Source organism: Labeo rohita, chromosome 14, assembly GCF_022985175.1.
Source record: "Labeo rohita strain BAU-BD-2019 chromosome 14, IGBB_LRoh.1.0, whole genome shotgun sequence".
Classification (NCBI taxonomy): domain Eukaryota; kingdom Metazoa; phylum Chordata; class Actinopteri; order Cypriniformes; family Cyprinidae; genus Labeo; species Labeo rohita.
The window spans coordinates 5,774,022-5,838,227 of record NC_066882.1 but is presented as its reverse complement, the minus strand read 5'-3'; the positions used below and the strand labels follow the sequence as shown (position 1 = coordinate 5,838,227).

Sequence of the window (64,206 nt, the reverse complement as noted above, 5' to 3'; positions counted from 1 at the left end):
TTAATTATCAGTATGCTCATTTGGACAATTTTAAAGGCGGAGGTTTCTTAACATTTTTATTTTTTTGCACCCTCAGAGTCCAGATTTTCAAATAGTTGTATTTCGGCCAAATATTGTCCTATCCTAACATACATCAATGGAAAGCTTATTTATTGAGCTTTCAGATGATGAATAAATCTCAGTTTCAAAAAAATTGACCCTTATGACTGATTTTGTGGTCCAGGGTCACATTTGATGCTCAGTTTGGGCCTTTAAATAAAACCAGGGTTCAATAAACTGTTCCATTTAAAAATAAAAAAATAAAAAAATAAGAATGCAAAAAAAATATGTGTCAGGCTTTACAGGGTTAATGCTAGAGCAGTTGCTATATTCACTAAAAAATTTTAGACCGTGCATAATCAGTCTTAGCTGCTGGATTAATTTATTCAACAATTTCTGTACAAAAAGTATTCTCGACGCTTCATAACATTACGGTTGAACCACTGAGGCCGCATGGACAATTTTAACAATGTCCTTACTACCTTTCTGGGCTTTGAACGTGTCAGTTGCGTTGTTGCCTATGGAGGGTCAGAAAGCTCTCGGATCAAAATCAAGCTAAGCTCTTACAGGTTTGGAACAACATGATGGTAAGTAATTAATGACAGAATTTTAATTTTTGGGTGAATTATCCCTTTTAGCAAACAGTCTGGCGTTTATTTATTCCATCACACTCTCACAAGCTATATTTTATTTTATATTCACAAGCAATAATTTATCTACACTATTTTTTGGTGTAAATAAGATGTAGCGAGAATCAACTGACCACTTTGATAAACAAATTCAAATTGCTTCCACTGAACTGAAAAGAAGAGCATGACAGAAATACGGAGCATGTGTCTGTGACAGCTGTGTGTGGTCCGTGTCGCCTTATGTTGCTTATGACTGGGTCTGCAGCTGACTAGAATGATGATATTTCATGCACTGAAATGTAACAAATTGTTAATGACTCGTAAAAGTGGGATTCAGAGTAAAATACCCTGAGCAATGATGACACGATATCACATAATTAAGTAATTTTAAGGGACCAGATATGAAAGACTGGGAATAAAGCCCTGTAAATAGGGTCTATTATCAGAACTAAAAAGTAATGACTGATTGTAAACTGGAATATTGAAGAGCCTTAAGCACAAATGATCTAGTAAGCACACATATGTTGCCAAAGTGTCAATATAGTTTTTACAACGAGTCATCAATCGGCCACGTTCGCGGCACTTAACGTAAACAACACCACTAAACTGAACGTAACCCGCATGTTTTGCTGATTATTGCTGCTGAAAATGGTCAATTATTGTCATGTTTTGGGCTGTACTAATTGGTCAGACCGGGAAAAACATTTGGAGTACTATATACGGCAAAATGTTATAACAAATCAAGGAGAAGCGCAAAAAAACTCTGTGAGGAACAAAAGGCGTTTGTGGTTGGCCAAACTGAACCAGGATCTCCAGAGCAAGAATCTTGGCAAAATTCAAGTTCGTTCTCATCATTTCCAGTCAGGTAGGTGAAATATTAGGCTAATATCTTAATTAATACTGCTCGTATGTATCTTTACCTCCTATTAACTTTAGTTTGTCAAAATATTGCACCCTTTCCTGTTTACTAAGTCATTCTCTATATGATTTAGCATCTTCCACACGTTTGTTCCATGGTTTAGATAATATAAGTTAACAGAACAACTATTCAGTAGTACATTAACCATGCAATCCATGCTGTTGTTTACATCCGAGTATCGCCAATACGGCCGCGCATCCGGGTAACTGACCAAATCGTAACGTAAGTGCGAACCCTCTATAACAAAGCAAATCATTTTGAAATCATTGTGTTCTGATTTGACAGATGATAACGAAGGTCAAATCGGACGTTTCAAACATTTTCACAACGGCATGATAGAAATGATTGCGGTTATGTTTGTATGGATGATGAACTACATAAATCTGCAAGCTTAACAGATGCTTTATGTCTCCGAGGACTCAATCCACATTTGCTCCTCTACTGGAGATGGCCTACCAAGACTTGGTGGAGAATTAATCACTTGCTTTCAGCCTGAGGCAAATCCATCAGTGCATGGGAATACTGTGGTGTGTTTCTTTGTTAGATGGTATTTTTGATTTCCCTGAACAGGCTCATATCTATTTAGCTTTAAAATTTTATGCATTGAAATATAGGACACCGAAAACTAACCTTGAATCGCAATTCTTCCTCTGTCAGCTGGGAAACATTTGTGGATGACATGCTATATGAAGAGCTCGCTCAGCCTGGCTAGACTCACTTTCTTTTTATTATCAGAGGAGAGAGCGACATCTAGCGTTTGACGTGACATGTGCAACCAAACATGTGTTTCTACATTATGATTTACTGCAAACCTTATTCAAACTAAACACAACTGCTTAAAATATCAACTATTTGCTTTTCCGTCATTTGTTCATAAACAGAAATATGTGACCCTGGACCACAAAACCAGTCATAAGTGTCAGGTTTTCGGATAGGGTAGGCAGTGTTGGGGAAAGTTACTTTTAAAAGTAGGCTAATGCATTACAATTTTGCTTTACTCCCTGAAAAAGTAACTAATTACGTTAGTTACTTTTTATGGAAAGTAATGTGTTACGTTACTTTTTAAATCTGGGCAGGGCTTGCTTGTTTGTTTTTAATATAAAACAATTCTAATGTAAAAGCCCTTTTACACCAAAAGTGAAATTAATTCACCTCAGGCTGAAAGAAAAGTACATTTATGCAGGAGATCACTCTTCAGCTATAAAAAAGAAAAAAAAAAAAAAAAAAGAAGCACAAATGTTAGTTTATCTAAAGTGATTTTTGCGTATCAGTATGGTTGAATTGCATCATCGAAAGTCAGCAGCAAAGACACTGGTTAATAAAATGGGATTAAATATATAAAGGATATTTGTTTTATTTAACATATTTAATTATTGTAGGGTTGCATCATATTCTGAGTTTGCATTTCACTGTTTTTATTCATTTTGAGGAATACTGAATCTGTTTTTTTGTGAGTGAGATGAATTAATGCATGTTCACATTTAGTCTAGGATACAGTAACATCATATTTACTCCAGGAGACTTGTCAATCAATAAATGGGGAAAAAAGTAACCGGCGTTACTTATTTGAAAAAGTAACTCCGATATTTTCTTAGAAATTCAAAAGTACTGCTTACATTACTAGTTACTTGAAAATAGTAATATTATTACGTAACTCACATTACTTGTAATGCGTTACCCCCAACACTGAGGATAGGAAAAAGTTTGGCCAAGATGCAGCTATTTAAAAATCTGGAATCTGAGGGTGAAAAAAAATCAAAATATTAAAGTTGTTCAGATGAAGTTCTTAGCAATGCATATTACTAATCATATATCAAGTTTTGATATATTTAAGATAGGAAATGCACAAAATATCTTAATGGAACTTGAACTTTCCTTAATATCCTAATGATTTTTGGCATAAAAGAAAAATCGATAATTTTGACCCATAAAACGTATTTTTGGCTAATGCTACAAATATACCCGTGCGACTTAAGACTAGTTTTGTGGTCCAGTTATATTAGTGTTCAGTTATAATAATGGAAATTGGTGCTTTTGGCACTCTGAATAAAAAGAGATTAAAAATCATGCTTGATACCACTTCTTACTCACTCTTTATACGTATTATTCAAAATAAAATAACAAATAATAAAAAGCATGTAATTTCCATGAAAGCTGATATGATTTAATAAAAAAAAAGTAATTGCAAATATATCTTAAAATTCTGACCTTTTTCCTCACAATTGTGAATTTATATCCCACAGTTTTCTTCTTAGAATTGCAAGTTTATATCTTAGAATTGTGAAGAAAAAGTCAGAAACGTAAGATATAAACTATAAGAATTGCTTCTAAAAGTGTATTGTGTATAGACAGAGTTGTGCAATTACTCTTTATTCCACAGCATTTTTTATTCAATAGCAGGAAGCTGAAATGACATTTCATTTATTTATTCATTCACCTATTTATTCATCACACTGATGCTTTATTTGGCAACAAACCTAGATGAAATATACCTTGTGATTGATTGCATCTCATCTGAAGCTGGCTTTACAGCAGGACCTACATTTTTATCTAAAATGCAATGTCATCCACTTGTGGCTAAACTCGTCTGAAAAAGGAAAGATCAGCAAACCTTGAACCAGAATCGAGATACTGCAGCAGAGCTATCCATCACATGCTGCCCTACCAGCATGGGGTCATTTATCTAAGTAGATAGTGTTATGCTTAGCGACACAGATTGTAACACTGATTAGAGGAGCCATTACCAGAGTTAAACTCCTGTTGTGCTTCCACTAAGCACATCTGTCATCATAACGGAACAAAGCAAGTATGTTTTACTTCATTCTCAGAAATCAAAGGATTCAAAGCTGCTATTAAGCACACAGCTGCAGTAACCCAGCTGTATGCTCCAAATATAGTTTTATATTTAATAATATGTTTTTGTGATATATATATATTATAATGTAATATGATGTGTATTAATATAAATATATTATATATCACAATGATTAATTATTTGGCAAAGAAATGCTGTGCTAAGCATCTGGACCACAAAACCAGTCTTAAGTAGCATGAGTATATTTGTAGCCATAGCCAACAATCATTAGGATATTAAGTAAAGATCATGTTCTGTGAAGATATTTTGTAAATTTCTCACTGTAAATATGTCAGAACTTATTTTTTGATTAGTAATATGCATAGCTAAGAACTTAATTTGGACAACTTTAAAGGCGATTTTCTCAGTTTTTTTTCTTTCTTTTTTTTTTTTTGCACCCTCAGATTGCAGATTTTCAAATTGTATCTCAGTCAAATATTGTTGTATCATAACAAACCATACATCAATGGAAAGCTATTTAGCTTTATTCAGCTTTCAGATGATGTATAAATCTCATTTTCAAAAAATTGACCCTTATGACTGGTTTTGTGGTCCAGGGTCACATTCATCTCTGTTCTAAGTGCTTTTAACTACGAACAGGGTGATCTGAAATCAAACTCTGTTTTCAGGACTTTGACTTCATGTGATGAATACATTTTGTTCAGGCAACCTTGCCATCTCTGTCCTGAATCTTCCAGTCCATGTCCCAAATCGTAAACATACAAAACTATTATATAAAAGGGTTAATTATCCCTCAATAAACTTTCACTCCAAAAGGTGGCAGCAAAACTTCAGTTTTCACAGCATGGCTTCCAGCTTTAAGCCTGTAGGAAAAAAATAAAATAAATTTTAGTATTAAATGCATCAACTAATAACTGCCTGCTGATATTTAAACAAAACTGGGTGAGCAGTAGTGCTATATTATGAATATGAGTATTCTTTATGTATTGAATTTCTTCTTACTAGTAAAACGTGGTTATTTTAATCATTTACCTGAATTTGGACAGATTTATAGCTTTTTTTTTTTTTGTTTTTGTTTTTTTTTAAAGGGGTCATCGGATGCAAAGTTCACTTTTTCATGTTGTTTCAACATTAATGTGTGTTGGCAGTGTATGTACAAATCTACCCTATAATGATAAAAATCCATGCAGTAGTTTTTAATTAATCTGTAAAAATAATATCCCCTTTTTCAAATCGAGCCATTCTCAGGGATGTAAGTTAGACAAGAATATCTCTGATTGAGCAATTGAGGTGTTGTGTTGCTGGATGTAATAATGAACATAGTGGTCATCATTTACTCCCAAAATCTGAGCAGCTGAAGATGCAGTGGATTACGTTTGTTTGTGAAGGGAATGCGCCTCCCGATCTACATAAATGCGTCTATGTTCACGCAAATCATTCGTGATCCAGCTTCAGCTACAGCAGAAGTGAGTATAAGGGGTTTTTTATGAATCTCTGTAATCACCTTTCCTAATAATGTGCTAGTTAGCAAGTTTCGCGGCTAAATGTGCTAAATGCGGTTTCATTAAGACCCTAAAGAATCATATCAACTTGTGGCAAAAGGGCATCTGATGACTTTTTTAATCAATTTACCAATATGGTAACAAAAATAAACATAGTTCAAAATATACATCTCCAAAACAGTCAATCAGCTGCTTTTCAAGGAAATGTAAGGATATGTAATTATTTGTTTGTTTTGGAAAACATGACAAAATACTTAATTGTACATATATGTATATATATATATATATATATATATATATTTTTTTTTTTACATATTCAGTTACATATTCAAAACATAAAAATTCAAGAATAGTTTAATGGTAGTGTTCGTTAAGTGCCACATTTCTGCTAAAGGATATAGACCCTGACAGGCGAACAGGTGATTTGTGTGTTTTAGCACAGTTGGAACACTGTATTGACCAATCAGCATTCAGGACAGGCACCATATGTTTTTATACTGACTCTGCAGGAAAAAAACAGTTGGTCAGTAGATAACGAGCAAATAGATATCCGTCACTTTGGAACTTATTGAGCTATCATGTGCCATTCACGCACTGAAAAGCAAATAACTTGGACATTTTAGTCTGGGAAGAGTGGACTATTTTAAACACTTTTAGTGATAATGTGTAGCTGACTGCTGACCTGTATTGAGTGTTTGGATTGATCAGTGCAGGATTTCTATGAAGCAAACAGTTTTACCTAAACCTGTTTACATGTCTGCAAGATTGAATTCTTATGTAAGTTGTGATAATGGAAATACATCCGTGATAACAAACACAGGCCTGTTTTCCAAGCAGAACCCAGCATGTAAGCCTGGATAACAGTCACTGTTTGACTTAGGAGTCTGCATGTGTAAGATCAAAGAATCAATGTAAAGCTTTATGTACACATTCAAAGAGAGCATTTGTATTACACTTTCTCCAGCCTCAGGCACACACCTGCTGCATTTGCAACCAATCGGTGTCACATCACCCCAGGTTCAGTGTAACAGTACGGCAGGGAAGGATTGGAACTACTATGACTGGGAAAAATGCCCAGGACCTTTTCCGGACCAACACCACCCACAGAGAAAATTTTTCCACCATATGCATTCTGTGTGCATATAAAGCAACCCATTGCTTGCTCAATTATATAAATGCAGCCCCCAAAAAATGTCATATAAAAATAAAAATATCAAAATAGAAAAAAATAATTATAAAATAATTATATATGGTGGAAAAATGTCATACACCCAGTATATATTCCACCATATATACAAACAATCAAAATGTAACATCATATGTATTCTGTGTGAAAACCAATTCTTGCTGCATTATCTAATATATATGTATTTATAATTTATATATCCATAGCTATGCATCTTTCCACCAATCAATCTATCCATCTATCCATCCATGTATTTTTATGATGCAAAGATTGAGATATATATATATATATATACATATACATATCGTTAATATATATATATATATATAATATATTTAAATGATATGATATAAATATATATTAATATACATTTAATCTTTAATATATATATATATATATATATATATATATATACTTTTTTATTAAAAATACAGAAAGTAATATTGTGAAATATTTTCGCAATTTAAAATAGTGTTTTCCATTTTATTATACTTTAAAATATAACTTATTCTTGTGATGCAAAGCTGAATTTTCAGCATCATGATATTTCAGAAATCATTCTAACATGCTGATTTATTTTCAGTGTTGTAAACAGGTAATATTTTTAATGCTTTTTACTATTTTTGTGAAACCTGTGATTCTTTTTCCAGGATTATTTGATGAATAAATTGTTAAAAAGAACAGCATTTACTTCAAAGTTTGGGGTCAGTAAATGTTTTCTTTTTTTCTTTCTTTAAAAGAAATTAATACTTTTATTTAACAAGTGTGTGTCAAATTCATAAAAAGTGATAGTAAGGACTTATATTGCTAGAAAAGAAATTTCTATTTTGAATACATGCTGTTCTTTTTTTTAACTTTTTATTCATCAAAGAATTTTGAAAAGTATCACAGGTTCCAAAAAATATTAAGCAGCACAACTGTTTGCAACTCTGATTAAAAAGCATATTAGAATGATTTATGAAGGATCATGTGACACTGAAGACTGGAGTAATGATGCTGAAAATTCAGCTCATAGAAATAAATGATATTTAAGTGTATTAAAATAGAAAACTGCTATTTTAAATTGCAATGTTACTTTTTTTTCTGTAGGCTATTTCTGATCAAATAAATGGAACTTTGATGAGCATAAGAGACTTCTTTAAAAACAATAAAAATCTTACTGACCCCAACTTTTGAACGGCAGTGTACAAACAACTGAAGTTTGAAGAATGGCAGGTGTAAAGTCAAAAAGGCAACAGACTAGTGTTCTCTGATGACAGATTACACTCACCAAGCCTATACACGAAATTCATGTTTGTCTTTAAAGCAATCTCTCGTATGACGCACTTGATGTTTTTCGTTCTCAGATTGTGTTTCAAAACCTAAACACTTGGACACAGAGCGCTTATTCAGCATATAACGGAATAATTTCATATCCCACAGTCTGATATTCTATGCACTTCTCTGCTGGTGCCAGCAGAGGGCCAAGTTATCAACTCGTATGACCCGACACTGGCAAAGTCCTGAAATGCCCCAACGTGTCTCAACTGCTTTGCACACTCAATAAAGCAATCATAATTCACCTATTCTCTGCTAAATTAAATTTCTTGAACTCCTATTAAGAGGGCTTTAGATAAGTCTTATTACGCCATAAATTACATGATCCAGAGAGGCATGTAAAACGTTATTAAATGAGCGCAATACATCGAATTGCGGAGCTCTGCACTATAAATACAACAGAAAAATTAAACATCATATAATATTATCAGACTGTCAAATTTCAGAGCTGTCAGTACAGCTAATACAGTAATAGCATTTGCTTTGCAGTCAGTCTTTGACTGAATTTCAATGTAAAGTTCAAAAGATGTGATGAAATCATATTTTACACATTTCAAACATGCTTAATCAAACATTGGAAGGTGTTCAGAGAATTTATTGACAACTGAATGATTTTTAGAGCTCGCTATGCTGAGTTAACATTATGTCAACATGTTTACTTTATCATGTTAAGCAATATGATAGGAATCCAATGCAAAGTTCTAAATCTGATTCAGATAACCAAACTGTGAAATAGGAATTTAACTAAATAAATAGGATCACTAACCTTTAACCTTAAACAATTGTTGCCAGAATAACTCCAACCATTTCTAAGTCACTTTTAAGTGACATTATATACTTTTAACTCATACACATTGCTACTTAAGCACCAACATTCACTCTCTTTAAAAGGCAAGGAATGGAAAAAAACTGGTAGGAGACAAACAAGACTGATAGAAACATTTAGTGATGAATCACTGGACATGGAACACTGCACACAAGCAGTATTTGTAACTTTAGCACGCGAAGACTACGAGTTGAGTCTGAATTTAATAGCCTTAGGAAAGTGAGACCAAACTAGCAAGAAAAAAAATGGCATTTGTATTTGATTCAGTGGTATAAACAGGGGAAGTACTATGTGTTTGCTTTCTCTCAGGGTTCCGCCCCTGGCAGCCCTGAAGTGCACATGTTAGAGAGCATGCTTTTACTCCCTTCCTAACTACGCTCCTCCCTTACTGTGATGTTGAGACGAAAGTAGGCGGGAACTTTTTGTGAACTGATTGGTGTGCTTTACCAATCAGAGAGATTCCTCCTCCCACCTTCCCAGCCCTCTCTTCCATCCCTCCACCTCCTCTCTTGCCGCCTGCACTGTATGCACGCACAGGGGCAGGGAAAAGTGCGGGGCAGGGGACAGCGAGGAAGAAAAAAAAAAGCAAACAGAAGCAGCTTCTGGTTTTTCTTTCACATTTTTTTCGCACTCCCGCTGCATCATTACAAGAGAACAGGCACCGCCGGCTCATAAAAACCTGCGTGGCTTGCACGCACACACACTCACTCTCGCACACGCAGTCGAGGAGGATCAACTCAGAGCGGCTTCTTCGCCCGTGGCACTTGAGAACTAGGGAGGTGTGCTTGACCACCTGGGAGCAGGTGGAGGAGAACCTGTCGCGGCTACCGTCTGACTCCCACGTGGAGGAGCTTGACCTGATGTCAAACGAGGAGTGCCGTTCGCCCATCGGCCTGGACTGCTGCAGCTGCTGTCTGGATCTGGCCAATGGCTGTGAGCCCGAGCCGGGTCGACCGGGTCACACCAGCCTGGGGAGCCCGACGTCCATCAACCACTTCCGACAGCTCCGAGACCAGCTTCACTTCCAGAACCTAAACACAGATAAGCTCAACAACATCATGAGACAGGACTCACTGGAGTCGGTGGTCCGGGACCCCTGTTACCTGCTCAACGAGGGCATCTGCAACAGCAACATTGACCAAACCATGCTGTCCATACTGCTGTTCTTCCACAGGTATGTGAAACTAATCTTGCACTCAAACACCTGCTCTGGCACACTCAGGTCATAAAAACTGTAAAAGTCTCTGCCAGAGCTGTGATTGCCGGTTGATGACCAACGTTGGAATGTTTGAGTTAGATGACAACAACAAGCTCACTTATGTAATTCTGGCCACCTCCTGTCTTTAAGTGCTAACAGTACCATTTCATTTGAACCAGCTCATTTTAGGTAGTAATTCATTATGTATTAATTGCTAACCACCAAATAAAAACAACAAGTGCTTTACAAACACCAAACAATGCTAGTTATTTACATTTCTTGATGATTAACGTGATTAAGGACCGCATGCAACTGTGTTATTTAAGAACAGGGTAGCTTGCAGTCTCAGTAGGGTTTCAGGAATGTGTAGATCGGTATGAAGAACATGCCTTTGCGCAAACTTAAGAGGATCTTGAGTCAGTCCAACTTAAAGTAGTTCTCATTTCTTAAATACTCCCCATTCATTGCAACTTTATGCAAATATTCTAGTTTTTATTTTGCACAAAAAGTGCATGTGGAATTTTCTCCCCAACCAGTGTGATTTGCAAAACACCCATTCATTTACAAACTATGGGCAATTTACATACCATTCCGGCATAGCCTATCACCCCATAGCTGAAGTATGCAGCAAAACAAATTCCTTTTCAGGTAATATGCATGTTTATAACATTTAATGGTGACAGGAGTTTCCAAAACAACCCTGGATGCATTAAAATCTCATAAACATTTAATATTTGTTTCAATCTCATGACAGTGTGTGTGCATAATATTGCATTTTGAAACAAGTTTTTGTGATGTACTACAGTGTCAAAAATGGATCAAAAGCTAGCCACAGCAGGTATTTGGCAAAAGTGTCTAATCAGGATCAAGCACGCAGCGCATTTTTCCACGAAACCATACTCTTCAAACTGAAAATAAACATATGTGGATATCAGAATAGTTTGCTAAAATCCAATAGTGTTTGAAATGTTTAGTCTGTGAAAGAATTAGAGATGAGGCCTAGTGGAAAAAGAATCTAAAGCCAGGTGTTACAAAAACAGATTAACTATATTTAATTGACATTTGCAGGCAGATGATGTGAATGTATTTCATGTGTTGTTACTGTAATATGCCAAGTTTGGAAATATTCACTGTTAGCGGAGCAGAGATATGGGTTAAAATGTTTATAGTTAGCCTGTTATGCTGTCTTATGCAATATTATTCTGACACTTTTTTTTTTTTATCTCTGATAGAAAGATGCACATCTGCTCAAAGTGCTATCTTAAGTTTTGACAGCAGTAGTTAAATTGGCCAATAACCATGCAGATATGAACAGTCAGCAAATGATTTTTACTAGGGAACGTAAAATTCATATTTGAAACAGCTATTCTAAATGAAAAGATTGCTATCTGAATTACTAATGAAAGGAGCATGGCATGACATAGTAATGAGACATATTGCATATTAAAAAGGGAGTTGCCATAGCAACTCTTGTAGTAAAATTCTAAATATTGCATTTAAGAGAACAAATATGCATATAAAAAGTAGGGCTGTCAACTGACTTTTTTTTAAATGCAATGACATGATATGCAGATAATGATATTATTTAAAATAATTAATGCATTATCTTGAAAATGAATGCATTAAAAATGCATAAAATAAATTAATTATCCAACAGCCCTAATAAATATTTAAAACAATGATATGCTATGATATGCAACAAAAATGCATTGAACGGTGGAATCTTATTTATGGCTGTTCTGATTCTTAAAATGCAATAAAGCTGCTCAGCATCTAATCTCATCTGTTTTACAACAGGACAATATACCTCTTAGCCTTACTGGGACACCTCTAAAACAAGATTCCTAGTGTGCCAGTTAATGTTTAATCTCCTTTATCGGGGTGTCCTCAGTTTTATACGTGGCAGTGAAAGGTTACAGTCTACATAATTAGCTTTTCTTTATGAGTCTGGTGTTGGGATGTAAACAGGAGCAGTCTGCATGGGACCTCTGGCCCAAAGACACTTCACAGTCTCAGTTTCTAAATACACAGAGTTCAACAGCCCTCTGTTTTTCTAATATCATCAAATGGCCATTGTTAGTCTGTACACCAACCCATTCTTGTACTCCATGACAGGAAAGGCAGTTCTTTTTCATGTTGGACCGTTCTATGCCATTGGATAATTCCGTACACTGTATAATATTTCATATTTCACACCTCCTGCAGACTAAATACTGACTTGTTTGTGTTTTACACAAAGGTCCTTGATGTCTTAAGGAACATAGTGTTATTGATGGAACAGCGATAAGAAAGGTGTGGTTGTTTAATAGTATGTAGGACACAAAGTAACAGAGGTCCTGCCAACAATTCCAAGTCCTGTCCACTAAACACTCAGATGTGTTGCTAATATGTCAGTCCATTTACTTATTATGCAGAAGTGTAATCCACATCTCCAGACATGCACAGACATGGATCCAAACATGCCAAGCTGAACAAGCCAGGGTTTTCTGGAATTATCCATGGGGATTTAAATAAAAGGTGTGTTCCTACTGACTGGAAATGAGCGATTGCATAACACGTTAAAAGTGCAGTATATGCACATATTTAAATTAAATGTTTAAATGTTTTTGCTTTAAACTTTTATTAGGGCTGTTGGAATATTTATTTAGTTTATACCTATAAAAGTATATATTAATTATACAAATAATAGGGCTGTCAAACGATTAATTGCGATATATATAAACACATTCATGAATATATTTAAGAAATATTTATACAATTTATATTATATATAAATATAAATATTTTGTATATAACGTATTTCTCTTAAATACATACATTAATTTGTGTGTATTTTTATATACATAATAATTACATGCGATTAATAATTGTATGCGATTAATTGCGATTAATCATTTGACAGCCCTTATAAATAATATAATTATCAGCACTTTCAAGAAATGTGAATAAAAACATTGTTTAATTTAATGTATTTTAAACTAAATTTGAGGATTTTATTAATTGTATTTCATTTTTAATTTACTAATTTTAATTAAACGCTATGCTAAATTAAAAAAATATAGATTGCATTAGTTTAAAAACAATACCCTAACAGCTCTAACAACATTTAACACAAACAATACAGTGCAATAAATACTAATATTTATAGCATATATTTACTCTTCACTGTAATCTTTTTATGACTGGTCTGATTGTGATCAAATCTGTCCAAATGTTCAGAAAGTCTTTTTACTGCATTACTGCATTACTACTAATTTTCTAATCTAACAGCCATAATGGATACTTAAACATGAACAAACTAATATTGAAATATCCTTGAATCATACTTAAACCACGTATAATTATTTATTAGTGTAATCTTATTTTATGAATCTTCTGAATCTTAATATGTATTAAAGTTGTTGCTTAGAATCAGATATTACTATCACTAACTGGTTTTATGACAGCTTTATGACAGTTTCGGACAATATACCTCAGATGACTGAGAACTGACACAGTCCACAGTCACCACACCACAAAATATCCGTCCAGCCTAACATAAACCTCAAAGAACATAGGACAATTAGTTAGGAATGCATCCAAAAGTGTTATGCAAGAAAACTGAGAAGAAGAAAAATATATAGAAAAGCAAAAAACATAGTAGTTTTGTAAACAAAATTTTTCAAAATAAGGCCATTTACCTGCGCAAAAACGCATGAATCATAAACACACAAGACTCCAGGGAGCAACGTTCTACTTAAATCACACCCCAAATACATGTTCAAATGCAGAGTGTGCAAAACCTTGCGAAAGGCCGTCTACGCCCTCCTAAACATCATGAAAAGACAACACAGTGCCACCCTTCAAGGTTGATGCCCATGTGAGATAACGTCTGAACCCTCAGCCTTGCCCTGACTGACCCCAATATCTCTGACCAAACAGTTAGATTAACAAACAAAATTCAGAACTGCTCGCTCTCAAGCCTCCGTCCCAAGTGAGAATTTTTGGCTGCTTCCTTAAAATTCCTTAAGAATGCCGAACATGTGCTACAGAGATAGACAGACAGACAGACAGACAGATAGACAAATAGACAGTTAGATACATAGATAGATAGACAGATAGACATGTATTCGTCTGCACACTTTGTCTCCAGCCAGCATGTAAAAGAGAGCCACTACTAATAAAAGACATCCAGCACATCACATGAGGAAAGAGAGCTAATGTTCGCCACATGAGAGCTGTCGTTTTTTGTTCTTTCTCAAGACTTGTTGAAGCAGAGATTTGAGCAATTCCTATCAATATACGCAAGTAGTACCGATATGCCAAACAAGACTAACAATGAACCTCTGTACACAGCCAAGTCTACAGCAGAGGACAAGAATGTATCAAAAGATGCAACTATATTTTGTGATCCTCCTCAAGCCTGCAGGATATTTTCCGGAAGGGAACACAGAGCAGACTGTTACATAAAAGTCCCAGGGTCATAGGGGTTTGGGTGGTTTTGGCTGAGTGGTCTTTCTTTCAAAGTTGTTTTGAGAATGTCAGCCTAATTCTGCACTATGAGCGTGAAGAAATCAAGGCTTTGAGAAACCCCAGGCTTGGAATCTCTGAGCACTATTCCCATCCATCCCTGGCTCAGGCCTATTTATTTGACATGGTCATCACTGTAAAGAAGATCAGATATACATACATTTCACCATAATCTGAAGACATGCTTACCACTCCCAGCTGTGTCAACAGAAGCAGGAACACTTCAATAAGACTTCTGTTTCAAAAGAACAGCAAACATTAAATGCTGATTGGATCAGATTTGGAACAATCAGCGACAATGTGGAAAATTAACCACGGAGTGCAATGCTGTGACATAACTTTTAGTTAGTGCTGATATACAGTCCAATAGCATGGTTTATCAATCCACTTGTGAGTTGGCTAAATTCGCAATAACACACTCATACTATTTCCGTCGTCACTTTTTGCACATTTTTATACTTTACAGCATACCTTTATAAATTATATCACAGAAATAGTAGTAGTATGCATGCAAGTTCAGCTGCTTTCTGAAACACTGGCTTGCATGAGAAATTGGCAATGTGAAAGCTGTGATGCAGACCAGGGAGCGGGCTGTGGTAATGAACCTGAGATTACCTGAGGAGAGATGATGACTTCACCTTGGATAAGAGCATATAATACAAGTGGACTGTAATAAAAGCAGCAAATGAACCGCACAAGCTGTCTCATCAAAAAAGATGCTTGCAAGCTGCAAGAAGTCACTTTTTCTCTCTCTCTATATACATTTATACATACTGCATTTTGTTCTCTGCTCTATGTTTATGATGATGTTAGATGAATGAAAATGCACAACAATTCGATAGAATTAAGTGACTTTAAAAATCATGGGGTTTCATCTTAAGAAAATCTCACTCGATCTCAATTGATCCATTCCAACCCGATCTCATGGCAGTTCGTACATATTTTACAAGGTGGCTAATTTGTACAACCTCACTCATACAAATTCATATGTTTAGCCACCTTGTAAAATACGTACGAATTGGTCCAGAGATAGCATTGTCTGTTCAGTAAACTGATTAGCTTAAAAACATTTCCTGAATTCTTGCCATAGAAAGATATGTGCTGAAAGATATATGCTAATCAAGTAAATAGAAAATCGTAAATATGCTAGGATGCAGTTCCAAGTTTAGCGATTAATTTATCAATTTCAAAAACTTGACCCTTATGACTGGTTTTGTGGTCCAGGGTCACATTTTGGTCATTTTGGTCATTCATTTTGGAGGTCACATTTGTTGCTGCATACAGTACATCAGAGCATGTCTCATTTTAGAAAAGTAGCTATTATAAAATTGATTGTTGCCATTGTGAGGCATAAATTGTTGTAATTTCCTTTTGCTTTGTAATATAATGGCTATTTTTCTGAAATGAGACAATCCCAATGATACATCAATGACAAATGCGACCTTTGGTGAGTACAGCCTAAATAGCTAAAACTATAAGTTGCTCAGTATTAACTGTGTTTATTAAACTATTGTATTAAAAATATATATATATATATATATATATATATATATATATACATGCACACAAAGTAAGTGTGCACATGTAAAGCCCAAATTGGGCTGTGAACAACAACAACAAAAAAAAGAAAACTATGCCTGGTAAAGACCTGACTGGTTGAAAAACGAAAAACTGCTTTATCAAAGGGGACATTGGGTGCCGTTTTCCACAAATTGGTATGATTCATTAGGGTCTTCATGAAATGTCTGCAAACTACTTTGATTAAAATTTCTCAATCTGCGTGTTAAACAACACCTTTTTACCTTGTGAAAAACAGTTCTGTTCACAGCGACCTGTTTCGGTGCATGTCTCTTTAAATGATAATGCGCTACTGCTTACTCCGCCCCCTCTTCCATTTTTTGTCTATTCGGTGGAGCATTACCATCAAAACAAAACTAATTCACTGTGTCTCTGATGCTGGGAGAAAACAAAGACTCTTATGTTCACTTTCACATCCAAATACAAAACACCTGCATTGCTTATGAGACGTTGTCGCTAAAGCTTTTTGAGTGCGAGAAAATGGCAGACAGCGTATAACTGGCTAAGGGCGGGAATATGGTAATATGGGACAGTCCGTCAGTGGTCATAGGCGGAGCCTGAGCAGTATGATGTCATACTGCTCAGAAAATCAAAACAGCTTGATAATTCAGACTGTTTAGGTTTTCTAAAACAGGAATAAAAAAAGTGAATGGATTTTATCATTGTAGGGTGCTAAGACACCCTAAAAGTGAATTTTGCATCCGATGTCCCCTTTTTTAAAATTTGTGGAGCTTCAGTGTGCACTCGTATCATTTTTTAATAGAAGCACGCAAAATTGTGCCATTAGTCTGAATATCTACACAGTTCTTGTGTGAAAGAAAAATTACCGCTGCTTTAAATTTAAATCAGCATAGAGAACACTGAATAGAAGTACATGCATTCCACCCGCCTTACATCATATGCCATCAATTATCCCTATCATACACATAAAACCTAATGAATTGATAATGTCTCCGCTAATTATTTGAGTAAGATGCGGCCTTTTGATGTAACACATGCAACGCATTCAGTCGTGCAGCTGGTCTGAAAATTAAACCTCCATTGAGCTTGTGCTGTGAGAACAAGTCATTTGCATTGATGATTCTGATTATGAGTTCACACGTGCTCCCCTCGACGCAAGCTGTTTGTAATAAATGACTTGCAGTCAGTAGATAGGGTGTTGTAATAAAATGCAACAGGTGGATCAAGTTTCACAGTGTCTTAACAGGTCAATTGTCTTTGTGGCAGAGGCTTGTTCAGTAATTTACTTGTCATAGTCAGACAAACAGGCACAGAGGTGTATAATATCCATTTAATTGGCTGACTGAATAGCAGCATTGTTGTGACTGGGCCGGTGGAGAGTTGACAGCGAGCCAGAGGCTGGGGGCCAGCCCGGGCTTTGTTGTCTGGTATAAGGTGCTCCTGTTCCCAGAAGCAGGGTTCAGGGTAGTGACAGGCACTGTCTGCAAGCCCACCCAGCACTGGCATTCACTGATCCACAGCGGCCATGCTATAGCCAAAACACAAACATACTTATTGAGGGCACTGGAGTGCCTCAGAGTCCATGACCTGGGACAACGGAGTAAATGTTAAGACTGGCTAATAAAGACACATTGTGCTGTTATATAATCTAACAGGGACCAAATAATGTCACTGACAATCATGTGATGTCATTTTCAAATGGAAACAAAAGTGGTCTTATGCACCACCAAAAGTTTGACTTTATTTCTTCTGTCAAACACAAAAGGAGACATTTTGAAGAATGCACTTGTCGCTCTTTTCACTGCAACAATGAAGGCTTTCAAGCTTTAAAAGTAGTATCGTAAAAGTGCCCTATTTTACTCATATGCTGTATTCCAAGTCTTCTGAAGCTATATAAGAAAACTAGCTATTTTATTATTATTTTATCTTCCTCTCCAGTGAACTGTTAACTGGGAAATGGGAAAAAAAGATTCATGCATAAATCAGAGACTGTTATTTTTCTTATAATCACCAAGGAGAGCTAAGATGGATTTTTTTTTCAGTGAATAATGACTTTAATTTGAGTCTGTTCCTCACATGAACCTATTGCATAACTTGAGATAAGTGAAAATACATTGTAGTTTGAAAGATTGGGGTCAGTAAGTTTCTTTTTTTTAATTCAGCAAGGACACATTCAGTTTATCAAAAGTGAAAGTAGAAACTTTAGATTGTTTTCAATCAATCAAAAAATAAATGCTGTTCTTTTGAGAATTCAAAGAATTCTAAAAAAGTATCACAGATTCCATTAAAATTTAACATGATTTCTGAAGGATCATGTGACACTAAAGACTAGAGTAATGATGCTGAAAATTCAGCTTTGCACCACAGCAATAAATGACATTTTAAAATCTATATAAAAATACAAAACAGGTGTTTTAAATAACTATATTTTATAGGTAAATGTCAACTGTTTTTACTGTATTTTTTTTTTTTTTAAATAAAGCATAAGATACTTTAAAAGCATAACAACATTTTACCGAAGGCAAACTTTGAATGGCAGTGTCCCGTCGTTTGTGATGACACAACATTAAGTGAATGATGACATAACTGTCATGTTTGGGTGAACTGTCCCTTTAAAGCCAGCGTTCAAGGTGTCTGTTGGGGGGTAACATCATGTTGTTGATTGTGGCAGGCCTTCAACAAAAATGTACGTCCACAGTATTAGCAGAGAGGTCAGATTATTTGCTTGTGAAACAAAACCGCCCGGTAGCTTGTGAAACAGCCCTCATGGGTTCATGGTTTGTTGACTTGATAAAACACTCTTCTGGATGGCTTCAGCTGTGTTTACCTCAGGGCAAAAGAGAGGTCTGATCATGTTGAAGTGGCTGCCAAGGCAGACATAATAGCACTTTGATCGGGACTGTATCCTTAATTTCCCCCAAGGCCGATTTAATTGAATACACTGTACACAACACCTCCGCTGCAGTCAAAAGTGAAAGGACAGTTATTCTATTGTACAACTTAGCGTTGAATGAGAAAAAATTGCATTCACTGGCTGAAAATCAATAATCGCACGAACTCTGAAAAGATCTGCGGCCAGAGTTTGATTTCATCCGAGGCATTTGTTTTCATGACCTAAAAAGTTTCTGCTGGTAACTGTCTTGAAACGAATAACTTTCACCACTTCCAGTGCTTTCAACCCTTGCATAATGTCCTGGAAAGAACATACAAGGCCTAGTTCTTTTGCCTTTATTTTAAAGATACACTCAAGTATTTTCTATTTTACAAATAAATAAATGAGTAGCACTTTTGAAAAATATGCTTAAAGTCATGTACATACATCAACAGTCATATTAGTAGTCCAATAAAAGCTGTTTGGAGCATCTCCTCACAGATCACCTGACCAATTATATTACAGTTGAAGTCAAACCTACACCTTGCAGAATCTGCAAAATGCTAATTATTTTGCCAAAGTAAAAGGGGTCATACAAAATACATGTTATTTTTTTATTCAGTACTGACCTGAATAAGATGTTTCACATAAAAGACGTTTATAGTCCACAAGAGAAAATAATAGTTGGATTTATAAAAATTACCCCATTTAAAAATTTACATGCACTTGATTATTAATACTGTGTTATTACCTGAATGATCCAAGGCTGTTTTTTTTTGTTTAGTGATAGTTGTTCATATGTCCCTTGTTTGTCCCAAACTGCATGATATTCTTCAAAGAAATCCCTCAGGTCCCACAAATTCTTTGTTTTTTCAGCATTTTTGTGTATTTGAACCCTTTCCAACAATGACGTTGTGTGATTTTGAGATCCATCTTTTCACACTGAGGACAACTGAGGGACTATTATAGAAGGTTCAAATGCTCACTTTAGAAGGAACCACAATGCATTAACTTTTTGAATTTGAAGTTCAGGGTAAATTTAACTTATTTTGTCTTCTGGGAAACATGTAAGCATCTTCTGTATCCTCTGAAGGGCAGTACTAAATGAAAATAATATGATATTCAGGCAAAATTTAAAAAAAAGTACACATCCTCAGTCTGTTCAAAAGTTTTCACCCCCCCGGATCTTAATGCATCGTTTTTTTCCATCTGGAGCATCAGTGAATGTTTGAACCTTCTGTAATAGTTGCATACGAGTCCCTCAGTGTGAAAAGATGGATCTCAAAATCATATAGTCATTGTTGGAAAGGGATCAAATACACAAAAATGCTGAAAAACCAAAGAATTAGTGGAACCTGAAGGATTTTTCTGAAGAACAGCAAGCAGGGACAGGACAAACAAGGGACTCATGGACAACTATCACTAAACAAACAAACAAAAAAAAAACAGCTGTGGATCATTCAGGTAACAACACAGTTTTGAGAATCATGTGTATGTAAACTTTTGAACGGCTTCATTTTTATAAATTCAACTATTATTTTGTCTTGTGGATTATACGTAAATGTCTTTTATGTGAAATTCAGGTCAGAACTAAATAAAAAAAAAAAAAAATAAAAAAAAAAAATAACATTTTGTATGTGTATGTAAAGGTGTATGTAACCTTTGAATTCAACTGTGTATTATATTGCACTAAAGGAACTTAAAATTTTTTGGTATTTCCCAGTGATTTTGTTTTGCCTTGTTTGTTTATGAAAACAAAATGACGTGGAAATCATTAGCAGTTGTTGTTTATATGATGATACAGAGGTGAGCCCTGCGAAAAGTGCTTGGCCTTTATTGTCTTATCTGTTCACACCCTGCCAATGACGTCCATTGAGATATAATGACAGAACCTGTCAACAGTAGTCTGCCCTCTGCAGCGTTTGCCCTTGTTATATCAGCGCCTGGGAGCCCATGTGGGCTGAGCTGAATCTGTGCATGACTTAGGCCTTTCTCACACCGCACGCAAAGCAGCGTGTAATTATTTAAGCACCCACATTAACAGATTATAGTATTCACACTGCCCTCCCTAGCAGAGCACCGCTGCATACTGTATCAGGTACGTAGCAAAAGGTGCAAGTGGAGTTTCGGTGCTGAGTCTAGTTTTCCACACGTAGTGAGCTGAACTCAGCAGAAAATGTGTTGAAATGCATTATAAACCTATTCATCAACATTATCTTTTGCAGTATGGGTGTTTATGAAGGAGCATAAAATAATATGGTGAATTACTCGCCCATTGTTGGATCAAAAGGCTAGAAGTTGCATTTCTTTCACACTTAAGTGTATGATTTGAAGAGGCTTTAGCTATTCACCTAGTCAGATATGATGAGATAAAGCAATTATGTATCTTGTCAGATGATTGGTTTTTCAGTGATGGGAATAATGGCGTTATAAATAAATACAGCTACTAACCGTTTTTTTTTTTCAGTAACGAGTAATCAAATGAATTACTGTTTTCCCCGTTACAATGGCATTACGGTTACTGACAATAAAATGCAGCGTTACTATAATTTATTTAATTATTAGAATTTTATTTTTAGAATTTAAATAGTATTATATTATTTAATTAATATATTATTAATATATATTATATTATTTAAATATTATTAGAATTTTATTTTTAGAATTTTATTCAAATACAGCGTACCTGTATTTGACGAACCGTAAACTTTAGTGCGAAGGCACACGACTAGTCGTTGCTTTGTCTCACACACACGCAAAGAAACAATACAGAGCGAGAGAGTTTTATATACCATGAAGAATTGCTGCGCTACATGTAAACTGTCAAAACAACAGAGTTCCTTTGGAATTATTCAGCTTTTAAGAAGTGCTGGTTTCTCCGGTAGTAGGCGGTACTAATGCGCAAGCGGCAATCTCATTGGCTGGTGCTCACCTATTATTATCCCTGTTTTTATAAGTTAGAGGGTACGCAGAAAAAATGTGATTAATATTCATGATTCCAGCAGCTCATTAATCCTTGGTACGTTTTATATTGTTATTAGTAGTAGAATTTGTGGTAGTTTTGTTATCTTATCAGTATTATTTTTAGTTTTTTTTAAATTACAAACAATATCTTAAAGACCATCACCAGTCCTAAGTTCAGTAAGCATGACAAATATGCATTCATACATGGTTATTCTAATTATTAAAGTTCTAATTACTAAAGTTTATGCTAAATTATCATAATGTCATATTATAATGCATGACTGACTGATGCTAAGTGTCCTATATTTAAAAAAACAGCAGATTTTAAAATATTAGTCTGGTGAGTAAGCTAAAATTTTCACTCATTTAATTTAAATTTCATTCATTTTATATTGGGGGCATCCAAGTTATTTGACATATTTACATTTTTTTTTTAACACAATAGTAATTTACTTTCCCTGGTAATTAGTTACTTTTATAATGATGTAACTCAGTTACTAACTCAGCTACTATTTGTGAGAAGTAACTAGTAACTATAACTAATTAATTTTTAAAAAGTAACATGCCCAACACTGTTGATTTCTTTATCTATTGCATCACACTGGATTGATTAGCATCCAAAAGGAAATCACTCTGTACATTTATGTATTAAACATCAAATTTTTATATTTTATTTTTATGTTCAGACAAACTGCCTTTCAAGACATTTTGCCACATGCTGTGGCAGAGCAGGCCTCTATGGAAACTGTTTTTCCATTATGCCAGCCTGTGAGATTAAGCGTGACACGCCATGGGTCATCACGGTTTTGTCTTGACTGGTCTGGAACATGGTGTCCTCTGAAACACCTATAGAGTGAATGAATCAGCCTGCTATTACAGCTCATCCTGCATAAAGCCTCTTCACAGTGAGGCTGCGTAGCATCCCAGCAGGATGTCATAGCTCTACTTATGGACTTTATCCAGCATTCACTAGTCACGTTACAAACCAGCGACAAACTCCCCTCTGCACTGGCGTGTTGGGCACATGCACAGCAGGTTGCAGTAAAATATGTGAGCGTGTGGCTACGCAGTGAACAATTTCCCGTCCAAAACAGCCCTTTCACAGTAAACAACTCTCCGTTTTGGTTTCTTAGATTTGGACGGCTAATTAAAGGATCATGGTTTTTCAAAACACCAGTCTCATGCAACAGAACTAAGACTATATTTTAAGCAGTAAAAGCTGAGATTGTTTTGTGGCGCATAAAGCTGCCAAACTTTAATAAAGTTGCCAAAGGATAAGGTTGGGAACTCTGAATCAACATCAGCTTGTGAACTATGTAGTGTTCAAAAATCTTGATGCACTTAATCAGGATTGTGGATATAATATGGATGCAACGTGCATTATGTTTCAACAACCCCAAAGCATTTATTTCCATAAGCATGTAATTCATTATTAACGTCACGCTTGAGGAAGAAAAGGCGCTGTGTCTTCCCATAAACGCAGAGTGCTTATGTGAAAGGATGTTGACTAACTGTTAGACACAGCTAAAGGTAAACAGATATTACTTACGAGCTTTATTTACGTAGGTTTAAGGTTTGTTGCCGTCACTTCAACAAGACTGATTCATCAGGCTTGCTTTTTCAGTTGAATCAGCTTGTTTGCATTAATAACACAAAGTAGTCAAAGGGATAGTTCAACCAAAAATTAAAATAATTACCCCAATGATTTACTAAAGCAATAAGCCCCATGAAGCTGTGGTTTACAGTGAATTTATACCAGCTAAGGGGCGTTGTTAGCTAAGGGGGTCCCTTAGATGTTATAAATTCACTGTAAACAACAACTTTACAGGCCTTATTGCTTTTATAAAACATTAATTCCATATAAGTAGTAAGGTTTCACTAAATAAAACAGAGCAAATAATGTAATGATTTTAATAAAAACTTTATTCTTCCGCCAAACAATGTAGTTCCTCAGAAATGGTTGCAACAAAGTGGTTGCCGAGCAACACACAAACGTAAACAGACATGTATGTTTGTACTGTAATTTACAACAGATTTGAATGCTGCTGAACTAATCAGAATCAAGGACCAGAACCATCCGTTTTATAATAAAGCAATAAGTCCCAAGAAGCCGTGGTTTACAGTGAATTTATAACAGCTAAGGTGCGTTGTTAAGCATGACGCGATAATAAAAACATTATTCTTCCGCCAAACAATGTAGTTCCTTAGAAGCAGTTGTGGCTACAAAAAGTGGTTGCAGGGAAACACACAAATGTAAACAAAGGTGTATGTTTGTAGTATAATTTACAACAGCTTCGAATGCTGCACAACCAATCAGAATCAAGGAACGGAACTGTTTTATAATAAAGCAATAAGCCCCAAGAAGCCATGGTTTACAGTGAATTTATAACAGCTAAGGGGCTTTGTTATCTAAGGAGCCCCCTTAGCTGTTATAAATTCACTGCAAACAACGGCTTCACAGGCCTTATTGCTTTTATAAAATGGTTATTCCATATACTGTAAGTAGTAAGGTTTCACAAAATAAAACAGAGAAAATAAAGTGTAATGATATTGATAAAAACATTCTTCCACCAAATGATAGTTCCTCAGAAACGGCTGTGGTTACAACAAAGTGGTTGCCGAGCAACACACAGATGTAAACAAATGTGTTTGTTTGTAGAGTAATTTGCAACAGATTAGAACGTGGCTCAACCAATCCAACCAATCAGAATCAAGAATCACCCTCAAGCTATCCTAGATGTATATAAGTTTCTTCTTTCAGATGAATACAATCAGAGTTATATTAAAAAATGTCCTGGCTCTTACAAGCTTTATAATGGCAGTGAATGGGTGTTGAGATTTTGAAACCCAAAAAACTGTGTCCATAAATCAGAAAAAGTGCTCCCCATGGCTCCAGGGGGGGGGGCTTCATAAATGCCTTCTGAAGTGAACTGATGCATTCGTGTAAGAAAAACATCCTTATTTAAAATCAGCTTCCACTAAGACACTGGAATGTCACTCTCTCATGAAAGTGCATACAACAGTTAGCAGAAGATTACAGTTTATACATTTTTAAATAATTATATTTTTCTTACATAACGCATCGATTCACTTTAGAAGGCCTGTGTTTACCCCCGGAGCTGTGTGGAGTACTTTTTATGATGTATGGATGCAGTTTTTTGGGCTTCAAAATCTCAACACCCATTCACTGCCATTATAAATCTTGGAAGAGCCAGGACATTTTTTAATATAACTCTGATTGCATTTGATTGAAAAAAGAAAGTCATACACACCCAGGATGGCTTGAGGGTGAGTAAATCATGGGGAAATTTTCATTTTTAAGAAATCTTCCTTTTAAGAAACCTTCCTCTCCTTTTACCGGAAATGTTTGGGCGTCCTGGAAAGACATTGCAAAGCTCTTTTGCCAAGTATTCTTCCGTAACATGCCCATGCCAGTAGACTGCTCTGCCTTTGGTTCTTATTGACTTCAACATTTATTGTGATAAATGATAACCAAGTTCAGTCTTGGGTTTCTTGTAAACCGGATGAGGTTGCGCAATCCTGCAATAGCAGGAATAGGTGATTTTATATACTCTTCATCTTTTTTTTGTGCGGTCTGATCGGAAAAGTTGCGTAAACGATTTGTACATTTGCTTAATATATGAGTCATATGCTATAAGTCTTTTGAGACTTGTTTTAAGACTTTATTCATTGAAAACACCCATAGCTCTTAGCTAATTAAGATTTCTTCAATGAATTGGTCATTTTACAAAACTTTAAATGTATATTTTGGTGTTTTGTCATTTTAAAGCATGGTAGCCCAATTCCTCATTTACCTTCATGAAATGCACAATGGTTGCAAAGATATTCTTCAAAGACAATCATAATTTATTTGACTTTTGGGTGATCTACCCCTTCAAGTCAGAGTTAAAGTTAAAATATGGCACTGAAGCAAACACACAGAGCCAAACCTGTGAACACGATGCAAGCCATTGTTTACAGTATCTGCCATGTTAAACATGCATGGATAGTGTTAGCATGTTTTTTTTCTTTTCTTGCACATCTGCATCTTGTGTTGTGTTAATTACCAGTGTCATTTACCACATTTGCGGTAGCATTCTTTCCACTGATATGTCATGGAATAGATCATCATGATGGGTTGATCCTGCAAACAAATGCAAATAGAAAAACGAGTAAACAGAACAGTGAACTCTGGGACAGGCTAATGTAACTTACAAAGTTCTGCCAAGAAATCAAAGACACTGAGATCTGGAATGTGAAACACGCTGCTCTTAGTCTTGTCCAAAGGGGTAGTTGGGTTCTTGTTGGACTTAAACTACAGATCTATGATCCAAATTTGCAATCTCCCAGGGCCTGCAATTCATGATGTGTCATTTGTTAAAGAACTGGGCAGGTCTGATGTCCAATAACAGCAAAGAACATTCTAACCTTCACAGACTAGAACATACTTATCCAGAGACAGCACAGGAGGAGGAGACAGGCCTGTCATAGGAAAATGAACAGGGAAATCGTAAAACCTCAGTATGGCAGCAGCAGGAATAAAAGTCTCACCTTTTTTTTTTAGCATTTATGATAGAATTGGTTTCAGTTTATATGTGACTCTGGACCACAAAAGCAGTTTTAAGTAGCACGGGTATATTTGTAGCAATAGCCAAAAATACACTGTATGGGTCAAAATGATTTATTTTGCATTTATGCCAAAAATCATTAGGATATTAGGTAAAGATCATGTTCTATGAACATATTTTGTACATTTCCTACCGTAAATATATCAAAATTAATTTCTGATTAGTAATATGCATTGCCAAGAACTTCATTTACAACTTTAAAGGCGATTTTCTCAATATTTTTGCACCCTCAGATTACAGATTTTCAAATAGTTGTATTTCAGCCAAATATTGTCCTATCCTAATAAACCGTACATCAATGGAAAGCTTATTTTTTGGCTTATGGTTTTGTGGTCCAGGGTCACATATTCATTTGACCTAAAAAAAGTTGTTTCAACTTAAAAAGTAAGTGCACATGCTGCCTATATATATATATATATATATATATATTTTTTTTTTTACAGTGTACACTTTTAAAATGCATTACTGACAAACAATTCTGGAGACTGGCTACATAGAAAAATGATTTCTTGTGAAAGGTGCAAAGTGAACTTTTGCTATGAACTTTTGAACTTATGCAACATAACTCCATGCACTCCATGCACATGGTTTTTAGTTTACAAACGTGACCAAATGTGTCAAAAATAATGATGTGTAAGCTCCACACTGAGGAAATGTATGTTCCTCTATATAGCTATACTGTATATATGTATGGTTTGAGAGGTTCCTGTTTTTGATATGCTGAATCTCAGCAAGTACTGTATAGTTTGGTCTTCTCAACACACAATTAAATGTAATGTTATGTATGCACTTACGGATTTTATTTCATGTCTTCTTTTATTTTATTTACTTTTTATTTTAGATATTTTTATATTATATATACATTTTATTTTATATTTAATTTTCTATATAATTTTAGATATTTTTATATTTGATATTTTTTGATATTTTGTACACTACTGTTTTATTTTAATATATTTTTGGTAAGGCTGAACATCATCACATTGTCCTTCAGAAATCACTCTAATATTTAACATTGCGAATTTCTTAACTTTATTTTTTTTTTTTTATCATTATCACAGCTTAATACTTTTGTAGAAACCTTGAAAGTTTCTTTGCGAAATATAAAACTTAACATAAAACTATTTATTTTAAATAGTTTTTTTTTTGTAACATTATAACTGTATTTACTGTCACTTTAATCAGTTTAATGCCTTTTGGAAAACTTATCCTGTTGGAATAATATTTAAGCTGCTCTGAACCTGCCAAATACATAAATGTAAACATAAGCATGATAAATTTATTTTGCACCATTTACTGAGTCATTTTCAGTAACTGAGGAAAACAGGTGACATAAGAGATGCACGAGATTCGAGTTGCCTTAAGTTACATACAAAAAATGGAATAATTATTTTTCATTTTGCCGTTTGGGACAGATGTTTTACATTGGATTTCCAGAGGTGAATGTACTTAACATCAGTCCAAAGTTCTAGATGATGTTTGGAGTTATAGGACATTTATCTTTTCCTCTAAAACAAATATTTATTTTAAAATGATACTATGCCAGTGCACTACAGCCCAGACACATGGAAATTTTAATGCTTGGACAAAGAAAAAAAAGAGATGGATTTTCAAGGCAAGAAATACTGATAGCTGTTCATTTTCTGACTCTTGAAAAACAAAAGTTATTGTATTATATAAGCCTGACAGTGCATATGCTTCCATGGAAACTTGTGCTGTAGATGAGACACACCTTTCTATTATGTATTAACTAGTAACACTTGCATTACTAGAGCGTTCTGACAGACAAACCCAAGAAAAAAAAACTAGACTAGTATGACAAAAATGTTATGCATGTTAAATGGATCGTAACGGTAGCTGTTTTGCATATATGTTCTAAAGTGGAATCCATTACCATTTTAAGAATTATTTTAATTGTTTTGTTCAACAGTACACACTCCTTTAGAGTTACTGGGCAAATGTCTATCTATACGAGACATTCAAAGCACACTGAAATTCAAGACTACGTTATCTTTCAGGTTTTAAGTGTTGCCATGGTCACCTGGAGAATCATGGGTGAGGGCCCGTCGGGTGCTTTTGTTCCCCTCAATTAGTATTCTAGAATAAGTTCCTTCCCTTCAACATCCCGGCCAAGTGCGACTCGCAAAGGGTCACTTGTGTAGAACAGATTAAAGAATTAAAGCGTGCGCCATAAGCTGATCTAGATACAAGAAGCTCATGTCAGCACTGTCAGCGTTTTCACTCGTGATGAGAGACAGCTTTGTAAGAGGATGAAGGTGGAATTAATTCTTGCATATCTAAAGTATATCCACAATATGTAACATTCTTCAAAAACACTCAAAATATAAAAGAACTTAATTGTACAGAATGATTTGAGAGAGAAAACTACTAAAATATATTGGTGGAAGTCCAGAATGAGTGTTGCTTTGCATACTTCCACCTTGTCTTTTCACAAAAAGGCGTCGAAGGTAATTGTGTTTTGAATCTTTTACCTAAAGAACTGGGAGTACAGCCAAGTCCACTATCAGAGGAAACACAGCAGAACAACAGCTGTGAAAGCCCTCCCACCCCACCTCTTTCTCTTCCTCATTTTTTTTTATTTCCCTGTTTCAACGCGCACTCCGTCTCCCTCGCTGTCTGCTTCTGTCTCACAGTCTTCCAGATCCTAAAGAGACACAGGACATCCCCCCGGATAAATTTCATGTTAGATTACATCACATGTCCGTTTAGATCTTGACAAATGATATAATAGCACGAATCAGAAGAGAACTATATTTGAGCCACTCACACTTCAAACCACAGAAAACTCTGTAGAATTAATCACAATATCAGCTGTGACATTTCAGAGCGAAACAGGATATTCAGTGAGGGAAAAACTGCAGAATAAGAACTTTTATTTGATAAGATCTTTAAAAATGAGTATTACATATCAGAACTGGGGCATCTTTGATACTAAAAAACAACTGGTGTTTTGCCAGTTGTAATATCACATGACAGTTGTTTTGTAATACAAATTTTCTGTAATGTGACATTTAAATATAAGAATGAGGTACTGTCGAATTAAACATCCAATTAAATGCATGTGTTCTTACAACAGAAACCTAAATTATGGATAAAGTCAGGTTTAAAATGTGTTGTGTGATTTTGTTGACTTACTATAAATTTTGGGTTTTGGGATCTCCGATCATCACTTCATAAATCTGCCACCAAAATATATATATATAAAAAAAAAATAAAACAAACAAATAAATTAATTAATAAAAAAATAAATACAAAAAATGGACAAAAAATTAAAATATTGATAAAATTCATCCTTTAAAGTTGTCCAAATGAAGTTCTTAGCAATGCTATCAAAATCAAAAATTAAGTTTTGATATATTTATGGTAGGAAATGTACAAAATATCCTAATGATTTTTGGCATAAAAGAAAAATCAATAATTTTGACCCATACAATGTATTTTTATATATATACCCGTGCTGCTTAAGGTTTTGTGGTCCCAGGTCACAACTCTGTCACCAAAAAAAAAAAAAAAAAAGAAAAAAAAAAAAAAAAAAAAAAAAAAAAAAATATATATATATATATATATAAGCTTTCCGTTGATGTATGGTTTGTTAGGATAGAACAATATTTGGCTGAGATACAACTATTTGAAAATCTGGAATCTGAGAGTGCAAATATGAGCTTTGATATAGTTATGGTAGGAAATTTACAAAGTATCTTCATGGAACATGATCTTTACTTAATATCCTAATGATTTTTGGCATAAAAGGAAAATAAATCATTTTGACCCATAAAATGTATTTTTGGCTATTGATACAAATATCAATAACTCTACTTAAGACTGGTTTTGTGGTCCAGGGTCACAAATATGTCACAAATAAAATAAAATAAAATAAAATAAAATAAATGGTATAGGCAAATACTATATGAACAAGGCGCTTTGTACTAATGTAGAAATTTCTGCCTCAGTGAATGAGCAAAACAAATTTTGAGAAAAGATATGTATTGTATTTGAAAACCACTGTTTTTCATAGCACTGACCAGTGCATGGAAAAACAGATTTTTGCCTCTACTCTCTCTTTAAAAAAAAAAAAGAAAAAGAGTTGCACCAATGAATCCTTCACAACAGGACTAGGACTGTCTATTTTAAAAAGTAATCAGGATCAGTTTCAATTAGTGGCTTTAAATGTGAAAACCAGCAGGATAACAAGGATTTGCTTCATTTTGTCATAGGAGAAAAACAGCAGTCCTGGTCTTGCATGGCAAAAACCACAACTTCCATGCCAGCGTCTATCACGGAGAGTCTAATAATAGGGCCCATGTCAACCAGCTTCCTTGTTTTCCTCATTTGAGGGTCACGTAGAGTCTCTTCCTGTGGTCTGTTTACTTGGGCAGTGTTTCTGAGAACCTGCTGGTTACCATGTTTATGTCACAGGGCCGTTTGAAGTGAGTCTCCCCCACAGAAGAAGCCAGATGAATGTTTTCCAGGGTGTCGTGAGGACAGTAAAGAGAGTTCTGTTTAGCAACGGAGAACGGTGCACCGGTCAAAGCGGTTCATAACAAACAACAGGGTGAAGGTATCGAGGTAGAAGTGACTCACCTTGTTATAACCCTGCAGGTACTATCAGTGACACACCAAACATAACACCTTCGCTCATGCCAGAAATAGCGCCCAAGCCAGACAACAGGCAAACACTTGCAGACATGCGAAGCACGGAGCAGGGAGGGGCATAAGCGAAAGCGCAGACGGGATGAGCTTAGCATGTAGACAATTGCTGAAGAGCTTGACCTACACAATCAGTAGATTGTGCAACTGCGAACTTGAAGAATGCTTTTAGGGCAACTGAAGGTGTTGGAGCGCATTTCCGAAATGACAGCTATATTGCAGTCTGCTGTTTGACTTGAGGCTCTGCCTTTGTCATTTTACAGCTTTAATTCCAGTCCTCCAGCTCTCCAGATGTGTTTTTGTCCCATGGTTGGGGTGTTATTGTGTGCATTGCGAGACGATTACCAAATCACTCCATGACAATGTTAATGGCATAGTTCACTCACCCTCACGTCGTTCCAAACCCATAAGAATTTTGTTCATCTTCGGAACACAGATGTGACCCTGGACCACAAAACTGCTCATAAGTCACAATAGTAGCAATGGCAATCAATACATTGCAAAATAAAATAAAATAAAATAACATTTATACATCATCTATACAAATAAGTTTTCCATCGATGTATGGTTTGTGCATTGCGAGATGATTACCAAATCACTCCATGAAAATGTTAAAGGCATAGTTATAGCAATATAATGGCATATTTGTAGCAATAGCGATCTGTAGACTGTATCTGTCGAAATGATTGATTTATCTTTTATGCCAAAAATCATTTTTAAGTAAAGATCATGTTCCATGAAGATATTTTGTAAATTTCCTATTTTAAAGGGGTCATCGGATGCCAAGTTCACTTTTACATGTTGTTTGAACATGTTGTGTGTTAGCAGTGTATGTACAAAACTACCGCGTAATGGTAAAAATCCATGCAGTGGTTTTTAATTAATCTGTAAAAATAATATCCCCTTTTTCAAATCATTGTTGCGTCACACCCACAGAGGCCGCATCCACAATAGTTGATTGACATGAGCGTCTTACCTGAGATCAGTTGTAACAGTCCAACCTCCATGTTTTGATGCCGGAGCAGGAATGTAAGTTAGACAAGAGTTGAGCAATTGAGGTGTTGTGTTGCTGGATGTAATAATGAACGCAGTGGTCGTCATTTACTCCCGACATCTGAGCTGCTGAAGATGCAGTGGATTACGTTTGTTTGTGAAGGGAATGCACCTCCCGATCTACATATATCCGTCTATGTTCGCGCGAATCATTCATGATCCTGCTTCACTTACAGCAGAAGTGAGTATAAGGTTTTTTTTTTATGAATCTTTGTGATCGTCTTTCCTAATAATGTGCTAGTTAGCAAGTTTAGCGGCTAAACACGCCTAAATGCAGCTAAGGTAAACAGGCTCGTCAATCCACAGAGAGAAGAGAGGGGTGGGGTGAGCAGAGCTCATTAGCATTTAAAGCAGCCTCGACCAGAATGAGATGATTTTTGCAGAGCTGATTTTGGCAAGGTACAAAGGGTGTGATTTTACACTACCATTGAGAATTTTTAACCAAAGTATATTATAGAATTTTCATTAAGACCCTTAAGAATCATATCAACTTGTGGAAAATGGGCATCCGATGACCCCTTTAAATAGATCAAAACTTAATTTTTAATTAGTATAACGGACTGCTAAGGAATTCATTTGGTCATTTAAAGGCCTTTTTTTTCTTCAATATTTATTTATTTATTTATTTATTTATTTTTGCACCCTCAGATTCCAGATTTTCAAATAGTTGTATCTCGGCCAAATATTGTCCTATGAAAGCTTATTTATTCAGCTTTCAGAATATGTATAAATCTCTTTTTTTTTTTTTTTTAAAAATTGACCCTTATGACTGGTTTTGTGGTCCAGGGTCACAAATGAAGATACTTTTAATGAAGTCTGAGAGATTTCTGTCCCTGCATTGACAGTCTATGAAACTACCACTTTGATGCTTTAAAAAGTTAATAAAGAGATCGTAAAACTAATCCATATGAATTGGGGACTCAATGATTTAATTTCGATTTTTATTCACATACATAATACATATTATTCAACTTACACATCAGTTATTGAAAACAGAACTTCAAGCATGCTTGGTTGACTTGTAAGAACAAATGAGGTTCATTCTCATATGTTACGTAGTAAACCAATAAGGTTTGTTCTTACGCGTCAAGCAAGTACAGTTGAGCTTCTGTTTATGTTTGCTGATCAATGTAAATATGTGAATAAAGCCTAAATTAAATCTGTTCATCATTTAAAGTAGTTGAGTCTCTTTAGAATTTAGACTTAATAGCTAGATTAATTTGGATTTGGGTTTTTTCCCTACGCGAAAAGAGAAATTCGGTGAGGAAAAATGAGTGGGACTTGATTTTTTCCCTTTGGGAATAAATATGGAGCCCTTAAAAGGACATGTTGATAGAGAAAAATGTGATGGAAGAATGATATTACAGTGCTTTTGCATTCACTTGCAAAACATTCACATTCCCTCCAGAGAGTGATGATAAAATAACAACAATGTAAATGCTTTTGTGTGCAAGTTTCTTAGTGGAACACTACTTGAATAGAGAACCCAAAAAATGTTCCAGGTGAATGGAAAGTTCCTTGTGGAACGCAAGTTTGCTGACATTTAATTATCATTTTTCTTCCATCACTTATTTTTTTCCATCAATGTGTCTCTTTGGAGCTTGTCAGAAGCAATAGAAAGCTGTCTCAGAGAAGTAGCAGATCATTTCCTTTTGATTAATGATTACAAAGACTCTTTTTATGAGGAATACCTCGCATGGATGAATCTTTCACAATAACTCTTAGAACATGCATCAAGTAAGGATCAAGTCTTATTTTATGTCGAGTACGCACTGAGAAACAAAAGAGTTAACGTTAAAACACATTATGTGTTAATAGCTTTAAAAAGAACTCGAAGCAGAACAAATAGATGCAGCTGGTGTTTCAAAACGGCCTTCCGCACTTCTGCATTACTCTGGGTGTGGCAGTTGACTCAGTTTACTGTTATGTAAAACCATGTGTGTCTGCATATCTGAAAATAAAAAGAAAGTAGTATTTTAAAAATGAATAAGGGCCATATAGAGATATCAGATTCTATAAACAAGGAAAGCTTTGATAGTATAGTGACATAAAAAATTATGATCTTTAGCGTTCTGCCATATACTGGAGCTAATCACAAGTTTTTTTTAAACTAAATAATACCTAATAATATCTGTAATATCTTTAATAAAATGGAATAATCATGCACAGTGACTAAGAGAGAGAGAAAGTATAACTCCTTATGTGCAAATACGCTGAACTTGCTTGTGCCCTTATGTATTTGCATTAGACTGAAACAGGCTTTCTACCAACCGCCTTGTTTTTACAGTGACTAAGAACTGCAAACAATGTCTCCAAAGACATTCTTGACAGCATCGATCTGTTTCAATCTCAGTATTTGGAGTTTGCAGAGTAGAGTGAAACTGTTGCATGCAGATACGGTCTTTCAACACAGATTGTTGGCACATTATGAAGCAAATGAACAGTTGCGCCACACACGCTTAAAAAAAAATAAAGGGTTTATTGGCATCAGTGGTTCTGTGAAGAACCTTGAACATCCATGGAACCTTTCATATGCAGAAAAGGGTTCTTTAGATTTTTTAAATCTTCTTCAAAATGGTTCTTTTAGGAACCGTTTACTGACAGGTTATTTGGGAAACCAAAAATGGTTCTATCACTGCAAAAACACCCTTCTGGAACCTTTTTTTAAAAGACTGCAGTGCAAATGCAATAACTGTCCAAGCACACTATCTGCATTTTCAATTCAGTTGCCTCTGTCTCAGCACTATACAGCTGCATTAAAGTACAGCAGATTGCGTTAGTCTGCCGCGTGCAAGATCGGAAATTTCACCATGCAAAATGCATTGAACACTAATTGGTAGGGGCATGTGTGACATTACCTGATTTGCATAATTCATTCCCAACGATGTACGTTAGATAATCTAAGATCGTCTGAGGTTGATAGGCGACCTCATCGAAGTTCAAAAAAGCCTTGTAACATGCTGCGTACGGTCTCCACCTCCCCTGACTGCTCTGAACATTGCGTGTTTCTGCAGAAGTGGCCGCTTGCCAGCATATCACCATTTTTTGGACAACTTTCTCAAGTCTGACTAGGCTTCTAGATTGTTTTGGAGATATGCTGACAGCTAATTGGCTCAAACGCTGCCTACGTGTAAAAAAGCCTGCACATCAGATAAAAACATCTCTGCACCGTTTAGTTGACCTACGTATTTCTGTCCGGTTGGTTGACTTTGATCAGAGCTTTTTACGTCACTGCCTCTGCTACCTGCAGATGTATCATCTTTCAGTTCATACCTTAAACCATTTAATCCTTTTGTGTGGAGGAGATTAAGAATGTACAAAGCCTCAAGATAACACATTTTCATTCTGCAGAGGTGATTGCTTGAATGCACATACATAACCGTAAGCAAGCGCACAAACAACTGTGGCTCAGGGTGAACAGGGTTACTGTATTTCTGGGAAATTCCTTTCTTAGCTAGGATCCATTCATGATGAAGACAGAGGAATGAGTTTGAGGCAGGGAGTTTGAGGCGACCCAGGTGCTGTAAATCTTCCCTGCCCGGCTGCCAGCTTTTTTTCAGACTTCAGCCAACACATGCATCTCATCCGGCCTGATACTGAGAGACTGAGAGTGAGAGGATTTTGCATGGATTTCTCATGTCTGTTTGTGCATTTCTTTGAATGTGCCGTGATGTAAACATGCATGTGAGATAGCACTATTTCTTGGCCTTTGCTCCTGTTCCTTAGTTATTCAGACATGTGTGTTTGCCCTAAGGTTTATGGTTCAACTGTGTCAAAGGCATTTTGTCTGTGTTGTCTTTGGAAGCCATCCGACGACAACATCATATGATTTAAAGGGACAAATTCTTTCAGTGCAGATTATACAATGCAAGAAAGCAAAAAAAAGAGTGATTGTTCTCCGTATTCATCTAATGAACACAGACGCTATGAATCATTTACGGGGGCCTTTTATTGCAGATTAACGCAATTATGTTTTAAATTGATTTACTTTTGTTTTCAAGCCTCATTGGTCACAGAGAATACAAACAAGCGCTTCCCTAGCCAACAGACACTGAAGCGTACCTGATAAAGTAAATTAGTACGGCTCCACACACACACGTTGTGTTTTCAGTTGAGATGAGATGCACTAATGAATGGATTTAGCAGGAGGCCCACTGCCAGGCTCTGCACATTGTGTCGATGCCAGCTGATCTACGTTAAAGAGGATGTGATGACCGCGCTCTGACATCAGAAGCCTTATGCTCCACCCTCCTCCTGGCATGTCCACTTATCTTCTGAAGCCAGAACACTGGAGATTCGCTTGTACTTTTGCCATTTTGCAAGCAGGGAAGTCACTGTCTCTGGCTCACGTCAGACCACCTCCAGACTAAAAGTGACCGTAAATGACACTTTACACAGCTCTCAGATCCTCAGTCTCAAGTCACAAACAAATCATGCCTAGTTTAATGTATTAAATATGATATAGATGACCATTTAAAAGTTTGGGGTTTTCAAAAGTCTCATCAAGGCTGTATTTATTTGAAGAAAAATATAGTAAAAACAGTAAAATTGTGAAATATTATTACAATTTAAATGAACTATTTTCTATTGTACTATATTTTAAAAATGCAATTAATTAATGTGATGCAAAGCTGAAGTTTCAGCATCATTACTGCAGTCTTCAGTGTCACATGATCCTTCAGAAATCATTCTAATATGCTGATTTGTTTAAGAAACGTTAAACAAACATTCTTTATATTTTTAGGGAAACTGACATTTTTTGAATATTCCTTGATGAATAGAAAGTTCAAAAGAACCTAAAAGATATAAAATTTAATTAATTTAATTATATAACATTTAAAAATAAAATATTATCCTGTGGGCTTAACTTCAAAATAATATCACATGAAACTGTACACTGAAAATAAAACAAGTTTGTCTAGTAGATTATTAAAAGACGTCAATGCTGACTTCAGTATTAGTAATTATTCTGAATACGTGGAAAACCCTTTTATAGGAAAAGGTTCCCTGTCCATTTAGAATGATGACGCCAATGCTGACTATGATTTTAGTAATTATTCTAAATACGCAGAAAACCACTGATAGCAAAAACGTTGACGGAACATATGAGGAGTTTGCATAAACATAACTCCATTTTTATTTATTTTTTAGAAATCATGTTTTTTTGTGCATTCCAAGTAATATCAATCAAACTGCAGTTGGGTTTTCAATAAGTAATAATATCTTAAACAAATACAGGTAACTTACAAAATTAAAGAATATTGAGAGTATGTTTTTTTATATATATATTAAAAGTTTGTTTTATAGCAAAAGCAGATAACGCCAACAGTTGTTTTTTGGCAAAAGCAGATAACTCCACATTTCAATTTTCAGAGTGTTACAAAAAACACTTGTTTTATCTTTGTCATCTCATCAGCTGACAATGTAGACGCCTGACAAGCTTTGTTGTCGTGATCATAGACTGTATGGTTGTGATTACATGCGGTTTTCCCTCACCATTGTAACGTGCTGCTTTAGCAAGGTTCCATGAAAAAGTTTCAGCCTATATTTTTCATTTTACGCCCTGAAGATATCACTGGTTCATCAAGTTTGTCAAAATTTTCCATTCTTGATCACTTTTAGTCAGCTTTAATGAAACTCCTCTTATTTAGCGTGTCTTTTCAAAGTCATCTGACCTGAATACAGCACGCTGATTCGCTAAAATGGAATTATCGGCTTCTGTTTACAAACAACAAGGGCGCTCGTCGGCTTCTGCAGTAAAACGTGAACTCGCGATGCCTTGAAAGTGAACAATACCGGCTTTTTTGACAGCGTGTTTAGAGTTCGGATCGCGCTATGTGTGGAGAATAATGCACGGAAGTTCATTTTTTTTTTAAAGTGGCCTTATATTAATACATTTGTATGATTTCACTGCTGTACAGGAACTGCTGCATTGGCAACTTTATGACCTGGTTGCAGATAGGTTACATAAGCCTTCTGGGGCACCCAAGGCCCATTTTCTGAGGAAAAATGCTCTTCCTCATTGCAGAGCCCATAGGAGGTCACGGCCCAGTGAGAGGCATCGATTAGTATGACCTGTGAGCAGTCGTGCAAGAGTAAAACACTCTGACAGCTTTCTGCAGAAAACAATGCATTATTAATTAAGAATGTGTGGAGCAGTACAGCCACATCTGGAGCGATCTCTTTTCATGTCTGCACAGCAGGGGCCGCTTAAACACGTGGATCATTGGTACATACCGTACAGAGCTAAATGCCGATTCATTCAGTGTTTCACCCTATTTGCATGAGAAATTAAGATAATCACTCGTATTTACACATTTCAATATATCAATTTGTAAATGCACGAATGGAAATGGAGGTTTTATTCAACATAACCTTGGGACTAATGTTCTGAGGTTATGATGGTTGTGACGATAATGATGACACTTACGTCATCAGAACGCTCTCTCCTTTTGTTGCTCGAATATCAGTGACAGACTAATTGAAGCGATTTGATATAACTGCACAAACTGTGCAGAGCAGCCATTTTTGTTGGAACAAAAGTTCTCCCACTGGACTGCATTACTTTGATTTGAGATCACATCTTGCACATTTTGTAAAAAGGACAGAACCTTCTTGAACATTTCGTCAGTCAGTGTTAAATATTCTAACTAGTTTATTGCTGGGACAATAATATTTAGAGATTTATGCCAAGAAACATTTTTTGGAAACAGTCGTGACCAGTTTGTTTCCCCAGACTGACACAGAATCATTGGCTCCTCCAGTGGCATGACTTTAGGGCGCGACCGGTCGACAAAAGACGGGGGAGTGTTCAAGATTTTAGGAATTTCATTTAGTGACTTTAACACCAGTTTTCTGTCATCATCATTCTTATTTAGAGAAAGACTGACATAACTGAACTCTGCTTCATGTGTTATTCCTACATTTAATACTTTTAACATGCACATGCATTAGTCAGATTGATGCAATTGGTTATGTAACTTGAAAATGGAGACATGGAACAGACAAATCATTTCCATAGCATTTTGCATGCGCAGTACTGACTGCAGTGTGCATTCAAGTAATTATATTACGTTACATAAAACTTAACTGCTCCTATCAACAAACAAATATGAAATTATGTAGCTAAAACACTAACGAATTTTCAAAAATAAGTTTCTCGAGCAGAAAATCAGCATATTAGAATGATTTCTAAAGGATCATGTGACAATGAAAACTGATGTAATGATGGTGAAAATTATCATCACATGAATAAATTACACATATTTATAATCAATTTATCTATTTTATTGGATAGCAATCCAGAATGACTCCAGCATTGTTGTTCCTTGTGAATCTGCATATAAATAAATAAATACAAGGCCATAAAACACGAGAGGGCAGTAGATTCTCTTTAGTGGGTAAAGACAGATGAGTGCATTTGCTTTGCTGACACAGAACTGAACCGGGTGTAAATATCCAGCAGGAATACGGGCTTTGAATGTCCACAACAGCCTCAAGTGGCTGACTCGATGTATTACAGACTTGGGCATTCTGTCATTAACAAATTAGATCTTTGGTGGAGACTGTGCAGAATTTCCATGAGGCTCATTCGAAACCGAGTAACCACAGAGGTGTTGATATAACCCATAGGCAATGTAGTCCACACTCAGTCTTGTCTAGACAGATAACAAAGCAACAAACAGGGTCGGATGTGTGACACACCTGGGCTGTAAAGGTTCAAACACCTGCTGATACTTGCTGCATGATTACAGGAGGTTTTATAACTGCTCAAATGTAGGCTTACGTAAGCAGCTCCTCCATGCACTGCACTGACAATCTGACCATTCATAATTGCTCAGTCAGCCAGTGCACAAAAACGAGAGCATGAGTGATATAATGACGTTTCGCACCTCATTTCATTCCATATCAATGGGAATGTGCATTCATGAGCATTGCAGAGGACTGCAATCAAACCTACGCTATGCCAATCGAAAATCTGGGGTCAAAATTAATTTGATTGCATGATTACGAAATCAATACTTTTACTCAGCAAGGATGCATTCAATTAATTGAAAGTGACAGTAAAGACATTTATAATGCTACTAAAGGATTCTATTTCAAGCAGAAGTTCTTTGTTTTAACCTTTAGCTATTTAAAGAATCCTGAAAAAGAATATGTTTTTCACAAAAATATTAAGCAGTAAAACAGTTTTCAGCATAATAATAAGAAACGTGTCTTAAGCAGCAAATCAGCATAAAAGAATGATTTCTCACAGATCATGTGACACTGAAGACTGAAGTAATAAAGTATATTAATACTTACAATATTAAAATATTATTCGTTATTTTAAATTGTAATCTTTTTTCGGTGTTTTTTATCAATTAAATGCAGCCTTGGTGAGCGAAACAGACTTGTTTTATGTTTCTTAATAAAATAAAATAGTCACTCGTCACTCATTGCTTGCAAAAGTCCTACAACTGTTCTGTATCGTTTTGGCCTAAATTCCTGTCTTACTGGCTGTTCAGGGCAGGACCTGGCGCTTTTAGTATTAACACTCAAGTAGGTCAAGTCAAGGGTTCCTGTGAAAGTACAATACATGACAGGTCATCCTGACGAGGGAAAAACAAGCTTAAAAAAATTCATGTTTGCACATCATACTCAAAAGGAAGGCTATACTACTGGAACATGAAAAGTCTTTATCTTACAGATGCCATACAAACAAAAGCCTTGTTCGCCCACAGGCTGACCTGAATTATGTCTAAGAATTATTCATGCGTTCCTGACTCAGGCAATTAAACAATTGAAAGTATCCAACGAATTAAAGTAATGGATGCCTAGTCTCGTTTTACATAACACGTTGCATGCACATCTCCTGTACCAACATGTTGCACGTAGGCAAACAAACACCCAGCCATACAGTACGATGAATGTACAGCATAACTGCTTTTTTGCAGTCATGCATGACTCCGTTCAGACTGTCAGACGCAAAAAAACAAAGAAATGAGCACGCCACGCTATATACCTAAAAGTTGAAACATGTCTTTTCTCTTTTAACAAAAGGGAACTTAAATTGTAAAAACACATACCATAAATGGATATGGAAAATTCTAAATGGAAATTTACCATCACATTCCACGAAATTCCAGATTGCAACAGTTAGACCTCATTTGTATAGCACTGTCATTTTGTTGACTTTAGTAATTTATCATTCCCTGAATATTCTGCCCTCAATCATGTCACAATGAGTCTCACTAATCAAACTTGCCATGTGCAAAACAGAAATTCTGAGTATGTGTCTCCAGAGAATAGTCCAGAGAACAGAGGGGGGGGGGGGAGACACAACATCGTTGTATGTCCACCTCCCTCCCATCCAGCTGAAAGAATGGGACATTTTCACTCCACTCACACAGCCGCAAAGTTGAATCTTGGGCTGCGTCTGCCATTAAGTGACTTTCTCACAGAGCAACGGCCATGAGTTTACCACCTTTCTACTCACCTAGTCTATTTAAGAGGAGGGACAGGCGGTAAGTGTCAGAATGATGGAGTCATGTGAGTGTATTATTACTACTGACAGCTGACGGATTAATTGTGAAGGTGTGTTAGGAAAGTTAGTCTCGTCTAACCACTCGAACAGGGGAATACTGCACGTCTTGCTCTGCGAGGTGCGAAAATTGTTATGTTTCAGTTAGCGAAGTGCGTGGCGGGATTCATCATCTGCTGTGGATCATGTTAGAAAGTAATTACAGATGGCTTATGCACATCTTGCATAACTTGTTTTTTCATTTTGTTGGACACAAAGCCAAGTTTACATTGTAGATGATGTTATTTAAATATTTGACTCACCAGTATGGTGAGGGTCTCTGTCTAGGTGTCATTCTAAGTAAACCAGATTTAATTTTTTGACTTAATAAGCAGCAGCTATTCACAGAATGCAAACTTGACAGACCGAAAATGCATCATTCCACACATTCCATCATTGTAATTATTGGTGTGTCCTTACGTATGCAAATGCTAACCAAGTTTACCAAGTATGGTTAGGTTTGTTTTAAAAAAAAAGTGAGTTTTACTCGTTGCAAGTGTAAATAATTAACATTTCAGTACACTATATATACATTAAAACCGGTTTTAAGTTTCCAACCTTGTTTTAAACTGTGTAGTAGCGGTGTTAAGGATTTGTTTATTGGAGCGAGTCTGGGACATCTCCACCCTGGCCATGGTGACAGACAGAGACATACTGTACCATGGCACATCTGTGTTTACTGTGATGTGCACTTTTGTGATGAATGAAGCATCTGTTCGCTGCATCACAACAATGCATTATTCCAATTATTAATGCATTATTTATCCAATCCCAAACAAGTTTTAAGTACAATACATCCTGGAATGTAATGCATGCAGTTCTCTCTTTGTTAGAGAGTCTGGTTGTCCTGGTTTTGTCACATCAAGCTACTAAAATGAATACCTTACACTAAATCTGCAAAGCGGGAAGGTTCTGTTGACACTTAATTACCTTCAGACCCTCAGCAAGATACATAACTTTTTAAATTAGGAGGGCACTGTATGGTCTTCCCCCTTCATCTGAGGTATGATTATCATTTCATACCGTACAAACTGTACAAGCGCTTGCCAATTATCCTGACTAGAGCTCGCCAGGAGTTCAGAATCTGTCAAACGAGAAGACGTTAACTTCCTTCTGGAGCGTCCCTATGAAATCTAATCGGGCAGCGTTACTAACTCAGCATGAAATGAAAAGTGACAGCACTGCGGTCACTAATTTGGGCTTTTCTGTGAAATCTCATTAGGTGGATCAACTTTGAGCCGTCACCTTTCAAAGGGCTTCACTGGGATCTAGACAAATTCTTGGTCCACTCAGAAAAGTTAGAGCTGATAATATGCTTAAAAAATGTCATTTTGTGACATAAATGCATATTGAGAAAATTTGCTTCATAATTATGAAATGTTACCTTGGACCACAAAACCAGTCATAATGGTCAATATTTTGAACATGAGATTTGAAAGCTAAATAAATAAGCTTTCCACTGATGTTTTTAGAATAGGACAATATTTGGCCGAGATTTGAAAATCTGGAATCTGAGGGTGCAAAAAAAGGGGAAAAAAATAAATTTTGAAAAAACTGCCTTTAGAGATGTCCAAATGAAGTTCTTAGCAATGCATTACTAATCAATTAAGTTTCCCTAATGATTTTTGCGTGAAAGCAAACTCGATCATTTTGACCAATACAATGTGTTTTTGCTACAAATATATCCATGCTACTTAAGATGAAAAATATGACAAATATGATTGTGTAAAATGAGGACTTTTGGTATGAGCTTTAATGCTAAAAACTAAACTAACAGACAGTTTAACATGTACTTTGTTTACATTCTGAGTGAGCAAAATGTGCAAACACTAGCTTATTGACAATCCAAGTGTTGAAGTGTCATTGACTTTGATCCCAGGCTTCATAGAGCGTTTGCTCAAGCACGTGTTTATGTCTGTTATGCACAGTTTACCCACTAGAGGCACTCAAGGCTGAAGTTAAACAGTACTGTGAGAAACTTCTGTTTAAACTCACTTCCCATCCCAAACTGTTTTGCTTGAGCTGTCAATTGCAAAACTGTAAACTTATAAGGTCCTGAAGACATAGATGTACTTTAACAAACTGCTCAATTACTGATTTTCACCATGTAACAAATTGATGAGGTTTATAGGAACATCATGTTCCTCAGTGACAAATACATTCTCGTAGGCTATCTATTTCACGAAGCTAGTCATAACTATCGGTTACCAAAACATAGTGATGCAACAAGTAACGGCCACTCGTTAATGGCGTGTCTTGTTTGTGTTGATGTGTTTTGAGGGTTTGTCTTGCGGCTCGCTGCTGCAGCATGCTGTGTGTTCTTTGAGCGAGTTCAGTGAGAGGGCAGATAGAAAATCTATGCCACAAGCCTCATTTGAATAATCTATGCATGCGTCATACGACGTCACGCACCGAGTATAAAAGCCCCGCTGCGGCAGAAATAGCATCACTTGCCGACAGTGTTTCTCTGAAACCGCTCCTAGTTTACTCGTAGCGCCCGGCTGGCTTCTCTGTGCGCACCGAAGCAAACCAACCAGGATCTTAAAGCCGTGTTCAAACAAGTCGCAAACGTGGCGAGAAGTATTATTCAGACGGGTCTTGTCCTTAACATGAGCACGGAGATGTTCAAAACGCCAATGGAGCTCGCAGTCTATCAGCTACACAATTTCTCCATCTCCTTCTTCTCGTCCTTCCTAGGAGGGGATGTAGTATCGGTCAAATTAGACAACAGGTAGGCAGACTTCTATGGTATTATAGGATGTTTTCTTGACGGTCGATAGTAATTCTCAGACATTTAACACGTTAAATAGTACTTCGTCGTTTTGCGCCGTCCGCTGCGCTTCAGCTCAGATGTCGCGCACTAAGAGCTTGTTTACTACTGCAGTGCCTGAACTGCGCTCTAATGTCTTGTTTCTTTGTCTTTTGCAGTGCCTCTGGCGCAAGCGTTGTGGCAATTGACAACAAGATCGAACAAGCAATGGTAAGTTGTTTTACCACCACGATCAAATCCCCCTACTAGCCTAAGCTCACGATTGTAGAAGTGCAGTGGAAAGTATCTAGTTTCTGTGTAGGTTGTAACCAGAGCCGTGGCACGCTCTAGAGCTGCTGCATCTACCTACATTGCATTTGCTTTGTTATCCCACCTGCAGTAAAAGTCAAAGGTCGCCATACAACAATACATGCACCCTTTTGTCTTTGTTTTACACTACTTGTTCCCCTTAGTAACATCTGTAACTATTTTTTTATTTTTTTTTAACCAAAGGTCTTAAGGTATACTTACTAAAATGCATATGAAATAATGCTATATGTAGATCCATAACTACTATATCCTAAAAATCTTTAAACGGTCACTTATATAATCTTAATATATTAAGATTGCTCTGTTTTACTATATATGTCATGCTCACAATAGATGTAAACATGGTAATCCAGAGCCATGTTTGAATACCTTGACTATTAGGATGTTGTTCTCTTTTTAGGAAAAGTTTTTGTTTTAAACTATTTAATCCTCTTAGTAACTCTTGCTTTTAATTAAATATTAATATTTAATTGTAAATGGCCGTATCTTGTACAAATAATCTTTAAATGCTTTTTATTAGTGTATCAAAATTGCTCCCTTACAATATAGAAATCAGGCTTGCAATAGAGAATATTTTAATAATTAACTGGATTCACATTACAAAATTGCAACTTTTAAGCAGGAAGTTAGAAACATGCATTAATTCTTAGATTGATCCCCTCCCCCCCTCAGAAAAAGTAAAATGAATAAGTAGAACATGTACAGTTAGCTGATCAGTATTGCAAAACAGACTGTGATGGTGAGATCAGGGCCCCTAATAAATAGCATGTAGCTTATTTCACAAGGAGTAAAATGCATGCTTGATTAGTTGAGGAGAATTTGGATTCATGGTTTTCGCCTCATTCTACTCAATGCATGCATCAGTCAGGTGTTTTGGTGTGGTCATGAAAACTCAACTCTATTCTCTATTTTTCTCTTGTAGGATCTTGTGAAGAATCACTTAATGTATGCAGTCAGAGAGGAAGTTGAGATCTTGAAAGAGCAGATCAAGGAACTGGCAGAGAAGAACAACCAGCTGGAACGTGAGAACAGCCTGCTGAAGAACCTGGCAAGCCCAGAGCAGCTGGAGAAGTTTCAGTCACGTCTGCCCTCGGATTCGAGCCTCCCCCTGGAGCCTCAGGAGCTGGGGTCCTGCGAAGATGGTGAGCGCCAGTACAGCAGCACGGGATCTGCTGTATAAGTGGCTCTGCCATGGGGCGGGCAGAGCCACAGCTCTCACCTGAAATGGACCTCCAGATATGCAACTTCAAGATGAAGCTGGCTGTACAGATGAAAACCTGACCTGAAATGAAAGCATTACGACGTACAAGTGGCCTAGTTCAGTAATATCCGACAATCTCTTCGGACTAACGTGGAAAAGAGAGAGCGACGTAGACGTCCGAGGTTACTGTACAACGGGACTGACGTGCCCCTTGCTAGGAAGGGGGCCCAGCCTTGCTTTCCCTTGGTCCCTCTCACGAAGAGACGGAGAGGGGTTTGCCTGACGGAGCTGGCCGAGAGCGAAACTTCGGCCTTTATCTAAGTCAAGCCAAGGAAATGTACGTCCCTACGAGATACCCCCACAGCCCCACCTGACGCAAGGGACTCATGCGTTCATGCCCTCCATGTCATTGATCCCTAGTACTGTGGACATTTCTTAGCTCCTGTAGTTAAGGACGTTCGAGACGGACTCGTACAGAGTGGCGACGTCCGCAGCGGTGACTCCTGCCACATGATTTGTATAGCATCGCTTGTATCTCCGCAGATGGGGCCTGCTGCTTATGGGGATTATTGCTTGTTTGTGTTTTGAAACGGAACAAAATCAACTTGTTTATATGGGCTATGTGTAAAAAATGATTTTTCTCTTATTGTGGGAATGAAAATCTGTATACATTTGCATAGTTCTGTAAATTTAGCAACTGATGTAAAGCGAAATGTTCTGAAACAGACGGCGGTGTGGGGTGGATACTGTTGCTGCGAATGTTCTGTTGACCTTCTATGCCAACCAACTAACGGGCACGACGGTGTCTGAAAAGGGCCATGTTTTTCAGTGAACTTTGTGTTTTCTAACTACCAAAGACTTGCCTAATACTCACAAGCCAACAGGACCATGTGGAACTTTTCACAGGGAGACGTTTTTGACAGCAGTCTTTTTGAAACATGGGTATTGTTGCTTCATTGTGTCCATGGTATTTTTTTTTTAACAATTTTTGGATGCAAAATGCACATTGCAATAAACCTTATGTTTACACTAAATACTTTGCTCAGGCCTTTTCTTTGTCTTCATGTAGGAGCATTCTCTCCAATTTTACTAAAATGGTAATTCACATGACCTCATGCATATAACATTTTAGATAAGTTCCCATCAGATTGCTAATATCTACAAAAATTCCAACTTTAAATGTTTCAGTCTTCATCAGCCTTAATATAGGTTTGAGATAGTCGAACAATATACATTTAGCCAGTAATTCTGGTAAAATAGACCCAAACTATGAGATCAAGGCTGATAAATAGCATGCAATTTATTTCACTAGGCTATCCAGGGAGTAAAATACATTTGCTCAATTAGCTGGGGAAAAACTGATTTGAGTTTGCAGCCTCATTCTACGGAATTAATGCATTACAGATGAGTCTGCACTGGTAGTTTACATTTTGGATAAGTTGCCATCAGATTATTAATATCTATAAAATTCCAACTTTAAATGTGTCGATGCAAAATTGGCAGAATCTTCATTTGCCTTAATATAGGATTGAGTGTTCAATACCAAGAGTAAAGTTCATGCATTTCATATAAAAGTACATTCAGCCAGTCATTCTGGCAAAACAGACCCCGATGCTGAGATCAAGGCTAATAGATAGCATGCGGTTGATTTCACTAGGCAATCCAAGAAGAAAAATACAAAACTGATTTGAGTTTGCAGCCTCATTCTATTGAATTTTTCACTGGTAGTTCACGATTGTCTATGACCACTGTAACATTTCAGAAAAGCTGCCATCAGATTATTAATATCCATAAAAAAATCCGACTTTAAATGTCAATGCAAAATTGACACAATCTTCATTTGTCTTAATATAAGATTGAGACAGTGTTCGATACCAAGAGTAAAGTTCATGCATTTTATATAATAAGTAGAAAAAAGTACATTCAGCCAGTCATTCTGGCAAAATAGACTCCGGTGGTGAAATCAAGGCTAACAAATAGCATGCCGTTTATTTCACTAAGCTATCCAAGAAGTAAAATACGAAACTGATTTAAATTTGCAGCCTCATTCTACTGAATTTTTCACTGGATGTTCACGATTGTCTATGACCACTGTAACATTTCAGATAAATTGCCATCAGATTATTAATATCCATAAAAATTCCAACTTTAAATGTGTCGATGTAAAATTGGCACAATCGTCATTTGCCTTAATATAGGATTGAGGTACAGTGTTTGATACCAAGAGTAAAGTTCATGCATTTTATATAATAAGTAGAAAAAAGTACATTCAGCCGGTCATTCTGGCAAAATAGACCCTGATGGTGAGATCAAGGCTAATAGATAGCATGCCGTTTATCTCACTAGGCTATCCAAGGAGTAAAATATAAAACTGATTTGAGTTTGGAGCCTCATTCTTCTGGATTTTTCGCTAGTAGTTCACATGATTGTCTATGACCTCTGTAACATTTCAGATAAGCTGCCCTCAGATTATTAATATCCATAAAAATTCCAACTTTAATTGCGTCGATGCAAAATTGGCACAATCTTCGCTGGCCTTAATATAGGATTGAGATAAAGTGATACCAGGAGTAAAGTCCATGAAGATAAGGCCCTCATAATGCAATTATTTACACCAGTATTGTCCCTTCAGCATGCATGGTATGGTTTATGATTGACATTTAGTATTGAAATATGCAGTGGCATCTCCCACTGCTCACATTTTATTGCATGCAATGACATTCGAAGGAATAATCAAATTCCAAGATAAATGTCACTGACCTCAGTGAGCATAATTAAAAACTATACATAGTTGGAACTTTCCACTGAACTGTTAAAATGGCTATTAAAAACCATACATGGGAAAAAAGACGGTTTAATAGATCTAGAGGTAAGTTCATAATGGCTACCGTGCTGTAGTAATCCGTAAGGCTTTGAGGCAAAGCATAGTGAGAAAACAAAGCTGGCGTGTGAAACCCTCATCTTTCTCTTCTTAGGAAGGCTACGCTCAGTGTAACGCAAGTCTCTGAGTGGTCCCAGGGGTAAGACTTCTACGTAAGACCCAGATTTCAGTATTTCTTGCAGAAGGTCCGATAAGGTGAATGGTAATAAAGTTGATTCGAAGGTTTAGGCAGATCTAGCGAGTTGTGTCCACTGGGTCCTATTGCAAATGGGTGGAGGCTTAAAAGGAAATGACTTCTGGAAATATCAGAATCCAAATGCACTCAGATCTGAGGTTTCATTAACGTTTTATTGCCGCTATTAACAGCAAGCTATATATGCCATCAAACTAAAATCCCTTGAATTGTTCTGTAAATGGCAAAAAGGCAGACAATTTGATTCCAAACAGAACAGACAAACCACATATTAAAAATTAATAACACAAACACATACACTACCAGTCAAAAGTTTTTGAACAGTAAGATTTTTAATGTTTTTTAAAGAATTCTCTTCTGCTCACCAAGCCAGCATTTATTAAATTCAAAATATAGAAAAAGCAGTATTATTGTGAAATATTTTTTAACATTTAAAATGACTGCTTTCTGTTTGAAAATATTGTAAACTGTAATTTATTCCTGTGATCAAAGCTACATTTTCAGCATCATTACTTCAATCTTCAGTGTCAGTGAAATCATTCTAATATGCTGTTCAAGAGACATTATTATTATTTAATATTAATATTTAAAACAGATGAGTACATTTTTTCAGGATTTTCTGATGAACAGAAAGATGCAAAGATCAGCATTTATCTGAAATAAGCTTTTGTGAAATGAATTTTATGAAACATACTATTCAAAAGCTTGGAGTCTGTATATATTTTTGGGTGGTAAATAAATGATAGAAATTAATACATTTATTTAGCAAGGATGCTTTCAATTGATCAAAAGTGACGATAAAGACATTTATGATGTTACAAAAGATGTCTATTTCAAATAAATGCTGTTCTTCTGAACTTTCTATTCATCAAAGAAACCTGAAAAATTCTATTCAGCTGTTTTTAACAACAACAAAAACAACAACAATAATAATAATAATAATAAATGTTTTTAAGCAGCAAATAATTTTAAATAGTGACAATATTTTTGCTGTACTTTGAATAAAATAAATCCAGGCTTGGTGAGCAGAAGAGAAAAAAAAATATATCACAATGTTCAAAAACTGGTAGCGTAAATTAATAAATATTTGTGAAGTTTGTGAATATGAAGATCCATACCAAGAATGCTATTTAATTGGGTAATAATACTCTGTCTTTTGGCAAATAACAAAGCAACCAATGAACTATAATAATAATAATAATAATAATGATGATGATGATGATGATGATGATGATGATAATAATAATAATAATTAAAAATTACTATTATTATTATTATTATTATTATTATATAACTAATAAAGTTTAAAGCAAAGCAAAGTTTTTTTTTCATGATATTTTTTTGACTGGTGTAAACAACCTAGTGCAAACACTGTTCAATGGTACAATGTTCAGACCGAATTAGCTGGTGATTTGGTGTTTTCTCTCCTTCCCAAAACAGCTGCAAGACCTCTGCTGTTACGCAACTCCCAAACATCTGTTTCAGTTTGCAATAGTGGGCGGCTTTCTATGTCAAAGCCTGGTGAAGTGTGGCCGGCTTTGCATGCGAGCGAGTTACAGTGCACTGAGAATTTTACTTGTTTGTCCTCTCATGTAAATATAGGCTCACAGTAGGCTGTTTGTGCCATTTTTCAGCAGAGTGACATTATTTCCTCAACCTCAGATCTAATACCCTGTTGTGGAAAGTTCTTGAGTGCGATCCGCCATGTAGAAGTTGTTACCTCATTCTCACGTTATACAAAAGCCTCCCTCTCGCTCCCAGGTGCATCCTGTAGAGACAGAATCAAATGAGACAGATGTTTACTTCGGAATTTTTTCTTTCAATCCTTTAGAAGAAAGTTGACAGTATAAATAGACTACGTCATAACTAGCTGAAAGTGTTTACTACTTTTACAGAATGCACCGACCGGTGTTCAGCTTCTAAGTAAAGTAATTATAAATTTCTGTAAATTTTCCTTTAAATTACATCACAGCAACCAAAGTCCAATCCAAATGAATACATATAAGAGTTACTTAACTTGTATAAATACACAAGTCTTTATAAGATTATAAAAATTATATAACCCACACAAGACTTTTAAAAAATGCATTTGAAAATATTTATCCTCCCTTGTAAAGGTTTCTAGTGCAGCACTAGGCATATGGTCAAGCCGCTTCTGACATAAAAAAGAAACAAATACATGACCCATTGTTCAACTAAGGTGCATGCAAGTCATAACCACAGGCATGTAAAAAATTTCCACTGTACAAACCACATTTTCAGATTCAGATGCGACAGCAAGATTTATGTTTGTGTATGCACTGACTAATAATATCTCATATATTGAATCTTTCTCAAATTGTTGGATGTCTTTTATAATTTTCTCATGCTTTAAAATCCACCTATCACACTTCAAATCTCTCACAATCTTTTGAATTGCCTCACTGTTTTGCAAAAGCAGTAAACAGTGAACATTAGTCGGAGACTAATGAATTTAATTTGACTTCAAGAATAATCTACAACAGTGTATTCCTATAAACCTACACAGCTATCTCTTCTGACAGAGCATTTTGTGTTTTGTGTTTATTTGAGGTAAGCCACTACGTTCTCTACACGGGTGTGGGAATGTGATAAGTTCACCGCACTCCACCTATAGAAAGAGGATTTGGAAGCAACATTAGCTACTTTCACACGATCATAAAAGGATGTTGCCTCACAAACACATCTGGGTGGTAGTTCCACCCTAAACTCTTTACTAAACCCAGGGCTGGTGCAAGAGGTCAGATATACCAAGCAGAAGTTGTCCAATGACTCTAATCCTTCATGGGGTACTTGCTTGAACATACACAACTTTTGTTAGTTAGTTCCTCAGCTTGATGAGTGTGTAAAAATAGCAAGAAAGGTCCTGCAACTTTATCTGAGTTGCTTTTATTAAGCTCTCCTCAAAAAGAGACCCTTTGTAGGAGGCCGAAGGGAAGGTGCTCTTATTTAACAGTGCTGGAATTCTTTCTAAACGCCTGAGATCTGAGAACTGTGCCCGTCTTTCCTCAGGGGTTTAGAAAACACTGTGAATCGCTGTCTGTGTGAGAGGTTTGCTTCTCTCTGTGGTACCAGCCTCGCAAAGAATGTGCCTGGAACATCTTATTCTGACCAAGTGGGGCAGAACAAAGGCCACCAGCATGAGACTAAGGATTTCACAGGAAAGCCTCGAATTCAGAGTCCTACCACGGGACAAGCACAGCTTGTTTTCTAGCACTGACATGTGTCTTGGGCGAAAGTGAGGTGCCCTTATTACATAACCAAAAGTTTTCATGAACAGCCCATGTGTACTTCAAAATTGTTGGATTGTTGGACTTCTGGGAGTGTTTTGATACATTTGACTAAAGACTTGTACTATGTATTATGCGAAGTATTACGTCATGACAACTTTTAATTAACTCCTCTGTTGAACTTCTTAGGAGTGGGCGATATGAGAAATTTTTAACGCTGTAATTATATATCCATCTCTTAACCATTTCAGCCATACACATCATTAAATAGTAATTAAGCTTGTCATGACACCAAACTGTTATAAATTGAACAAAATCTTACTGGTTTCATAGTTTTTAAAGGGATAGTTCAGCCAAAAATTTGTCCTGGCTGCTCCAAGCTTTATAATGACAGTGAATGGCTGTTGAAGTTAAGTTGTTGAGTTGTTGAAGTCCAATAAAGTGCATCCATCCATCATAAAAAGTGCTCCACACAGCTCCGGGACGTTAATAAAGGCCTTCTGATGCAAATCGATGTGTTTGTGTAAAAAAAAAAAATCCATACTTAAAACTATATAAATCTTTTATTAACCCCCAGGCCATGTGGAGTACTTTTCATGATGGGCGGATGCACTTTATTTTGCTTCAAAATCTCGACCATAATTCACTGCCATTATAAAGCTTGGAAGAGCCAAACATTTAATACATCTTTAATTGTATTCATCTGAAAGAAGAAAGTCATATACACCCAGAATGGCTTGAGGGTAAACTATACCTTTATTATTGCCACTCAAATAACTCAAATCAATTAAACTAATAATTAATAACAAATTATGCAACTACTATAAGTATTTTAATGCAAGTATCTTGCTATTTATGAATGTACTAAGTAGCAAGTATTAACTGCTTGATTATATATATATATATATATATATATATATATCGCCAACTTTATCCAACTAGAAACATTACACTCATGCATAGAGTAAATTCAACATGAAGACATTAAGATATTCTAAACATTAACATCAGACTTTTCTGTAAAAGTGTTTTGAAACTATTTGATTGTAATTTGATATATGTGTGCCAGACAGATCAACTTGTTTTTCTGCATCTAACGACTTGCCGGAAAGGATATAGTATTCTGAGTGGCATGGTTTTGTGCTTCAGATTGTAATCTGAACAGTTGAATTGCTGGCGTATTGTTGTTGTTGTATAACTTTATACGTTGTGAATGCGTGCGAGTACAGGGAGAGGTCGACTCTGGGTCAGATGTCTCACCTGGGATGCTTTACAAAACCAGCTGAACTGCACCCTTTTAACCTCTTTAGGTCCCCTAGGGTAAGTTCAAACTGTTTTAATTTCACAATAGTGAAACATCTTAAGCAGACATGTAAAGACAATTGTAAGTCTCAGTTATTATTGTTGGTTATGAAACTGTTCTTGTTATGAATGTTTCTCTTTTAACAGAATCATATTGCCAAGTGCTGTTGAGATCATCAAAGAACATCTTATTTCTAAAGGAACCCTTCTATTAAATCAAATAATATGCATAGAATTTCATTTCTTAACTGAAAAAATATTAGTTGAAAAACACTGCAGAACAATTATAAAGTGATAACTCATGCAAATACTGTAGGCGTGTCAGTTCTTGGAACTGAACGCATCTGTCTTCAGGACACCTCATGCTTGACAGTAAGGCATTTAACCTTCTAACCTACTCTAGGTCCATGGCAAAAAAACAAAGAAATACTTTATACTGCTTGCTGAATGTCATCATTTCAGTTATGGAATTTGAATCTCATACTTTATTTGCATGTAGAAAAGTAAGGTGTTTTATACACTCACATGCAGCAGCATGACTGAATACGAGCATGTCTGTATGAGCCGAGTGTGACTCTCAGCCAATCAGCACTCGGGTCCCCTGGGAGTGAAATCAGCACGTCTTCTGCCATAAATACTCTCTCTACTCCCACACACAAATCTCACTGGTCATCTCAAAAAGACCAGAAGGCATGAAAGCAAAATCCATCTATCCATCCATGCATCTATCTGTCTGTTCATCCATCCATCGAATATCCATTTATCTATCCGTCTTTGTTCATCTATTCATCTGTTCATTCATCCATTGAATATCTATCTATCTGTCTGTTTGTTCATGTATCTATCTATCTGTTCGTTCATCTATCTATCTGTCTGTTAGTTAATCCATCTGTTCATCTCTGTTGATTCATCCGTCCATCCATCCATCCATCCATCCATCCATCCATCCATCCATCCGTTTGCTCATCTGTTTATTCATCCATCCATTTGTTTGTTCATCTGTCCATCCATCCACCCATCCTTTCATCCATCCATCCGTCCATCTGTCTGTCCATCCATCCATCTGTCCATCCGTTCATCCATCCGTCCCTCTGTCCGTCCATCCGACCATTCATCGTTCATCCGTCCGTCCGTCTGACTATCCATCCGTCTGTTCATCCATCCATCTGTCTGTTTGTCCATCCATCGTCCATCCGTCTGTCCATCCAGCCAGCCGTCCATCCATCCATCCGTTTGTCCATCTGTCTGTCCGTCCATCCGGCCGTCCATCTGTCCATCCATCCATCCATCAATCCATCCGTCCATCCATCTATCAATCCATCCGTCCGTTTGTCCATCCATCCATCCATGTATCCATCCGTCCATCCATTTGTCCGTTTGTCCATACATCCATCTGTCCACCATCCGTCCATCAATCCATTTGTCCATCCATCCATCCATCCGTTCATCTATCTGTCCATCTGTCCGTCCGTCCATCATGGCATTTTTCAGTTCTAATTTGTGTTTTAAGCTATTGTATGGTTTGTGTTTATGTAATTGCTCAAAAAAAGATCTTATAAGTTGTATTTGAGACAATATGAGGCCACAGAAGAATCTCACTCTTTAAGGTTCAACTTTTCATAATCTTGCATGTTAACAGCAGTCTGGTGTTCTTTTTTGGGAATCATCATCCGAAATCTAATTTTGCAGATCTTAGATGCTTATAGAGAGAGAAAAAAAAAAAATTCACCACCAGACTTCCTTGAGGCTCATTTTTCTTGGAATGCATACAGGTTTGGAAGATTAGTTTCTGAAACACACAGCTCCTCGATTACATTCCAAAACAGCAGAATAGCTGCTTAGAAGATGATGGAAAAATTCTGGAAACTGGGCTTACCTCACTTATTTACATAGCACTAATGATCTGTGTAGCATAATTGTAAAAGTGTGTATTTTTTTTAAATTATGTTTGGAGCCTGTCACGACTATGGAATAATCAAAATTGTGGATCTGTTTGTTTTGGCAGTGCTGAGTCCTACAGGAAACTAAATGCAGTAAACAACATTTGATATTACCTCAAGGGTGGGTATTGTTAAAAGTGAGTGTTTTCAAAACACAACCCGGATGTTCATCTTTTCCTTATGACGTTGGTTCAATGAAATAACAGAGGCCTTGGAGTGCTGTTAGCCTGATCTCTGCACAGGTGAACCATTCTTGCCATTGTCTGTATAATTGCTTCTAAAATATAAAAGGAGGACAGCTGGGCCTGTTGTTGTTGCATTAACAACATGTGCCTTAATAGTAGGATAATGACTTTACCTGGTTAATGCTTGCATGTTAGAATTTGTGTCCTAAATATGATCAAAATATTTTGATCTGGTTGCTAGGTATAGAGGCCAATGAGTGCTGCACGTACAGATCTTTCATGGTGTTCATGATGTTCATTTAGCAGGCATCTACTAAGCTCTGAGAAAGTACAAGTTATTTTTGACCACATGAACCATTCAGTTTTTCCTGCATCAGGAAACTCAGGACTCATAAGCTTCCAGGCTAGATACTATTTAAGGAAATTTTGCCCCTGTGACGTGGGGAGAAGTTGACAAAAATGCTTTTTAACAATGGCGTGACATAAGTTAAAAAAAAGGCCTAAACCACCAACGCAATGACAAGGTCATTGTGTTATCTCTCATACTGTACCCAAGCAAAGAAATGTACGATTTATTTTCCAGAAACCGGCAAAAGCAATACATCCTTCCTAATAAATGAATCTGCAGTTAAGAGTAGTAGCACAATGCTTACTTGTTTCAACCAGTGACTAGAACATTTTTCTCAAGGACTATTTTTACAGATGTTTTAAAGCATTGGCTAAAACAGTCATTGTGGAGAAATCAAGATTTTTTAAAAACACTCAGTTACTTTTTAATTGTAAAATATAGATGGGCTGCTCAACTCTCGTCCTTCCACAGTAATCACAATAAATAGGAATTAAAGCTTTGCAAGCTTAAAAAAGGAAGTAAAAGTGTCATAAAAGTAGTCCATATGACTCATACAGTTGTATGTATTCCAAGTCTTCAGAGTCATATAGTTTTGTGTGAGAAATAGGCCAAAATGTAGGCTGTAATTTGGTGATAATCTTCCCCTTTAGCAAGCTACTGGGACCAGCTCATTGAGTCAGTGAGTTGAACTTGAGAACTGGAGCAGTCAGATTCAAAAACGAATCAATCAGATGAAGTGGACTAAGTGATTCACTGAAAGAGTCAGAATTAGGGCAGATAATATAGAAATAATGTCAGCCAAGTCTCATTGTTAATACGCAGGTATTAGCACGTAACATTTACAGGTTTGATTGATGCAGAAATGCACAATTTGGACATATTAAAACTTCCAAACTGTAAACATTATTATGCATGCACTATCAACTTCTTATCAATAAATCATTTAGATTTTAGATCCCTGAACCCTATCCCCAAACCTAAACTTGACCATTTTATATACAATATAAAAATAATAAATAAAATGCAAAAGACAGAAACGTGTAATAACAATTCATAAGGATTTGTTTGTTTCTGTAACTCTATTTATATGAAAACAATTTGCATTTTAGATGCCGTCCGTACATCAGTGTTGCACATTGTCTTAAGTAGCAGGGGTATTTTTGTAGCAAAAGCAAAAATACATTGTATGGGTCAAAATGATCAAGTTTTCTTTTATGCAAAAATCATTAGGATATTAAGTAAACATCATGTTCCATGAAGACATTTTGTAAATGTTCTACTGTAAATATACCAAAACATAATTTTTGCATTGCACAGAACTTCATTTGGACAAATTTAAAGGCAATTTTCTCAATATTGTGATTTTTTTGCACCCTCAGATTCCAGATTTTCAAATGGTACTCTTATGTCTGGTTTTATGGTCACATTTCAGTTTCAAATAAGTAAATATATGTGTAGTAGAGCTACACTTGATGAGTCACATTAAGCTCTTATATGACACTTTTATGGTGCTTTTTCTCATTCTGGAACTTCAAGGCCCCAGACCTCAATTTCTTTTTATTTATGTTGAAAAAAGAGACCAAAAAATTCTTTAGAAAATCTCCTTTTGTGTTCCACACAAGAAAGTCATATGGTTTTGCAACAACATGAGAGTAAGTCCTTTAATGTATTACTCTTGAGGGCAAGGGCTGTGCTCATTTCTGAAGGACTATGTAAATCTTCTTAGATCTGTTCGAAAGTGAAGAAAAAAAAATAACATAAAATTAAAAACTAGTTATATCCTATTCAATACAAAAAAGGTGCAACCTTGTTTATATATCTAAGACATTTGGAATCGGAGACATCAGCATGTTGATATTTTTAAGACAGTTATATAACCCGCCGTCTTTTCGTCCCATGTCTACAGCAATAAAGAAGGCATTAGTGTAATGGACACAATTAAGTCTACCTTGGCAAGGTACACACTTCAACTCAGCTTGAGCTTAACCTGCTGTCTGTGCGCTCATGTCTCCTAGTTTTCAAAACACTGCACATTCCCAGTTATGAAGTCTCAAAATATTTACCAAAGCGCTTCTAAATGTAGCCAAAAAACTGTACAGAAGTGTTCAGAAGATGTGTTGGCAATGTTTTATGATCGACACCACAGTAAGAAATGTCAAATAATGCTACAGATCAGAATTTATCAATCAGTACTGACACTTTATTTTTCAGGCTAGACCAGCCAATACGCTGGACAACAACTGGAGCTTCTAACGACAGTTGCAGTGACTTTACCATTTGGTGACTGGCTTTTGTACGGAGAAGGCGGGACTATTCTGCCATAGTGCACTTTGCACTTTCTCCCATTCGTAAGTAATAGGAGTGCACTGACTTTAGTCTTTGAAACAAAGGTAGACATACTGACAGGTTGCCAGGTCTGTGAAACAAATCCAAGCCAGTTGCTATTCAAAACTAGCCAAATCACATTTGGCTCCGTCGAAATAGGGCAAGAGATCGTTTTAACCTAACCTATGGACTAAAAAAAACAATCTGCAGCAACAGTGTAAAATAAGCCCAATTCTGCAGAAAAAAACGCAGACTTGGCAACACTGACCTGGAAAAGCATCCACCTCAGTTAACATAATTTGCCACCGTTGTTTTTTGGCAGACACCATCAGATTTATTTCCACACATGAATGAGGCCTGAAACCAATCTGAGAATATCGTAATCGACGCACTTTTTTCCTGCTTACACTTTGTTGGTCATATCTGATCTGTGCCACATGAGAGGAAAAATTCAGAATTGGGTCAACTGAACGATGTAATGTAAATGCAGCCTAAAAACTCTGCAAGTACACGTCAACTAATTCTACTAGCCTTAACCCTAACCAGTCTACTAATACTCTAACGAGAGTGAGTTGACGTGTGGTTGCAAAGCTACTTATAGTCTAGAGAATGTCAAAAGTGACGGGAAAAAAAAATACTAAAAATGCTTGTTAATTTTATTAATGAATGTCTTTAGATAATGTTGAGTGGTGAGATTGTTATCTAATCTGAGCTCTTCCAAATACTAGCCTATCAGTTTCTCTTCCTGTTTACACCTTCAGGGGAAGAAATGCCTCTAACAGACCAGCGGTGGGAAATTTACAGCATTCCTTACGTCAAGTAAAGCGGCTGCAACTTCTGCAATTCTAATCGTTAAAGTCTCCACAGTGAAGTGGGGCAATCTCTGTTGAATGTGTCATAATGAAGATGAATTACCTTGAAAAGAAGGTTGTAAGTATTAAACTTGAGCCTCGAAATAAGCTGGTTTCAACGCAAACACATCCAACTTGTTTTGCTTTTGTTTTGATGCCTCAAGCAGCGTTAAAGAAGAAATATGGGAAGTCATAAAAATGAAGTCATGGTGTAATAATGAGTATGAAGAGTGAGACTAATTGCATGGTGCTTACACGGCAATGCAGGATGAAGTCGAGCCGGTATGGCTCCCTGTGCATTTCTCTGTTTGTTTCTTCATAGAATTTGACACAGTAATTATTACCCACCTGTCCCATATGTTCAACATATAGCATTTTTCAACCAACTGAAGAGGAACACAGTGTTCTCTAGAGAGTTTTACAACTCTCCTGTGGTTTGGGAAAAGCAGCACTTTACACAAGCATGCTAGAGATTATTGGTGTGCTGCAACCCAGTCACACAACATTACAATCCTACACAAACACATGCACACTTCATATTCGGGATGCAAGACTCTTGGGCCAGGGCTTTGCACAGAAAATGACATGCACGTTGGTTTATTTACTTTTTTATATAATGCATTCATTCCCTTGTTTATTGACTGCAGATGGGGAGATGTCCTAGTTTACAAACGGTTCAACACACGCCTTTCCTGTATGCATGATAAATATATTCATATCTCATCAACACAGATGAAAACAGTTAAACTGCAAACTGAACAAGACTCAAACTGCAAGGAAAACTTTAAAAACAACCCAGGCATGAGAGACACTTTTATGTGAAATGCCACAGGGCAGATCCGTGGTATTGAAGAAAGCACTATGTAATGGCCAAATCTACTTTGCTTTAGGATAGCAAGTGAATGAAGCTTACAGGTTCACTGTGCGATCTGGATAAAACTGGATGAGAGTCTATTAAAAGATTAAAATGGCAACACAAACCAAAATTACATTAAAATGTATTCAGTGGTTAAAGGAAATAACACTATGCCTGTCTGACAGGTAGAAATGTCCAGACATTTTAGTCACACTTTAGCTCACTGTTTAATGTTTGATGGATTTAGCAGGTTACTTTAATTTTACTGAAACATCGACTTCAACTGAATTCAGGAAGCCGCTGGCAGAACACCTGAACATAATAAAATTACAGCCTCACTCCTTCCCAGACTTTCCACACTTGAGCAACAACATGAGTAACAACATATAAGCCAAAAATAAATAAACAAAGAAATATTACCATGTCTGACATAAATGACATTTTGCAAAGGGATTTTTGGTCTTTATTTACAGCTATAAATGTATATTTACAAAAAAATTAATAAATAAATAAATCAATAAATAAATGTAATTGTATCATATGGTGTTAAGGTATTGGATAAGTGAATTTTACTGACAGAAAAACATCCAAAAACATATTTTAGGCATAAAATAAGAGAAAATGAAAAGAGATCTGCACTAAATGTGTCATAAATGTGTCACTGTGTCATTTTTGAAACTGAGATTTATGCATCATCTGAAAGCTGAATAAATATGCTTTCCATTGATATATGATTTGTTACTTTGATACACTAAAAAAACCCACACAATTTGTTGAGTTGACTTCAAATAATTTGTTAACCTGCTACCTTTTTAAGTTCAGTTAACTCAAATAAGTTTAGTCAACTTGAAATGTTAAGTTGTACTAAGTGAAAAATTTGGTTTGTTAAACTTAAATGCTGGGCTTGTTACCCAGCTGCCTTAGAATTTTAAGTTGAATGAACTCAAATATCCAAGTTGTCACTAGTACAATTTAACATTTCAAGTTGATTAAACTTTTTTGAGTTGACTGAACTTAAAATTTTAAGGCAGATGGGTAAATTATTATAAGTTGACTCAACAAATTGTTTTTTAACTGTGCAATATTTGGTTGAGATACAACTATTTGAAAATCTGGAATCTAAGGGTGCAAAAAATAAAAAAATAAAAAAATACAATTTTGAAATAATCACCTTTAAGTTGTCCAAATTAAGTTCTTAGCAATGCATATCACTAATCAGAAATTAAATTTTGATATATTTTCAGTAAGAAATTTACAAAATATCTTCATGGGAGATGATTAATATCCTAATGATTTTTGGCATAAAAGAAAATAATGATATTTTAATCAATACAATATTGTTGTCTATTGCTGCAAATTTACTCATGCTACTTATGACTTGTTTTGTGGTCCAGGGTCACAAATGTTTAGTAACATGTTTGCAGCTTCTCAATACAGAAAGACATACACACTAAATCAGAACTAGTTTTTATATTTACATAGCTATTTGTTTGAAAAATCTTTTCAAACACAAAAAGAGTCACAAACTAGACTTGAAGCTTAAAAAAAAGGTGTGGAAGGTTTTTACATTCCTCTAACTCAGTGGTTCTCAACTGGTTTGGCCATGGGTTTCCATGTTTCCATGGTCATCAAGCCACAGCCCACTTTTTTAGGATTATATATATATAAACAGCCTAAAAGGTGAGGCTATTAAATAGCAGTCCCAAACTAGTTTTTGTTACAATTAAGTTGGAATGAGCAACCACAGTCATTTAAAAATATACAGAATAACACAAAATGAAAATAACAGGGCATTTTTGGGTTATGGAAACAACCATGGTGAATACACAAGCATGAAAACTGCTCCTGATTAGAATGAATTTCATACCTTCATGCAAATCCTTCCCAGCTAATACACAAAGTACCCGTTATGTGATTTACTGGTACTTTACTTTTATTTCACACGTTGCATGCTTGTAGTTTCTTGTGCGCTTTAGTGAAATGATATACAGCGTCCTGCCACATTTTGCACATGCAATTGGAGGGTGCACGCCACTGGCACTGTATAAAGTCTGACAGAAGAGGATAGTTCGTTTTTTTCTGAGGTGTGAGACTTTTAATTTTGTAACATGTTACAAAAATACCTATAGAATAATGACACTGACATTAAAGGGGTCATTGGATGCAAAGTTCACTTTTACATGTTATTTGAACATTATTGTGTGTTGCCAGTGCATGTACACATCTACCCTATAATGATAAATATCCATGCAAAAATCCATCCCCTTTTTCAATTCGAGCCATTCTCAGATGCCTCGGTGTGGCGCCACACTGACAGAGGCCACTCCCACGATAGTTGATTGACATGAGCATCTTACCTCAGACCCACCCTAAATCAGCTGTAACAGTCCGACCTCCACTGTTTCAAGAATATGTTAAATTAAGAATATCTCTGACTGAGCGATTGAGGTGTTGTGTTGATGGATGTAATAATGAACGTAGTGGTCGTCATTTACTCCCGATATCTGAGCCGCTGAAGATGTAGTGGATTACGTTTGTTTGTGAAGGGAATGCGCCTCCCGATCTACATATATCCGTCCATGTTGGCGCAAATCATTCGTGATTCAGCTTTACTTACAGCAGAAGTGAGTATAAGGGTTTTTTTATGAATCTTTGCGATAGCCTTTCCTAATAACGTGCTAGTTAGCAAGTTTAACGGCTAAATGCGCTAAATGTGGCTAAAGTAAACAGGCTCGTCACTCCACAGAGAGAAGAGAGGGGCGGGGTGAGCAGAGCTCATTAACATTTAAAGCAGCCTCGACCAGAACAGGATGATTTTTGCAGAGCTGATTTTGACAAGGTAAAAAGGGTGCTGTTTAACACTACCATTGAGAATTTTTAACCAAAGTATATTACAGACTTTTCATTAAGACCCTAAAGAATCATATCAACTTGTGGAAAATGGGCATCCGATGACCCCTTAAAGGCTGACAACATCTCATCTGACTGCAGATACTGAATCTGGACAGCCAACGCTATCTTGCGACCAATTCGTACGTATTTTACAAGGCGGCTAATTCGTACAAATTCGTTCAAGATCGTATGATTTTGTACAATTGGTCTACACCCCAGTGACGGGTAGGTTTAGGGGTAGGTCATTCGTACCAATTCATACAAATTGGGGAACTCCTAAAATATGTACGAGTGAGGTCGTGTGAATTAAACACCTCGTAAAATATGTACGAATTGCCGTTTTTCTCAGACACACTTTACTTAAACTGCATTTGACAGAAGTTTTTGCACATCTTTCAAAATAAAAGTCTTGCAGAAAATCATTTAGAATTACGCTTTTTGTTGTTGATGATCTTTGACTGTACACTTTCATGACCCACTTTTGTGTTGCAACCCACCAGTTGAGAAACACTGCTCTAATTCACTTACCTTCTACAGAGCTGCTGCTAATGCTATTTCAGTCAAACCAACACTATGAAAAAAGATTACGGCCTGACATCACTTTAAACGTGCAGATTTAAAAGTTTAATTAAGGCTTTAAAAGTAAAAATACACACTTTGGCACCTCCATCACAGCTT

At 36.2% G+C, this 64,206-nt stretch overlaps 1 protein-coding gene across 2 annotated transcripts; it reads left to right on the top strand.

Annotated features, from left to right (window-relative positions):
* The first annotated feature begins 9,765 nt into the window (after window positions 1-9,765).
* Window positions 9,766-47,540, top strand: tsc22d3 (TSC22 domain family, member 3). Of its 2 annotated transcripts, none has more exons than XM_051128450.1 (3): window positions 9,766-10,407; window positions 45,155-45,206; window positions 46,228-47,540. In XM_051128450.1, exons 1-3 carry the CDS (start codon window positions 10,094-10,096, stop codon window positions 46,483-46,485), a joined length of 624 nt encoding a protein of 207 aa, XP_050984407.1. In that variant the 5' UTR covers window positions 9,766-10,093; the 3' UTR covers window positions 46,486-47,540. The 2 variants fall into 2 exon arrangements, with proteins under 2 accessions (XP_050984407.1, XP_050984408.1); XM_051128451.1 differs by lacking the exon at window positions 9,766-10,407 and adding an exon at window positions 44,654-44,957.
* The last annotated feature ends 16,666 nt before the right edge of the window (window positions 47,541-64,206 follow it).

Excerpts from the sequence above, each read along its gene's own strand:
- tsc22d3 (XM_051128450.1), top strand. The coding sequence starts at position 10,094 with ATGTCAAACGAGGAGTGCCGTTCGCCCATCGGCCTGGACTGCTGCAGC. Across the intron at positions 10,408-45,154 it reads ATACTGCTGTTCTTCCACAG|TGCCTCTGGCGCAAGCGTTG; the intron begins GTATGTGAAACT and ends TGTCTTTTGCAG. Across the intron at positions 45,207-46,227 it reads ACAAGATCGAACAAGCAATG|GATCTTGTGAAGAATCACTT; the intron begins GTAAGTTGTTTT and ends TTTCTCTTGTAG.